The following is a 72,089-nucleotide window of genomic DNA, read 5'->3' on the forward strand; positions in this document are numbered from 1 at the left end:
AAATTTTGCTCTCATAAAGTTTGTGCCGTACAATGTCTGTTAAAAGTTAATTATACAGAATAATTAACCTGGTAATTGTGACTTTGCTTGTCCTTAGATGATTATACCAGACACTTAAAACCCTGTGGAGAAGTAACATTATACTGTAACAATTATCTGAAGTAATGTAAACATAAAATACACAAACTCAGTGATTCACCATGGACTCAGGCACAGCCAGCCAGCAAAGTAGTAAAAATTATTCATACAGTATTTTCATTATGCAGCATGAGAAGTGCAACTTTCTCAGAGGAGATCTAATGCTTTGATCTAAGCTTTATTTTGTTGAAAAACTTTGATCTAATCAAAAGGTGCATTTCTAGCATATTGACTGTGTTTTTATACAAAATAAGACAAATATTTACTGTGGCCTAGATTTAGAGTTGGGCGGTAGCCGTCAAAACCAGCGTTAGAGGCTCCTAACGCTGGTTTTTACCGCCCGCTGGTATTTGGAGTCAGTCAGGAAAGGGTCTAATGCTCACTTTGCAGCCGCAACTTTTCCATACTGCAGATCCCCCTACGCCATTTGCGTATCCTATCTTTTCAATGGGATCTTTCTAACGCCGGTATTTAGAGTCGTGGCTGAAGTGAGCGTTAGAAATCTAACGACAAAACTCCAGCCGCAGAAAAAAGTCAGTAGTTAAGAGCTTTCTGGGCTAACGCTGGTTTATAAAGCTCTTAACTACTGTGCTCTAAAGTACACTAACACCCATAAACTACCTATACACCCCTAAACCGAGGTCCCCCCACATCGCCGCCACTCTATTAAAATTTTTTAACCCCTAATCTGCCGCTCCGTACACCGCCGCCAGCTACGTTATCCCTATGTACCCCTAATCTGCTGCCCCTAACACCGCCGACCCCTATATTATATTTATTAACCCCTAATCTGCCGCCCCCAACGTCGCCTCCACCTACCTACAATTATTAACCCCTAATCTGCCGACCGGATCTCACCGCTACTCTAATAAATGTATTAACCCCTAAAGCTAAGTCTAACCCTAACCCTAACACCCCCCTAAGTTAAATATAATTTAAATCTAACGAAATAAATTAACTCTTATTAAATAACATTCCTATTTAAAGCTAAATACTTACCTGTAAAATAAACCCTAATATAGCTACAATATAAATTATAATTATATTGTAGCTATTTTAGGATAAATATTTATTTTACAGGCAACTTTGTAATTATATTAACCAGGTACAATAACTATTAAATAGTTAATAACTATTTAATAGTTACCTAGTTAAAATAATCACAAAATTACCTGTAAAATAAATCCTAACCTAAGTTACAATTAAACCTAACACTACACTATCAATAAATTAATTAAATACAATACCTACAATTATCTACAATTAAACCTAACACTACACTATCAATAAATTAATTAAATACAATACCTACAATTATCTACAATTAAACCTAACACTACACTATCAATAAATTAATTAAATACAATACCTACAAATAAATACAATTAAATAAACTAACTAAAGTACAAAAAAAAAAAAATATTTACAAACATTAGAAAAATATTACAACAATTTTAAACTAATTACACCTACTCTAAGCCCCCTAATAAAATAACAAAGCCCCCCAAAATAAAAAAATGCCCTACCCTATTCTAAATTAAAAAAGTTCAAAGCTCTTTTACCGTACCAGCCCTTAAAAGGGCCCTTTGCGGGGCATGCCCCAAAGAATTCAGCTCTTTTACCTGTAAAAAAAACACATACAATACCCCCCAACATTACAACCCACCACCCACATACCCCTAATCTAACCCAAACCCCCCTTAAATAAACCTAACACTAAGCCCCTGAAGATCTTCCTACCTTATCTTCACCTCGCCGGGTATCACACCGATCCGTCCTGGCTCCGATGTCTTGATCCAAGCCCAAGCGGGGGGCTGAAGATGTCCATGATCCGGCTGAAGTCTTCATCCAAGCGGGAGCTGAAGAGGTCCATGATCCGGCTGAAGTCTTCTATCAATGGCATCTTCAATCTTCTTTCTTCCGGATCCATGTTCATCCCGCCGACGCGGAACATCCATCTTCACCGACGACTTCCCGACGAATGACGGTTCCTTAAAGGGACGTCATCCAAGATGGCATCCCTCGAATTCCGATTGGCTGATAGGATTCTATCAGCCAATCGGAATTAAGGTAGAAAAATTCAATCAGAATCAAGTTCAATCCGATTGGATGATCCGATCAGCCAATCAGATTGAGCTTGCATTCTATTGGCTGTTCCGATCAGCCAATAGAATGCGAGCTCAATCTGATTGGCTGATCGGATCAGCCAATCGGATTGAACTTGACTCTGATTGGCTGATTCCATCAGCCAATCAGAATTTTCCTACCTTAATTCCGATTGGCTGATAGAATCCTATCAGCCAATCGGAATTCGAGGGACGCCATCTTGGATGACGTCCCTTAAAGGAACCGTCATTCGTCGGGAAGTCGTCGGTGAAGATCGATGGATCCGCGCTGGAGGTCTTGAAGATCAGCCGGTCGTCATCGGATTGAAGAACCCTAGAAGATGCGGCTTGGATGAAGATGTTTGCCGGTCCGGATGTCCTCTTCTGCCCGCTTGGATCAAGACTTCAGCCGGAGGATGGACGTCACTCTTCAGCCCCCGCTTGGGCTTCGATCAAGATTTCGGAGGCTTGGATCAAGACTTCGGTGGACGGATCGGTGAACCTGGCATGGTGAAGATAAGGTAGGAAGATCTTCAGGGGCTTAGTGTTAGGTTTATTTAAGGGGGGTTTGGGTTAGATTAGGGGTATGTGGGTGGTGGGTTGTAATGTTGGGGGGGGTATTGTATGTTTTTTTTTTACAGGCAAAAGAGCTGAATTATTTGGGGCATGCCCCGCAAATGGCCCTTTTCAGGGCTGGTAAGGTAAAAGAGCTTTGAACTTTTTTAATTTAGAATAGGGTAGGGCATTTTTTTATTTTGGGGGTCTTTGTTATTTTATTAGGGGGCTTAGAGTAGGTGTAATTAGTTTAAAATTGTTGTAATATTTTTCTAATGTTTGTAAATATTTTTTTATTTTTTGTAACTTAGTTCTTTTTTATTTTTTGTACTTTAGTTAGTTTATTTAATTGAAGTTATTTGTAGGTATTGTATTTAATTAATTTATTGATAGTGTAGTGTTAGTTTTAATTGTAACTTAGGTTAGGATTTATTTTACAGGTAATTTTGTAATTATTTTAACTAGGTAACTGTTAAATAGTTATTAACTATTTAATAGCTATTGTACCTGGTTAAAATAATTACAAAGTTGCCTGTAAAATAAATATTAATCCTAAAATAGCTACAATATAATTATAATTTATATTGTAGCTGTATTAGGGTTTATTTTATAGGTAAGTATTTAGCTTTAAATAGGAATAATTTATTTAATAAGAGTTAGTTTATTTTGTTAGATTTAAATTATATTTAACTTAGGGGGGTGTTAGGGTTAGACTTAGCTTTAGGGGTTAATACATTTATTATAGTAGCGGTGAGCTCCGGTCGGCAGATTAGGGGTCAATTATTGTAGGTAGCTGGCGGCAACGTTGTGGGGGGCAGATTAGGGGTTAATAAATATAATATAGGGATCGGCAGTGTTAGGGGCAGCAGATTAGGGGTACATAACTATAATGTATGTTGCGTCGGTGTACGGAGCGGCAGATTAGGGGTTAATAATAATATGCAGGTGTCAGCGATAGCGGGGGCGGCAGATTAGGGGTTAATAAGTTAAAGGTTAGGGGTGTTTAGACTCGGGGTTCATGTTAGGGTGTTAGGTGCAGACTTAGGAAGTGTTTCCCCATAGGAAACAATGTAGCTGCGTTAGGAGCTGAACGCTGCTTTTTTGCAGGTGTTAGGTTTTTTTCAGATCAAACAGCCCCATTGTTTCCTATGGGGGAATCGTGCACGAGCACGTTTTTGAAGCTGGCCGCGTCTGTAAGCATCGCTGGTATCGAGAGTTGCAGTGGCAGTAAATATGCTCTGCGCTCCCTTTTTGGAGCCTAACGCAGCCCTTCTGTGAACTCTAAATACCAGCGGTATTTAAAAGGTGCGGGAGAAAAAAAGCCAGCGTAGCTAACGCACCCCTTTGGCCGCAGAACTCTAAATCTAGCCGTGTGTGTTTTATATACAAAATAAGACCCAAATTTGCTTGGGAGGGGGAGTTTACAAAATATGACATATTAAATGGGTATTTTTATTCAAATATGACATTTACTGGTTGTTTTTATACAAAATATGATGCATGTTTACTGGTTGTTTTTATACAACATATGATGCATATTTACTGGGTGTTTTTTTATACAACATATGATGCATATTTACTGGGTGTTTTTATACAACATATGATGCATATTTACTGGGTGTTTTTATACAAATTATGACGCATATTTACTGGGTGTTTTTATACAACATATGACGCATATTTACTGGGTGTTTTATACAAATTATGACGCATATTTACTGGGTGTTAATACAAAACAAGACACATACAGCTTTTAACGCTGAAAGAAAATGGCAATTTCAGCGTAAAAGCAGTAACGCCACAATTGGGAGTCGTGTCGGTATAGCAATACCGCAAACATTTTAGCCTTTAACGCAACGTCAATCCTGCACTCAAAAAAATAAAATTTTTGCGTGGGATTTCCATAGTGCCGTTATTACAGGTTGTGCGGTGAGGCTAAGAAGCTTGCGTTACAGCCTATACCATCACGATCCATACCGCGATCTTAGAGCAGTAGTTATGGATTTTGTGTAACAAAAATGTTTCACAAAACTCATAACTAAAGTGTTACAAAGTACACTAACACCCATAAACTACCTATGAACCCCTAAACCGCCACCCTCCCGCATTGCAAAGACTATATGAAACTTATTAACCACTAATCTGAAGCCCACCCACATCGCGACTATTCAATAAAGTTATTACCTCCTAATCTGTCACCCACCCACATCGCCAACACTATTTAAATATATTAACCCCTATTCCCCCACCCGACACTATAATAAAGTTATTAACCCCTAAATCTCCAGCCTCCCACATCGCAAAACACTAAATTAAACTATTAACCCCTAAACCTAACACCCCCCTAACTTAGATAAGGGCTTTGGGCTTTGAAAAAGAGTTAAATGCCCTTTTAAGGGCTATGCAAAAGAGCTAATGGGTAGCTTAGGTTATTTTTAGAGAGAGGTTTTTTTTATTTTGGGGGGTTGGTTGAGTGGTGGGTTTTACTGTTGGGGGGACTTTGTATTTCTTTACAGGTGAAAGAGCTGATTTCGTTAGGGCCATGCCCTACAAAAGGCTCTTTTAAGGGCTATTGGTAGTTTATTGTAGGCTAGGGGGTGTTTTTATTTTGGGGGGCTTTTTTATTTTTATAGGGCTATTAGATTAGGTGTAATTGTTTTTATTTTTGATAATTTCGTTTATTATTTTTTGTAATCTTGGTGGTTTTTATTTTTTGTGATTTTAGTGTTAATTATTTTTGGTAAACTTAGATTGTTTACATTTTTTATAGGATTTGTTTTTTTTAGTTGTAAATTAGATTTTAATTTTATTTCGTAGTGTTAGGTTTTTTTAAATTTTTAAATCAGATTTTTTAATTGGTAGTATTTTTTATTTTATTAGATTAGTTATGTTAGGTTAATTTAAAGTATTTTTATTTCACAGGTAAGTTTTTATTTTTTTAAAAAGAGTTATATTTTAATTTAAAGTTGGGGGGTGTTAGGTTTAGGGGTTAATAGTTTAATTTAGTGTTTTGCAAAGGGGGGAGACGGTTTAGGGGTTAATAGGTTTATTTAGTGGCGGAGATGTGGGAGGCTGGAGGTTTAGGGGTTAATAACTTTATTATAGTGGCAGCAATGTCGGGGAGAGGCGGATTAGGGGTTAATAGCTTTTATTAGTGTCTGCAATGTCGGGGATGGCAGATTAGGGGTTAATAACTTTATTTAGGTGTTGCGATGTCAGGGGCGGCGGATTAGGGGTGTTTAGACTTGGGGTTTATGTTAGGATGTTAGGTTTAAACCTAACTTTTTTTCCCCATAGACATCAATGGGGTTGCATTACGGAAATTTTTAATTCTGCCCTTCAGTTGTTAGTTTTTTTCTAACACTCTCTCCCCATTGATGTCTATGGGAGAAAGCGTGCACAAGCACGTCAAAGCAGCCCTTGGATTTTGTGCGGTATGAAGCTTAACGCAACCATATCGCACGCATAAGGAGGCTTTTCAGAAACTCGTAATGGCAGTGATATGGAGGGTGAAATAACGCAACTTTTGTTGCGTTCGTTTCGCACCCTGTTTAGCGCAAAACTCGTAATCTAGGTGATATTTTCTTAGGTGGTTATACTAAATATGACACATTTTTAATGGGTATTTTTATTAAAAATATGAAATTTACTGGGTGTTTTTATACAAAATATGACATTTACTTTATGTTTTTGTAGAAAATATGACACATATTTACTGGGTGTTTCAATACAAAATAAAACAGATTTACAGGGTGTTTTAATACAAAATAAGAGACACATTTACTGGGTGTTTTTATATAAATTAAGACATCTTATTACAGTAGATAATGTTTCAAGAACTATAAAAGTACTTTACAGAATATATTTTTGAGAGTTTTATATATTTTTGTACGCAGTAAAATATGCATAGGCGTGTGCAAAGGGTGTGCCTGGGTGGGCACACCCTAATCACCCCCATGCACACAGGGCCGGAGGAGTGCGGTAGCATTCCAAAGGGCCAGTAGGGAGGTCAAAGATCTCCTTGCGGGACCTTGGATTTTGTTTTTCCAGGCTTTCCTGCAGGATGTTCCGAAGCGCAGCAGAAAATCTGTGAGGGAAGCAGGGTATATAACGTGATGTTAGATTCCACATCCTCGTTAAAGTGCACTGTACCATATGTCAGAATTAGCACTAAGGTTATAGTGGGGATGGGACTTGGGTGGGGGGGGGGGATAAGGACTGGAGTATGGACATGAAAGGGGGTGAGAGAAGAGACATGGAAGAAAAGAGAGAAAAGGGGCATGGGACAGGGGAGAGAGAAAGGGGATGGGCAAGGAAGGGGAGAGAGAGAATTGGCATGGAAGGAGGCAAAAAGAATGGACATGGAAAGAGAGAGAGAAGGAGTATGGGCATGGGAAGGGGGACTAAAAAGGTGTATGGGCATGGGAGGGGCAGAGGCAAGGGGTATGTGCATGGGAGGAGGTGAGTTTGTATATGTATATATTTGTTTATAATCAGTGTGCATGCATGTGAAAGTGTATATATGAGTGTGTATGTGTGTGTATTTGAATACATGTGTATATGCACGATGTGCACATGTGTGTGCACACTCACTGGGTGCACACCCTAATGCAGTATGCCGGCTATTCAAATATGACTCGCCTCACTTATAGGCACAACAAAGGTACAACACAGGTATCAAATGTTTTCCTTACTGTCTTTCCATGCTCCTTTACAGACCAGATTATCTGGCAAAAGGAGGACAACAAAATACCCAGTTTTGCAAAGATATTAATTTTTGCAGCATTTTTTTTTTTTTTTTACCTTGCGTTACCTTCAGGGCAACACACATGCATAGTTTTCCATTTTATTATTTTTCTTTGCTTTGCTAATGAAATATTGACAATGAGATGTCAGCCTCAAAGCAATATGCTGTCAGTTAAAATGTAAATATATCAGGGCTAGATCTGATGCCAGCTACAAACTTAGCAACTGATCTTAACAACAAAAATCTCCCCAGGCTTTAATGGGGACGGTTGGTGTAGTGATCAGTTCTAGCTTTACAAAGTAGCATGTGATCTAGGCCTCAGTGACTACATAGGCAACAGTCAGAAAACACTTGGATGGCGGCACAAGGGAGAAATGATGAATATGCATCAGGTTCCCCTATGATCACTGAGATATAATATTTTCTCTTACCCTTCCCCCTCCAATTTCTTTTATCCATTTACTTTTGTTTGCAATTTTATTCCATTCTTCCCCCCCTTTTTAGTTCCTTTTTTTCAACCACTGTTATTCCTTTTATACCTCTTTATCTCTTGTAATCATTTTATATTTCCATTTGCTCCCATTATCTATGCCTAAAAACAAGTGGTGTGCAAGAATGTAAAGGAGTGTAAATTTCATTAAAGCTGCTTTTTTGACATCCAATACAAGTAAAATGTTATCTATTTTTGTACCATTCATGAATTTCTTGAGCAGTGTATATTACAGTAATGTAGTTTACACTAGTGCTATTGATAGTGTAGTCACAAAACAAAAAAAGAACAAAAACATAAAAAAACATTACCTACATAACTGCTGGAATTCTTTATGACACAATTAAACCCTAAATCATAAGACACCTCACTGCAATAACCCCCCCCCCACCTGCCAGACTGCCCTACGGAGCCCCACCAGAGTCACTGTTAAAATTAATTTGTAAATTTGTAATACATTCTGAGCACAGTGTATTATATTGTTCCCACAATTTCACTATTTTGTGCACACAATGTAACTGCATCTTTCGGGCCAAATTTCCTGTGCACGCAACAACCATTAAGAAATGCGCACAAAATATTGGTTCCAAAGAAATAGTTAATTCATGCACACAATGTATATGTTTAAATATGTCTGCTGCTTCCGCTGCTTAAACTTACTATAACATATTCTAAATAATACATAGAATATATTTATATATTTTACAGTATGTTTAAAGGGTTAGGAAAGTCATAATTAAACTTACATGATTCACATAGAACTTGTAATTTTAAGTCACTTTTAAATTTACTTCTATTTTCAAATGTGCTTTGTTCTCTTTGTATCCCTTGTTGAAAAAGAACATGCACATATCCTACACTACTGGGAGCTAGCTCCTGATTGGTGCCTGCACACATTTGTCTCTTGCAATTGGCTAACTAGATGTTCAGCTAGATGCCAGTAGTGAAATGCTGTTCCTTCAGCAAAGGATAGCAAGAGAATTAAGCAAATGTGATAATAGAAGTAAATTGGAAAGCTGTTTAAAGTTGTATGTTCTATCCAAATTATGAAAGAAAATGTTGGGGTTTCCTGTCCCTTTAATATTTTTTTTCTTTTAATATTTTATTATTATTGTTATCGATTATTTGTAGAGCGCCAACAGATTCTGCAGCGCTATAAACAAATGCGGAGTACAACAAAACATTTATAGGGATCAAACGGGTAGAGGGCCCTGCTAAGAGTTGCACTGTTGTAGTCAGCTCTTAAGAAGGTTATCTACAAACAGCTGGACTTTTAGGCTTACATGCTAAGGGAGTTCAGGGGATAGGAATGGAGGAGAGGAACTGGTATAAAGAAAGGTTAGTGTAGGTTGTATGCATCCCCGAACAGTAGAGTCTTTAGGGAGCACTTAAAGCTTTCAAAACTAGGGGAGAGTCTTGTGGAGCAAGACAGAGAGTTCTACAAGATGGGAGCCAGTCTTGAGAAGTCCTGTAAACGGGAGTGTGATGAGGTAATAAGAGAGGAGGAGAGTAGGATGTCATGAGCAGAGCGAAGGGGATGGGAGGGAGAATATCTTGAGACAAGGTCTGAGATAGAGGGGGGAGCAGTGCAGTTGAGGGCTTTGTATGTCAGAGTGAGAATTTTCTGTTTAATCCTAGAGGCAAGAGGTAGCCAGTGAAGGGATTGGCAGAGAGGTGCAGCAGATGAAGAGCGACATGTAAGGAAGATGAGCCTGGCAGAGGCATTCATTATGGATTGTAAAGGAGCTAGGCGGCAGCTGGGGAGACCAGAGAGGACAGAGTTGCAGTAATTGAGGCGGGAAAGGATGAGAAAGTGGATTAAAATCTAGCTTTTTCTTGTGTAAGGAAATGTCTAATTTTAGAGATGTTTTTAAGGTGGAAGCGGCAGACTTTAACCAAGGACTGAATGTGAGGAGTGAAAGAAAGATCTGAGTCAAATGTGACCCCAAGACATTGGGCATGCGGGGTAGGGGTAATGCTGGAGTTCTCGACAGTTATAGAGAGATTGGGGGTGGAGATTTTGGAAGAAGTGGGAAAAATAAGGAGCTCAGTTTTGGAGAGACTTAGCTTGAGGTAGTGAGAGGACATCCAGGAAGAGATGTGAGAAAGACAGTTAGTGAAACGGTTTAGCAAGGAAGGAGATAGGTCTGGTGCAGAGTAGATTTGGGTGTCATCGGCATGCAAATTATATTGGAAGCCGTGGGACTTAATTAGGGAACCTAATGATGATGTGTAGATTGAGAAGAGAAGGGGACTGAGGACAGGGCCTTGAGGTACCCCGACAGAAAGTGGTGACTGGGCAGAGGAGGACCCAGAGAAGGCTACACTAAAGGTACGGTTTAACAGATAGGGAGAGAACCACAAGAGGGCTTTGTCACAAATAACAAAGGATTGGAGGGTTTGGAGAAAAAGAGGGTGGTCAACAGTATTAAAGGCTGTGAACAGATCAAGGAGGATAAGCAGAGAGAAGTGGCCTTTTGATTTTGCTGTAAGTAGGTTGTTGGTGACCTTAACGATTACTGTCTCTGTGGAGTGATGGGGATGAAATCCATATAGCAGTGGGTCAAGGAGGGAGTTTAATGTAAGGAAATAGGATAGGCATGCATATACTAGCTTTTTGAGAAGTTTTGAGGCAAGAGGAAGGAGGGAAATAGGACGTTAGTTGGTTTGGGAGGTTGGATCAAGGGAAGGTTTTTTGATGATAGGTGTGACCATTGCATGTTTCAGAGATGAGAGAAATATACCGGTGCTGAGGGAGAGGTTGAAAATGTGTGTTAGTATAGGGGTAATAGTAGAAGAGAGGGAGGGGAGTAGCTGTGAGAGGATAGGGTCAAGGAGACAAGTAGTGAGGTGAGAGCGCAGTATAAGTGCAGAAACATCTGATGGAGTCGATTTTGTTATTGAGGTGGCTTGAGCTGACAGAGAAGTTGTATTAGAAGGTGGGGGTGGGCGGAGAAGAAGGAGTGACCAGTGCATGTTTCAGAGATGAGGGAAATATACCGGTGCTGAGGGAGAGGTTGAAAATGTGTGTTAGTATAGGGGTAATGGTAGAAGAGAAGGAGGGAGTAACTGTGAGAGGATAGGGTCAAGGAGACAGGTAGCGAGGTGACAGTGCATTATAAGTGCAGAAACTTCTTCCTCACTCAGTAACAGGGGAGAAAGAGCTAAGTTTATGGCTTTGTGGGTTGTGGTTGATTGCGAGTGTTTGAGGGGGTGAGAGAATGGAAGTATGTTAAGAGCTGATTTAGTTTCTGATGGAGTCAATTTTGTTATTGAAGTGGCTGGCAAAGTCTTGAGTTGACAGAGAAGTTGTATTAGGAGGTGGGGGTGGGCGGAGAAGAGTATTGAAAGTGGAGCACAGACATTTTGGGTTTGACGAAAAAGTAGAGATAAGAGTAGAGAAGTAATGTTTCTTAAAAAGATTGAGGGCAGAATAGAAGGAGTTCAAGATGAATTTGTAATGAAGAAAATCAACTGAACTCCGAGATTTTCTCCAGTGCCTCTCAACAGTACGGGAACATCTGCGTAGGTACCGTGTCAGAGGAGTATGCCAGGGCTGAGGATGAGAGTGTGATTTCCGAGCTATAGTAAGAGGGGCCACATTGTCAAGGATGTATGTAAGGGTGGAATTATAGTGGCAGATAGATTGGTCAGGGCAGGAAAAGGAGGAGAAGGATGAGAGGAGGGGTTTGAGGGAATTAACAAACTGTTGCTGATCTAATGACATAATGCTTCTGTGAAGTTTAGAGTGAGGAGTAGAAGTAGGGAGAGTTGTAGGGAGGGATGATATGTTGCAAGTGAGGAGATGGTGGTCAGAAAGAGGAAAAGGGGATTTTGTGAAGTTTGAAATAGTGCATCGATAGCTAAAGATCAGGTCAAGGGAGTGACTGTCTTTGTGAGTGGAAGAATCAGTCCATTGTGACAAATCGAAGGAGGAAGTGAGTTGCAGAAGTTGTTTGCAGAGGAGGCAGTGGGATTGTCAAGAGGGATGTTGAAGTTGCCAAGAATGAGGGCAGGGGTGTCTGAGGAAAGGAAATAAGGTTACCAGGCAGCCAAGTGATCTAGAAATTGAGTTGAGGAGCCAGTGGATCGATATATGACTGCAAAACGTATAGAGAGCGGAGAGAATAAGTGAATCAAGTGGGTTTCGAATGAGGAAAATGTGAGAGAAGAGAAAGGTTGTATTTGTTAAAAGGTGCAATGAGAGGAAAGTAAATACCCCCATGTGACAGAGACCCCCATGTGACAGAGCAGCAGTGGATGCTGTGTCTAGGGGAGAGAACCAGGTGTCTGTTAGTGCCAGAAGGTTGAGGGAGCGAGAGATAAAGAGGTCATGTATAGAAGTGAGCTTGTTGCAAACAGAGCGAGAGTTCCAGAGTGCACAATTGAAAGGGGTAGTGGCTTTAGATGCAAGAGGAATGTGAGTAAAGTTGCCAGAGTTTTGTTTTCTGAGTCTATGGAAGGGTACACATGAATGTGCACTGCTAGGAAGTTGTTGGGGACCAGGATTAGGGGAGATGTCACTAGCAGTAAGTAAAAGCAAGAGGAGAGTGACATGAGTTGAGATATAGATTTGCAGTAATGAGACTGTTTTTGAGACGAGGTGCAGGGGGGAGAGAGAGTGTTTAGGAATAGGTAAAGTTCATGAGTACAATAATAAAGTGAGTTTAAGAGAGATGGGCTAATGAACAGTGCAGGTGGAGAGGGAGAAGAAGTAGTTGAAAATGTAGTTTGTTATAGAGACAAGAGGTAGCATATTATTATTATTAATATATTGAGCATTTTTACAAAAGTGGGGACATTATACAATCGTTTTTTCTTTGCATAAATGTTTTGTAGATGATCTATTTATATAGCCCATAACGTTTTTTTTTTTTTTTTTTTTAAATGTATAGTTTTGCTTATTTTTAAATAACAGACTCCTAACCAAGCCCAAAAGTTTTAGGAGAATACTGACAGATATCTACTCCAGCTTGCTCCTGTTTGTGTAAAAGGTCTTTTCATATGCAAAGGAAGGTGGGAGGGGGAGTTTCATCTGTGCATCTTATTATTTATAGTAGTGTCTATTACATGCAGTTATATGAATATTGGTGTATACTGTCCCTTTAAATATATAGGCAGGGAAGTCAGATGTGTCCACTAAATTACTTGATTGATAAATCAAAGACAAATTAAAGGCCAATTGGAAAGTTAGATTCTGGTCTGGTCAGGGTGAGATAAGATAAGTAAACAGACAGTAAAATTTGGAGGAGGTTGAAACTATGGCATACGACAGCTATATATTTAAGAATAATAGCAAGTATTGATAAGGATTGAACATCGCATGGCAATTAACAAAACATTAGAAGTAAGACATTGGATAACATTACAAACAAATGCAAGACTAAATTAAAGGGACACTCAAGTCAAAATTAAACTTTCATTATTCAGATAGAGCAGCAATTTTAAACATTTTTCCAAATTTACTTCCATTAACAAAATGTGCACAGTCTTTTTATAGTTACACTTTTTGAGTCACCAACTTCTACTGAGAATGTGCAAGAATTTACAGAATAAGCGTGTATGCATTTGTGATTGGCTGATGGCTGTCACATGGTACGTGTATGCACTTGTGATTAGCTGATGGCTGTCACATGGTATAGGGAGAGGGGAAATAGACATAACTTTTAAAATTGTCAGAAAAAAAATCTACTACTCATTTGAAGTTCAAATCAAGTGCTATTGCATTGTCTTGTTATCTTGTATTTGTTGATTATGCAAATCGACTGTGTTGACTGGTCCTTTAACAACCTAAAATCATTTGCTCAATATACATGTACACATACCAAAAGAGAGTTACAGGAGACGAAAAAACACCAGAGTGCAGTGAATAGTTTGCAGATTGACAGGGACTATATTCACATACCTTAAAGCAGAAGAGAGAGAATAGGTTTAGCTTGATGTAGTGTGCATTTCTTCAGCAGATGTCAATAGGCAGCATGTTGTCTTAATAAGCAGCACTGTGGTGAGTACTGAGTATAATTCATGTATAATTATTTTCTTAATGCCTCACTTATAAAATGCTCACTTCAAAAATATGAACATATGTTGTTGTAACAATGCACACTGCCCAGGCAATGCACAGGCAATGTTCCAATAACACGCATAAAGAATATTAAGTTTTCATTGCGCTAACCCGACCGCATTGAGATCTATATTGTAATACATAAAACACATATTTTACATTCCTATGTCCTACGCATGTAAAATAATGCCCTTTTTAATATTAAATGTAAATTTCTATATATATATGATACTGTTCATGTAAAATACATATTTATATACCTATATATCTATAGGAATAGATATGCAGGTATAGATATATACAGTATCTCACAAAAGTGAGTACACCCCTCACATTTCTGTAAATATTTTATTATATCTTTTCATGTAACAACACTGAAGAAATTACACTTTGCTACAATGTAAAGTAGTGAGTGTACAGCCTGTATAACAGTGTAAATTTGCTGTCCCCTCAAAATAACTCAACACACAGCCATTAATGTCTAAACCGTTGGCAACAAAATTGAGTACACCCCTAAGTGGAAATGTCCATATTGGGCACAAAGTGTCAATATTGTGTGTGGCCACCATTATTTTCCAGCATTGCCTTAACCCTCTTTGGCAAGGAGTTCACCAGAGCTTCACAGGTTTCCACTGGAGTCCTCTTCCACTCCTCCATGATGACATCACAAAGCTGGTCGATGTTAGAGACCTTGCACTCCTCCACCTTCCATTTGAGGATTCCCCACAGATGCTCAAGAGGGTTTAGGTCTGGAGACATGCTTGGCAAGTCCATCACCTTTACCCTCAGCTTCTTTAGCAAGCAGTGTTCATCTTGGAGGTGTGTTTGGGGTCGTTATCATGTTGGAATACTGCTCTGCGGCCCAGTCTCCAAAGGGAGGGGATCATGCTCTGCTTCAGTATGTCACAGTACATGTTCACATTCATGGTTCCCTCAATGAACTGTAGCTCCCCAGTTCCGACAGCACTCATGCAGACCCAGACCATGACTCTCCCACCACCATGCTTTACTGTAGGCAAGACACACTTGTCTTTGTACTCCTCACCTGGTTGCCGCCACACATGCTTGACACCATCTGAATTAAATAAGCTTATCTTGGTCTCATTGGACCACAGGACATGGTTCCAGTAATCCATGTCCTTAGTCTGCTTGTCTTCAGCAAACTGTTTGGGGGCTTTTTTGTGCATCCTCTTTAGAAGAGGCTTCCTTCTGGGATGACAGCCATGCAGACCAATTTGATGCAGTGTATGGTGTATGGTCTGAGCACTGACAGGATGACCCCCCACCCCTTCAAACTCTGCAGCAATGCTGGCAGCACTCATACGTCTATTTCCCAAAGACAACCACTGGATATGACGCTGAGCACGTGCACTCAACTTATTTGGTCGACCATGGCGAGGCCTGTTCTGAGTGGAACCTGTCCTGTGAAACCACTGTATGGTTTTGCCCACCGTGCTGCAGCTCAGTTTCAGGGTCTTGGCAATCTTCTTATAGCCTAGGTCATCTTTTTGTAGAGCAACAATTCTTTTTTTCAGATCCTCAGAGAGTTCTTTGCTATGAGGTGCCATGTTGAACTTCCAGTGACTAGTATGAGAGAGTGTGAGAGCGATAACACCAAATTTAACACACCTGCTCCCCATTCACACCTGAGACCTTGTAACACTAACGAGTCACTACACCGGGGAGGGAAAATGGCTAATTGGGCCCAATTGGGACATTTCCACTTAGGGGTGTACTCACGTTTGTTGCCAATGGTTTAGACATTAATGGCTTTGTGTTGAGTTATATTGAGGAAACAGCAAATTTACACTGTTATACAGGCTGTACACTCACTACTTTAAATTGTAGAAAAGTGTAATTTCTTAAGTGTTTTCACATGAAAAGATATAATAAAATATTTACAAAAATGTGAGGGGTGTATTCACTTTTGTGAGATACTGTATATATATATATATATATATATATATATATATATATATATATATATATATATATATATATACATATATATATATATATATATATATATATATATATTTCAGAATATAAACAACATTATCCGGTAAGTAAAGAACATTGGAATGTGAAATATGTAAAGTAAATATACAGTAAAACACATATAAACACAGATACATATGTACACATATATAGACAAATTTATACGTGCATTGGAGCCCTTTGCAGTCAAGTAACTGAAAACATAAAAAATAATATTTTTGCAATATTCATATTTAATAAAGGTTTTTAACTATGTAGGTACTGTAAATATTTCACATCCCAAAGTTCTTCACATAAGGGAATATGTTCTAAGTATTTATATATATATATATATATATATATATATATATATATGTGTGTGTGTGTTTATATCAGCTATAAGTAGAAATATGTATTTATGAATAAATAGAACATATTCTTCTATGTGAGAGTGTGAAATATTAATATTTTAATGTCGGGTTAGCGCACTTGAGAAAATGTGATTGGGTTTGCATGTGAGTAGGGTATTTGTTTTCTTCCACCTTTAACGCTCCATTGAAGTCTATTGGAGAATATGCTTTGTGCTATATCTGTCATGCACAAAGTCGAGCCCAGTTAGCGTGCAAGTGAGGATGATAACTAGTGCTCCACTCTTAATCTTGCCCTTGGCAAGCAACTCTCACATGACCAGTAGGCGGATAGGGTCATGTGACAGATAGGAGGGTATAGTCTTTTGCGCCAGATCTGTAAAGTATTACTGCATAGATTTCTCCTGGTAGCAGTAATGTAATTGATATGGCACAAGGCAGGGAAGTAGTGTAAAGCAAGCTGGCTTAGCATTCCTATCTTCTGCTCTGTACAGCTCAGAGTAGCCCAAGTCTACAGCCCAGCCCTGTGCCATATCAATCTTGTGACTACTTCCAGAAGAAATGTATGCAGTAAGCTAGTGTCATGCAAAATACACTCATGAGGAGTTGTTGATACCTGGATCAGCTACCCAGCAGAGGTGGTATTGTGGTCTCAGCATTGCCAGGTTTAAGCTGAACTGTTCCTTGTGTGGAATCTGTGTTTAAGGATTGCTGTGGTCTCAAGACCCCCCCTCCTACTCCAGGTGCATGGTATTTCCTGATAATGTGAGTTAAGGCGGGCTATGAATGGTTGAATGATCGTAAATTATCACAAGGGTGGTGTCCTTAACAAGACAAAGAAGAAACTTGGTTATAACTGAATGTTACATAGAAAGCAGGCAGAAGTTGCCTGGGACAAGAAGGAGTAATAACTGAAGCAGGTTTTCACACAGACCTACTGAAGGCTTGATGACAAGTATAGGTTTTGTGTTTTATTGTGTCCCAATTAATTTTAAAGAACTAAATCTTTGCACATATCTTGTTATTTTAATTGTTTTTGTAATTTGGCACTGTATTTCTTTGCGCTCTAATATCTGAATTCACACTCTGAAGAGACAAGTTTAAAGGCACGTTACCTAATTGTTAATTGTGTGAGTTATTGGGTTTCCAAGACACCTCTTATTCAAAATTCTCGGTGGTGGCAGCGATTAGTAACTGGGTTGGTGTAGGCCGGATTTGGGGGTTAATTTGGCATCCCTTTGGGTACTTTATAGAGTTAAAGGTTAAAGAACCAGTGGCTTAGTGCTAGTAACCCCTTCATGCCCACACCCTCCCCATAGTGACGGCTGGGTGGAAAGGCTTAATCGTCACAGCTAGTAATACTTTACAGATCTGGCGCAAAAGAATATACCCTCCTACCTGTCATGTGACCCTACCCGCCTACTGGTCACATGAAAGTTGCTGGTTAAGTAAGAAGAGGAAGCAGCGACATTTACATTGTGCACAGGGATTAATTATTTTGTGTGCACAATGTAACTGCATCTTTGGGGACAATATTTTTTGTACACGCAACAACCATTAAGGCATTGCCACAAAATAGTCAAATTACTATAGACTGGAAACTCTGTGACAGAGAACCTATAGGAGGCGCTTATTTAACAGGTGGTATGGATGGTCCTAATGTAAAAAACCCATAAAAAATTATAAAAGCAAAAGTAAAATACAGAATTAGTACATAAATTGTTAAAATCAAATATAAACTTAGTTAAAAGGATTGTGGTAATTGGTATCTACAATAAGATAAAACAAAATGTATATATATATGAATATACACACGTTGCACTGGATGGTATCCAGTATAAGCGGTGCAAATAAAGTCCCAAAAAATGTCCGTCTGGGAAAGGAGTGAGTGGAAAAGGCAGCTCTCGGTCTTCACTTCACAAGTGATGTAATTTTCTTAGATGGACAACTGTAAAAAACAGAAACAGAGGCGCCACATGTGTAGATCAATGGATACCCAAACACAAATCTGGACAAGATACAGGGTACTCACAAGCGTGAAGGAACTCTCTTGTGCCTATTAGAGACAGGCTGGTATTCTGAACAGCAAACCAGCTGGCTGTGTGAACGAATCCCCGTCGAGATGTCCGGGAGAAGTGGATATCCTGGAAGGCAGTCCTTGCCTAGATGGTTTCCTATAGGTTGGAACAAGGGAGAAAGGCTAAACAGCCTTTGGGTTACTTAGAAGAGAGATTGATACACACACCAGACTTCGTGAATCATAAAACTAGCATTTATTATACAGAATAAAATAGCCAGTAATGTAGCACATTACAGCTGTAATGTGCTACATTACTGGCTATTTTATTCTGTATAATAAATGCTAGTTTTATGATTCACAAAGTCTGGTGTGTGTATCAATCTCTCTTCTAAGTAACCCAAAGGCTGTTTAGCCTTTCTCCCTTGTTCCAACCTATAGGAAACCATCTAGGCAAGGACTGCCTTCCAGGATATCCACTTCTCCAGGACATCTTGACTGGGATTCGTTCACACAGCCAGCTGGTTTGCTGTTCAGAATACCAGCCTGTCTCTAATAGGCACAAGAGAGTGCCTTCACGCTTGTGAGTACCCTGTATCTTGTCCAGATTTGTGTTTGGGTAAAAATAGTCAAATTGTTGTAACAATATATTACACCCTTCTCACAATGTATAACATAGTGAGCACAATTTATTACATAGTGAGCACAATGTATTACATTGTGAGCACAGTTTATAACAGCATGGGAACATTTGATTATTTTTTTTTAACAGTGATACCATCGGGTCTTTGTACTCCCCACTGTAATGAACCCTCTAACCAGTACGATGACTACCAATATGAGCCCAATACCATCATGAACCCCATTGTAATTAGATCCATAACCATCATAATGCCCATAGCAATCAACTAACATACTTAACCCCCAATAAACCCCTCAACCACTAACAGACATATTACAATTAGCCCCTAAACCACCATAACAGTCATTCCCCTTGATACTCTACATGCCATCAGTCCCATTGCACTTAACTCTTTAACTGCCATAGCCCCTATAGTCACAAACCCCCTAACAACTAAGACCCCTACCTCTATACTAAGCCCTAAACCTCTAAGAAATGCAATTTTTTTTGTCCCTTCCCATTTATTATGCTGTGTATGATACTATATTGATGGGTTTCCCTATTCAGGGCCCTTCCAGTGGAAATTAAAAATATATATATATTTTTTTTCTTCAAACAGCTTTATTGAAGTGAAATAGATATACAGAGTCTTGCTGAAAGTATTCACATAATACTGCTTATCAAAATTATCAAACAGCAATACAGAAACAAGCACAAAAAAATGTTATACACTTCTAAATGTTCATATACCCGCTCGAATGACCCACGTCAAGAGCGAGAAATCAGGATATTTGTAATTTTCAGTAAATTTTATGAACTTTACAGATAATTGCAATACACTTTGATCCAGGAGTATTACCTAAGGAAGCCGGAGAAGGGGATATGGTAGTAACTAGGGGGGGAAAGAGAGTGAAAGATAGTGGGAAGGGGGAGGAAAGTTGATTCATGAGGGGGGAAGGGAGAGAAGAAAAACAAAAAACAAAAAAACAAAAACAAAACGGTGTTTAATCTAGATTGTGCCAAGCCAGATCGCTCTTATCATCTCATAAGTATCCAGTCTATGTGTCTTTAGATAATGATATCTCTCGAGGAGAAGGACATTTTCTACCTGGGATTGCCAATCCCCTATCGTAGGTGGGTCCTGTGTTTTCCATCTTTTAGGTATCAATTTTTTAGCGCTCGTGATTAGTATTAACAGTAGTGCTAGGTGCGCGTGACTCGGCATCTTTGTTAGTGTCAAGAATAGTAAGATTTCTGGTGAGTTAGGGATAGAAATATTTAATATCTCGTTGATTTTACCCAGTACCCCTGCCCAAAAAGACCTCAATGTGGGACAGTACCACCAGATGTGCAAAAGTGATCCTTGTTCCCCGCAACCCCTCCAGCACATGGGACTCAGTGCGGGAAATATCCTGTGCAGTCTAATGGGTGTCATGTACCATCTGCTGAGAAATTTTATATGTGTTTCCTGTATGTTTGAGGACACAGATGATCTCCCTGTGAGTCTAAAGGCTGTTGACCAGGCCTCAAAGTCTATCTCGGAGCCTAAGTCTGTCATCCAGCTATTTACGTAAGTTGGAAGTGTATTGGTCTCACGGATTAGTAATATTCTATATAGCAAGGAAATCAAATGTCTCAAAGCTCCCTCACTGACACAGAGCTTTTCGAAAGGGGTAAGCTCTCTTCCCAACTCCTGTTTATGTTTATGTCTAGATATGTAGTTTATTAGTTGATTATGATGTAACCATGAGTTGAATAGTAAGGGTTGTCGGTTTTTTAACTCGTTCTGTGAGATTATTTCGCCTTTATCAATTACTCCACACACTGAACCCACTGTCAAGTTATAAGGTACAACCTTTCGATAGCCTAATTGATGATACAGTAGTTCAGGATTTTCAAACACCGGTGTTAGAGGTGAGTGTCTAGAGGAAATATGTGTTGAAGTCGCTACAGTTGAATCCCAAATATTAAAAGTTTCCTCTAGTAGGTGATAGTTGTGTAAAGCCCTAGGACGGGACCTGGGAGGCAACCACGCTAGTGACCCTACGTTGTGCACCTTAAGAATCTGTCTATACAAGAGAATCCAGGCTTTGTGCTCATAATTTTGTGCCCATTCCACTATTCTTTGTAGCCCCACAGCCTGTCTGTATAGAGAGATATCCGGCAAACCCAGCCCCCCCCCCTCTCTCTTGGGAGGTGCATGGTCCGCCTTGACACCCTAGGTTTAGAGTTGGACCATATAAATTGGTCCAATATGGTCTGTAATTGAGCTATGTATCCTTTTGGAAGTGCGATAGGCAATGTCTGGAAGAGATACAGTATACGGGGCATAATATTAATCTTAATGACGCCTATTCTTCCTAGCCAGGAAATATACTCCTTCTTCCAGGAAGATAGGTCTGCTGCAATGTCGTTTTTGATAGGTAAATAGTTATATTTGTAAAGATCTGCGGGGTCAGATGTTAACTGAATACCGAGGTATTTAAGTGTATTTTTTGCTATAGTAAGGCCATAGTTTCTCTGTATGGTGTGTATAGTGACAGGGTCGGAATTAACTTCAGGATTTCGGATTTACTTAGATTAAGAAGAAAGTTCGAGGCTTCACCATAAGCTCTAATTTCTGACAATAATTCAGGGATCGAGTCTAGAGGGCTAGTGATCGTGCATAGGATATCGTCTGCGTATAACGCTTGTTTGTACTCCGTGCCATCTACTTCGATTCCTGATACCTTGTTGTTTGATCTTATCTTTTGTGCTAGAACCTCGATTGATAGAGCGAATAATAATGGGAACAGGGGACAACCTTGCCTAGTTCCGTTACTTATATCTAGTGGTTTCGATAGAGTTCCATTAATTCTGATTTTGGCGTTGGGGTGTGAATATAATGCGAAGACAGTGTCTATGAAGGCCCTACCGAAGGACATTTTCTCTAGTACACAGCGCAGAAAAGGCCAGCCCACCCTATCGAAGGCCTTCTCCACGTCGGTAGCAAAGAGCACTAATGGAGTGTGAGAAGCCCGGGCATGTGAAATCAGTTGTGTAACTTTGACGGTATTGTCCCTAGCCTCACGGCCCGGAACAAAACCCACCTGGTCTTTATGAATCAGGTTCGGTAAGAATTTGTTAAGACGAGTAGCGAGGATTTTTGCTAAAATCTTCATATCTGAGTTAATTATGGAGATGGGTCTATAGTGCCCTGGGGAGTCTCCCGTCTTCCCTGGTTTGGGGAGAACCTTAATATGAGCCTCTAGTAGAACTCGAGACAAATTAGGGTTATTTCTAATCTCATTGAACAGGGCTAAGATCGGGCCAGCCAAAATATCCCTGCATTTTTTATAATATGTGGATGAAAACCCATCGGGTCCTGGGCTTTTACCTTTTGGGCTGTCCTTTATTGCCGTGTATAGTTCCTCTGTTGTGATTGGTGCATCTAACTGCTCTGCTTCCTCCCTTGTTAATGAAGGAAGGGTTACATCCCTCAAATAAGAGTCTACAGCTAATTCTTGTTGACTTTTAATGGCCTCCTGAGGGGAGTTCGGTGTATGTACCTGAATATTATACAGGGAATGGTAAAATTTGTGGAATTCCGCAGCTATTTGAGTGCTACTATGCACTGAACGACCATCTGTGGTTTTAATAGAGTGAATATAAGACCGGATCTGTCTTTTTTTAAGGGATCTGGCTAAGATTTTGCCCGGCTTGTTTCCACCCTCATAGTAGTGTTGTCTTAATAACAGGGCCTTCTTTTGGTGTATTTCCGTTAGATGTTTATGAAATTCAGACCTCGCGTCTCTTAGTTGAGTCTTAATGTCATTATTGGAAGGGTCCTTCTTATGTGTAATTTCCAGTTCACTAATTTTAGATTGTAGATCCAGATATTTAGCTCTGTACTGTTTATTAAGTATTGCTTTATGTTTAATCAGAGCCCCTCTTAACACACTTTTGTGGTCCTCCCAGATTATTGCCCTTGACGAAGAGGGAAATGTATTATTTTGAAAATATTCCGTCAATGTTTTTTGCACATCGCTAAGGATAACTGGATTGTCTAATAAAGTCTCGTCCAGTCTCCATATATGCTGAACAACTGGAACGTCCGGCCATAATACCGAACAAGAGACTGGGGCATGGTCGGACCATGTTATGTGACCTATACTGCTCTGATGTGTGATTGAAAGGCCGCATGAGTCAGTGTAAATATAGTCGATCAGTGAGTAACTATTGTGAGGTATGGAATAAAACGAGTAATCTCTTGATGCAGGATGGAGTGTGCACCATACGTCGTGCAAGGCAGTGTTTTGGAGTGTGGCTTTAACCTGATTGATTGTGGTCGCTGGTGTGCAAGTCACTCCCTTTGAGGTATCCATGACTGGGTCTGAAACAAGGTTAAAGTCCCCAGCTAGGAATGTGATCCCTCTGGAATGTTCCAGAAGTAGATTGGATATCCTTTTCATGACGGTCTCCTGTCCCACACTAGGGGAATATATTGAGGCTAGTGTAATATTGTTACCAAAAAGAGTCCCTACCAGTATCAAGTAGCGACCGTCCGGGTCCCTCTCTATGTGAGTCGGAGTAAAGGGGATTGTACGATGAAATATAATACCCACCCCCCCCTTTTTTGCCCTGACCAGAAGCGAAGTACGCTGCGGGGAACAAAGGATTATGCCATCTGGGTTCCCTACCTTTTTTAAAGTGAGTTTCCTGAACTAAAATCACATGGCTGTTTAATTTGTTAAGTTCCTTAAAGGCTATTGAGCGTTTTCCTGGATCATTCAATCCCTTTGCGTTTATGGTAGTGAAATTAATTGAATGATCTTTGAATCTGCTAGGCCTGCATTGACCAGCCATTGCAATAAGCAAAAAAAAAAAAAAAAAAAAGGAGGGGGGGGGAGGGTTAAGGTAACTAGTGGGTTTAGTTAAAGTTAGATAGCAGAGAAAGTGTCAGGGGACGAAGTATGAAATGAAATGGAAAATAAGGAAAGTAGTTCCAAAGGTAGAATCTGTTTAAGGATCTGATAAGTATTAGTATTGCAGAACCAATATCAATAAAATGTAAGTAGTTTCAAAAAATAAAAAATACCTTTTGATTACTGCTTTTCACTATTATGTAAACAAACACAAACAATTGAGGAAAGTCTCCTCTACTGACATGGATTATAAAAACAATTATATTCTAATAGCAAGATTCAAACATTAAACATGAAAACATGGCAAGGCGACTGGGGCACACCCTATTCAGTGAAACCTAATGGACTAATGCTAGGGCAGATTAGTTATAATTTTCGTAGCATGTAAATCCTTAACAAATAAAACTCAAGCCTTGTAATTTCCTGCAATTGAATTTGGGAAGACCGTAAGATTAAAACCCATTGGTTGTTGCAGTATTTTATTGACCAAAGAGGGCTGTCCCCTCTTCTCACTGCCATCCGAAGGGGTGAGCGTTTGGGACCTAATGGCTGCAATCATGGAGTTCTTCAACCTGCAATCTTTAGTACCCCCGAGCATCTCTCATGGGCCGGCTTTAGAAGATGTTAGCAAAAGTCATTACAGTTACATTAGTATGTGCCCTGCTGTCCTATACTACTATTCATCTGAATCACAGACTCTAGTCCGTACTTTTTGTTACATCGTGGTACAAGTGTTTCATGACAGACCATTTTACTCAAAAGTGCTAGACCCCTATTATTTACGTCTAGATTACGGAAACTAGTGCGCTATCTTTTTTTTTTTTTTTTTATAATTTTTTTATTGAGGTTTGAAATAAAGGTATACAAGGAATATGTAATAAATAACACAGCGTAAGACATAGAATTGTAAATTAATGATATACATTCCAGAAAATAACAAAAACAAGAAGATTGTATACCAAATATGTTATATACCTCCATAATAGTATATGAGGCCACTTTTGGACCTCCAATCTATGAGAATATGTTATTGGAGGTAAGTACCAACTAAGGAGACCACTTTTGGATCTCACCTGAATAACCTCATTTTCTATCTATAATATGAACATAAAACATATAACTGTAGGAGCATATATACATTGTTGAGGGGAGCCATCTATTTAACTTTAAAGAGCAGCCTAGTCATATCAGGTGCTGTATAATGGGAAGGCGGCTCTAAAAGAAGAAGTAATTAGTAATATATCCCACGTGGAATGTAAAAATATCTACCGAACATTCCAACATTTAAATATACATAGTAGGACACCTCTTTGGGGGCTGACTATATTCTCTGCTAACATGGCTTAGAATTAAAATAAAGAGAGGTGAACAGCATATTTATTTTGTGCCTACTCATTAGTCTGGGATCTTATATGTATCAGCATTATGATATTCTTGAGACCTATAATTTCTAGAGACCTAAATAATACATTATCCACATGTAGTATCAGCACAGCTACCCATTTAGATCTGGTGGACATAAAAAAGACAATACAAATAGACCAGCCACATTATACCTCTATAGCATATTGTGATAGCAGTGCATGTTTGTGATAAATAAAGCTTAGGATCAGCACCAGAGCATGCGTTTACATATCCATGGGCTGTGATACTTAGAAAAGGAAATGCCGTCATTAGGGTAAAAAACAGACTTTGAAGTGTAGATAAGAAGAGTAGTAATGTGGTCATATTGGCAGTACAATGCAGATTACTTATCGCTATAACAAGGTGCAATTTATTTCTAAACAGCTAATACAGTTGGTATCCGTGCACCCCTAAAGTCTCAATCTACACAAGTCTTCTGATACATCAAACATATGTGTGAACCTAACTAAGGATAGAGCAGACAATGTTTTTATAATCAGCAACCTTCAGCATGATGTAAAAAGTCCCGCTCCACGAACCAATTGGGCACACTATAGGTGAAATAATATATATTTAGAGGGAGATATTGCTCCATTAATCCTTTCAGACGATTGTCTTATCTAGGAGGGTAAGAAAGAATTAGGAGCACCCTGGAGGAAGCAGTATAATCATCCCACACCAGTTTTTGTCCAAGAGCATACATTTCTAACAATGTCCGCTCCCTGGAGTCGGGAGGAGATGTTTGCGATATGTCTCCTTGGTGGATGTTTCTGAAAATCTTGTGCAAATGTGGCGGCAGGTGTATTCCTATCAATGTCGCTTACCTCAGTCCCCAACATGTCGGCAAGGTGGACACCGTCCTTCCCACCATGTTGCGTTATGGCCTCCATGTGCCTAGCAGAAGGTTGCGTAGCAAGATATTCCAGCTTTGCACTTACTCTGACCAGATTAGCTGGAAAATGCTTTGGTTCTAATAAGTCATCCCTCCCGGCTTCTGCCATTAGTAGCTCAGAATGTGTAGCTTGCTGAGGGACATAGAGGACCTGATCTGTGATCTGAGCTTGATCGTATGACGAGGGCTCCTCTGGTGCTGCAGAGCAAACCTGAGTGTCATCTCCTCCATTTTCTCTTTCAGATTTTCCACCGGCTCCAAATCTCCGACTACCATGCTGAATAACAAGTGCACGCAGACTGTGCCATTCAGCGGATAACACATGCAGTAGCTTTGCGTGATGTTCCTCGAGCAGGCGGGTCACGGCCCCCAGGATCACTTTGGCGCTAGAGTCCATCTGTTCTAGTCGGTTGCAGTTATAGTATAAGATGGATGAGGCCCCTCACGTACTTTTCTTGTGAGCAGCTCTCCTTCTTGTAGATTTGAAGCAGCGTTAAGTGGCTGCCTTGTAGCCCAGTTTCCCGGGGGGGGGGGGTATACTGCGGCAGCCCTGATCACGCAGATGATCGGCCCTGAAAAAATGGCAATCACTTTGTGGCTCAGCTAAAGAGCATAGGCGGTCAGCAATTCCGATGTAGTTCTGAGCCTCACGTCTCCTCAGATTGTTATAAGCATAAATATACTTTATATTTGAGGGATATCTGAAAATAATATCTATAAAAGATAATTAAAGCCAGGAGCTCCACACAGATGCGTCTTGCCGCTTTAGCTATAGGCTCCGCCCCCAACTAGTGCGCTATCTCTAGGGAGGGGAATCACTATTGTGTACTCAGTGCCTCGAACTTTTTAAACAAAGATTCAAGACAGAATTGCAGTAAATTCAATAACATTCAAAAAAACCATTGTCTATCAGGACTTAGTGAGCAATTAAACAAGATGTTTCAAGCATCCTAGGGTCATTCCTTTAGAGGAGCATATAGACAGTATTGTACTTTACCCCTTATCTTTTATCTAATACATTAAGCCTGTACCCCCTAGATAAAAATATAACTGACACATATCAATCAAAACTCAACAGTCTATTGTCCATGAAAAGTCTATGAGCTGTTAGCCTCTTCTTCAGAAGTATCATAGGAGCATTACTCTTGATAACCAATAAATTCAATACTATACTTTACCCAGTGTCCTTTTCAGATTGATGAGCGCTCAAGGGTTGCTGGGAAAAGGATCTGTCCTCCCTTGAGGTGCTGCTAGATGGGGGAAGCCGGAGTGATAGATTCTCGAAGAAAATGTTCTCGTCCATGCCTGGCCTGTAGATGGCAGTTTTATTGTTGTTTGAGGCGATGATCGACACCGGAAATCCCCATTTGTATTGGATCTTGCAGTTCCGCAGTACTGATGTGATGTGTCTTAGCTCTCTTCTTTTTTGGAGGGTTATTGGTGACAAGTCTGTATAAATTTGAATCTCTTCACCCACGTGTGTAATTGGATGTTTTTTCCTAGCACATTGTAAGATTTCTTCTTTGGGGTAAAAAACAAGTGAGGGGAGCTGTGTGTATTTCAATACATAAATAATATGTGTTACCGTGACCTTTAAATGAGCTTCTCGTATTGGTTTCAAAATTCAATCATAATATATATTGCGCTGTGATAAGGTAAACAAATAGGTGAAAATTGGGTGAAAAATAGTGAAAATATGACTACAAGAGGTTAAAAAACAAAATATTTAATTGTTGCCATACAAAACAATATTGGACTAGATAATATATTCTGATAGGATAATAAGTGGTAAAGAGCTCTATTATCTTGCGTATATTATATATTAAAATTCCTTAATCACAAGTTAAAATTGACAATAAATTCACAATAAATTCATGCTATAGTGTTCAAAGCATATGATAAAAAAAGATTAAGTTAAAATAATTAACGTAGGGGGTGGAATTAAATGTTCATCTGATGAATTGCAAGTATCTTTTGATGTGACTTTTAATGTGTCTTTTAGTTGGAAATGAAATTACTCACAGTTTGCTTGAAATAATTTTTCCAGGTGTCTGATTGGTTGAAACAGACAAGCCTTTATGTGAATAAAATAATTTTTCGCTGTAGTTAAAACTTGTAGATCGAAATTGTAGATGAAGATAACAACTACTGGATGGTAAAGATGCTGAAACTGTTTACCTAAACTGGGTTTGCAGGAGTTTCAGTTGTTGATAAAACTTGGTTCTGTATATTTAAACTGTTATCTAAGACTTGGTTTGCAGGAGTTTCAGTTGTTGGTATGACTTAATTAAGGAACTGTTTACCTTGTATTTATTTGCTGGAGTTTCTATTTTTCTGGTTGCGTGAGGTGTTTGAACGCTTCTCTTTGTAGGTGTCTGTTTGTAGCTGAAACTATATTCTCTCCCAGGGTTTGCTGGAGTTTCAGTGATTGATGGTTGATCTGTATACCTTTTTCAGCCTTTATCACCGAGCACCACAAGACTTAAAGTGGACACTCACCAGACCTGAAGCTCCAGCAAACCTTGAAAAAGGTATACAGCTCCAGCAACTCTTAAGAAAAGATTTTTATAACCAACAGGTGGTTTGAAACTCCTGCAAACCTTTCCTAGGTAAACAGTTTCACTACAGATCAACCATCAATCACTGAAACTCCAGCAAACCCTGGGAGAGAATATAGTTTCAGCTACAAACAGACACCTACAAAGAGAAGCATTCAAACACCTCACGCAACCAGAAAAATAGAAACTCCAGCAAATAAATACAAGGTAAACAGTTTCTATAATTAAGTCATACCAACAACTGAAACTCCTGCAAACCAAGTCTTAGATAACAGTTTAAATATACAGAACCAAGTTTTATCAACAACTGAAACTCCTGCAAACCCAGTTTAGGTAAACAGTTTCAGCATCTTTACCATCCATTAGTTGTTATCTTCATCTACAATTTCTATCTACAAGTTTCAACTACAGCGGAAAAATTATTTTATTCACATAAAGGCTTGTCTGTTTCAACCAATCAGACACCTGGAAAAATTAATTCATGCAAACTGTGAGTAATTTCATTTCCAACTAAAAGTCACATCTAAAGTCACATCAAAAAATACTTGCAATTCATTAGATGAACATTTATTTCCACCTCCTACGTTGCATATAGAACCAAGTTTTATCAACAACTGAAACTCCTGCAAACCCAGTTTAGGTAAACAGTTTCAGCATCTTTACCATCCAGTAGTTGTTATCTTCATCTACAATTTCGATCTACAAGTTTTAACTACAGCGAAAAATTATTTTATTCACACAAAGGCTTGTCTGTTTCAACCAATCAGACACCTGGAAAAATTATTTCAAGCAAACTGTGAGTAATTTCATTTCCAACTAAAAGTCACATTTAAAGTCACATCAAAAGATACTTGCAATTCATCAGATGAACATTTATTTCCACCTCCTACGTTAATTATTTTAACTTAATCTGTTTTTATCATATGCTTTGAACACTATAGCATGAATTTATTATGAATTTATTGTCAATTTTAACTTGTGATTAAGGAATTTTAATATATAATATACGCAAGATAATAGAACTCTTTACCACTTATTATCCTATCAGAATATATTATCTAGTCCAATATTGTTTTGTATGGAAACAATTAAATATTTTGTTTTTTAACCTCTTGTAGTCATATTTTCACTATTTTTCACCCAATTTTCACCTATTTGTTTACCTTATCACAGCGCAATATATATTATGATTGAATTTTGAAACCAATACGAGAAGCTCATTTAAAGGTCACGGTAACACATATTATTTATGTATTGAAATACACACAGCTCCCCTCACTTGTTTTTTACCCCATCGATCCCTCACAGATGTTTGAAGGAACAGCTGTTTATCAGGGTTGAGCTGTCTCAATCCAATAGGTGCACTCACTCTTAACTGTTTTTCACTATTAAGATTTCTTCTTTGTCCTTGAAACTAAGAAATCGCACAATAATGTCTCTTGGGGGGGCTTTGTTTGGTGGCTTGGGCCTTAGAGCCCTGTGTGCCCTCTCTATTAATATGTCTAGGGAAGAGGGGGAGTCTTTTATAATTCTGAATAAGGCCTGAAGGTATCCTTCTATATTCTGGGGGGCCACTGGTTGAAAAACACTGCTCTAGACTAAAGTGGCAAGTATGTAGTGTGACCTCCCCTTACACTTGTGCAATAGCAGGAACATGGCTCTCATAAACCTAAATGTAATGGAACCCTAATTAATGTCATTGCTAACACCTGTATTTGTTCTATTTCATGTCAAATGACTGCTATGAAAAAGGTATTTTACACCAGGTTTGTGCAAGACATGCTTGAGCATTACATACACATGTGGTCTGAGTTTAATTCATTGGAAGCTTGCTAATAAGACCAACTTTCAATCACATCATTCCATTCAAAACGCCAAAGATCACAAAATTTGACAGACATAAAATCATACTTTTGCGTCAGCAAGGCCTCTCTCAAAGGGAAATCAGCAAACAAACTGGATACTCAAGATGTGTTATTCAAGCTGTTATAATGAAATTTGTGGAATCAGCAGAGGTCAAGGACAAAAAGCACTGGAAGGCCAAGAAAACTTTCAAAATCTGATGATACTTTTCTTAGAGTTTCTTCTTTGAGAGACCAGAAGAAGTCCAGCAAGGACTTGGCTTAGCATCTGGAAACTTCATCGGGATGCCAAGTTGACCCTTCTACAGTTCAAATAAGCTTGATCAGGAATGGTCTTTGTGAAAGGGTAGCAGCCAAGAAACCACTTTTTCCAAAGGGAAACAGGGTGTAAAGGCTAACATATGCTAAAACTTACAAAGATTGGAATGAAGATCAGTGAAAAAGAGTATTAGGGATTGACAAATCCAGGTTTAAAATTTTTGGGTCCAATCGTCGCCAATATGTGAGAAGAAAAATTGGAGAGAGATGGAAGAATGAGTGCTTGCAACTTTAGTGAAGCATGGTAGAGGGTCTGTCCTAGTTTGGGGCTGCATTTCTGCCAGTGGTGTTGGCGATATTGTCTGAATTGATGAGATCACCACTGCTGAAAAGTACAGACAGGTTTTAATTTATCATGCCATTCCTTCTGGAAAGCTCCTGGTTTTATTTTTCAGCATGATCCCAAGCACACTGCTAATGCAGTGAAATCATTTTTGGGGAGAAAAACAGCTGATAAAACACTGACACAGAGTCCAGACCTTAATGGGTTAGTCTACACCAGAATTGTTATTGTTTAAAAAGATAGATAATCCCTTTATTACCCATTCCCTAGTTTTGCATAACCAACACAGTTATATAAATATATTTACCTATTTGATTATCTTGTATCTAAGCCTCTGCAAACTGCCCCCTTATTTCAGTTCTTTTGACAGACATGCATTTTAGCCAATCAGTGCTGGCTCATAGGAACTTCTTGTGCATGAGCACAGTGTTATCTATATGACACACATGAACTAACACCCTCTAGTGGTGAAAAACTGTCAAAATGCCCCGAGAGAGGAGGCGGCCTTCAAGGGTTTAGAAATTAGCATATTAACTGCCTAGGTTTAGCTTTCAACTAAGAATACCAAGAGAACAAAGCAAAATTGGTGATACAAGTAAATTAGAAAATTGTTTAAAATTACATGCCCTATCTGAATCATAAAAGTTTATTTTGGACTAGACTGTCCCTTTTATAGAGGAGTATGGGATTATCTGGACAAAAAAACAAATAAAAGACAACCTAAATCTAAAGAAGAAATTTGGGAAGCGCTAAAAGAAGCCTGGCATAATATATCAGAAGATTACTTCAGAAAACTTCAGGACAGTCTCCTCAAAAGAGTTCAAGATGTGCTTAGTGCCAAGGGAGGTCACACTAAATACTGACTTTTGCCTGAAGAAGACATTTTGTTCTGATTTTTTTTTATATATTCTGTGTACATATTTCCTGTATTTTCTGTTTGTACCTTAAAAAATATATGCATTTCGTGATTGGCTAATGGTTGTCACATGATGCAGGGGGAGGAAAATTTAACTAACTTTGAAATTTGTCAGACAAAAATCTACTTTTCGTATTAAATTAAGACTAACTGCTATTGCATTGCCTTTTTATTATGAATTTGTTGATTATGCATTTTTACTGTATTTTATGTTCCTTTAAAAATGACCACTCCCCAGCCATAAACCACTCAGCACAGCAAAAAAACACCATGCAAACCTCCACTGTAAGCGACACATACAATAAAATTAGCAAACTTACCCATGACCTCTTCCTCCCAAACGCCCCTTAATTACAATCCAATCCCATATGGAAAACCCTCCTAAAATCTTAGGCCCCATAAGTTTGTTAAAATTAAAAAAAAAAGTTTATTTAATAAAAACCCTTCTTAAAGTCTTGAGGCTTTTCCACTTCTGGCAACGTGTCCTTCTTCTTAATGTCCTACACCACATTCTGAATATCTTCTTGGTTCCTCCTCTATAAGGTTTTCTTAACAGTAATGATTTGTTAATTGTGAATGGGTTGGTTAAGTTGAGACCGCTAACTCTTATGTTTAGTTATTTGGACTAAGGCATAGAAACACTGCAATATACTGTATTAAAGAGACATTCCGGTTAAAATTTAAATGCACATAGATGAATTAAATACTTGAATTGAAACATATTTGCAGTTTACATGTACTGGCAAAAATGTTTCTTGTAAAAGTTATCACTTTTTTAGTGTTAATATCTAGCTATGCTTCAAACGCACGTGCAGAGAAAAATGTTATTTTGTAAATAGTGCAACTGCTTGGAGCACAAGTTGGGCTTGTTGATGTCACCAATTAACAAACTGAATCATTACTAGAGATGTGAAGCCAAGAAATTTTTGTTTTGGACCTAATTTTTGTTCTGAATATTCAGGGAGATTTGTTTCCCCGAATATTCTGTGGCAACACTATTTGGTATTTGTTTTGTTGAAAACGAAACGAATACTGAATCTTAATTAAACATTTAGATTCATTTTAGTTAAAATGAATGTAAATGTTTCAAAGCTACAGGAGAAAAGTGCACCTGTAGCTACAATAGTAACAATACTTACATTAACACGCACTCCTCTACAATGCCCCTTAACGCCAACAGCCAGCCCCTCGAGACACAGCTTGTTCTATCCGGTGAGACTACTTACCATAAAAAAACAGATTTTGAAATATTTTACATTTGCATAACTTTTTTCCAAGCTTGATCCCCAAGTGTTGCGTTTGTAATTATTGTTTTGCCATGAAGCTAGCGGTTCATGTTTAATGTGCGAGATATCATGTTGGGCACCTCACACAACTGTAGATGTTAATGAAGGAAACAACCGTGGTAAATATAGGTGAATCAATGCTCAGTGAATTTGGAACATGATCTCTTCTTTACAACGAGGTCCCTCAGCAACCTAACAAGGATCTAAAATAGACTAAAAAAAAAAAAAAGAAGTAAATTAACTTTGATTAGCACTGAAGTCAGTTAGTTTAAAGGTATACTAAACACATTTCATGCACCTCCCTCTAATCATGGGCGCCGTTATTATGGAACCTAAGTTACACAGGAGGCATCTGAAGGAGAGTTGCTGCACATATGGAATGAAGTGAAAGATAGATGTCAACATGGAGGCAAGCATGACTAGAGGGAGGCGGGAATAACCTCAGTACTAGGCTTTTAAAAAATACTTAGAGTTTAATGTCCCTTTAAAGGGACACTCAAATCAAAATAAACTGTTTTGACTTAGTTAGAGCAGCAGTTTTAAAATACTTTCCAATTTACTTCCATTATCAAATTTTGTATAGTCTTTTTATATTCACACTTTTTGTGAAACAAGATCTTACTGAGCATGTGCGCAAGCTCACAGGGTATACGTATACTAGTCTGTGATTGGCTTATGCCTGTCACATGATACAGGGGGCCGGAAAATGGGAAAAAAAATGTTCTCAGAAAAAAATCTACTGCTTTCTTGAAATTCAGAGTAGGTGTTATTGCATTGTCTTTTTATTATGTACTTGTTAATTTATTTTGTTCTACTGCATTGAGTGGTCCTTAAACTGTATAATGTTATGGGAAACTTGGCCAATAAATAAGGGACAGTCAACACCAGAATTGTTGTTGTTTTAAAAGAAAGATAATCCCTTTATTACCCATTTCCCAGTTTTGCATAACCAACACTGTTCTATTAATACACTTTTTACCTCTGTGACTAACTTGTATATAAGCATCTTCTGACAGCCCTCCGATCACATGACATTTTATTTATTATCTATAGACTTTCATTTTAGCCAATTAGTGCAGTGTCTGCCACAATCCACGGGCGTGATCACAATGTTATCTATATGGTTTACATGAATTAGCTCTCCCCTGTTGTGAAAAGCAAATTAAAGAAACTGTGATAAGAGGCGGCCTTCAAGGGCTTAGAAATTATCATATGAGCCTTTCTAGGTTTAGCTTTCAACTAAGAATGCTAAGAGAACAAAGCAAAATTGGTGATAAAAGTAAATTGGAAAGTTGTTTAAAATTGCATGCCCTATTTGAAACACGAAAGTTTTTTTTGGACTTGACTGTCCCTTTAAGGACTAATAAAGAGTCCAGGAAAACTTATTCTTCAAGGACATATCTAATCTGACTGGATTCAAATAACAGCTGGAAATCTCAGATCTCCTAGTAATCCAGTTTTGGCTGCAGCCCATTCTACAATCTCTCAGTAAATAGCTAGTGGCTCTCTAAGCTTTCAGCTGCTGCAGCGACGGACTGGCTACGTTCCAACTTTCTGTGTGCTCACCATTCAGTAATGTTTGTCTTTACTCAGTGCTTACCAAGACACCCCTTTCAATTAATACATTTGTGTCAACACCCTATACATAAAGCTGATTATCATGACTCAGGCTTCAAGAAAAATACATTCTGGCAGAAGGGCAGACCTGTTCATTTATGTAACTGATTTTCTGGTTTAGATTGCTTACAATAATTTGCTGCAAATACATTAATGGGACTTTATGCTATACAATTTGGAACTATAAGTGTGTGATACAGAGTATGGTTCAATCACAAAATATTAAATCATTTCTATTAAATCTATGTTTTAGAGTGCATCTGTTATTTCCTGCCAAACGTGTAACATACAATAGTATTTATTGCAATGTTGTTTTGTATTGAATCAAGACGATTAATCAAAATGATAGAATGCAGCAATTAAATTAATTTCAAGCACATTATACATTTTGAAATTAGACTATTTTCAAATTGTATTAATGTATTTGATTGTTTATTTATTTGGAAAGTGTATTTTACTTTATTCCTAATTAATTATAAATTCATAGTATATATGATCATACCCATTTCATCCAAAAACAGCACAAAACAATAAATATGTGAATGTATGAAAATGTTTTCATTTATTTTAACAGTGGATTTTTTTCAACTTGATTTTCACATTACTGTTTTGGTTTAAACAATTGTGCTTGCTGAAAAAAGAGTTCTGACATTTCAGTTCGTCAAAATTTACTTAAAGGGACATGAAACCCCAAAAATTCTTCCATAATTCAGATAGAACATTCCATTTTAAACAACTTACCCAATTATTTCTATTATCTAATTTGCTTCATTCTCTTTGTATCCTTTGTTGAAAAGTATACCTATCCTTTGTTGAAGGAGCAGCAATACACTACCGGGTGCTAGCTGCTGATTGGTGGCTGCACACATATGTCTCTTGTGATTGGTTTATCAGATGTGCTCAGCTGGCTCCCAGACTCCCAGTAGTCCAACAAAAAGACCCAGTAGTGTATTGCTGCACCTTCAAAAAAGGATACCAAGGTAATAAAGCAAATTTTATAATAAAAGTAATTTGGAAAGTTGCTTCATATGATGTGCTCTATCTAGCTGGTTTTTCAACCTGTCCTCAGGCCTCTCTAACAGGCCATATTTGCAGGATTACCTTGGGTGAGAGCAGGTAGTGCACAGGTGAAATAATCAGATTAGTAAACATGGTTATTTTACCTGCTCTCACTCAGGGTAATCCTGAAAATCTGACCTGTGAGAATAGGTTTGAAAATCAGTGGTTTATCTGAATCAGGAAATAATTTTTTTGGGGTTTCCTGTCTCTTTAAGCCAAATGAAATCAAAACATTAATGCATTATTAGAAGTCTTGTTCAGTCTAAAGTAAAGAACACTGTGGCTCTATAGTTAAACAGTACAGCTTAAAGCAAGTGCCTTGTATAGATTCAGCAGTCAGTGGCTATGTATGGTCTGTGATTGGCACAGGGTTGTGTAAAAGATGCGGATGCATGAATTAGAAAAGTTGGGCACTTTTTTTTCCAATATGTCTATTGCAATCTATTAGAGTTTTTGATAAGAAAACTTTGTATTTAATTGAGGAGGTTTTTTTTTGGCTTCCTTTTCCTATCCATTAGAAGTGCCAACATTTAAACAGGTTAAAATGTCCACATTATGATACAAGACACGAACAGAACAGGACAAGCTGTTTTTCTTACATGACAAATGTTTGCTGAACATTATTTAGTATTCTTTTTTCATTAAAGCGACAGTCAAGTAAAAAAAAAAAAAACCTTTCATGATTTAAATAGGGCATGCCATTTTAAACAACTTTCCAATTTACTTTTATCACCAATTTTGCTTTGTTCTCCTGGTATTCTTAGTTGAAAGCTGTTTCTTAGACCTTGAAGGCTGTCTCTAATCTGAAAGCATTTTGACAGGTTTTCACCACTAGAGGGCATTAATTCATGTGTTTCATATAGATAACATTGTGCTCATGCACGTGAAGCTCCTAGGAGTGAGCACTGATTGGCTAAAATGGAAGTCTGTAAAAAAAACTGAAATAAGGGGGCAGTTTGCAGAGGCTTTGATACAAGGTAATCACAGAGATAAAAAGTATATTATTATAACTGTGTTGGTTATGCAAAACTGGGGAATGGGTAATAAAGGGATTATCTATCTTTTAAACAACAAAAATATTGGTGTTCACTGTTCCTTTAAGGGACACTCAAGTCAAAATAAACTTTTTATGATTCAGATAGAGCAGCAGTTTTAAGACACTTTCCAATTTACTTCCATTATCAGATTTTGCTTGTTATATACACACTTTCTGTGGAACAAGATCCTACTGAGCATGTGCACAAGCTCACAGGGTATACGTATACGAGTCTGTGATTGGCTGAAGTCTGTCACATGATACAATCTACTGCTTTTTTTAAATTCAGAGTAGGGGCTCCATTACATATGCAGCGTCGCCCGCAAAATCCTCCACCGCCGGATATTTCACCCTTCGGCCATATTTTTTATCCCCATAGACTAACATAGAACAGCCGCGAAATTTGGTATCCAATATACAGCGTATGGACTTACGCGTGCAGAATTCAGAAAATCTACTCCATTCTCATCTCGCCACATATTGCAGGCGCAGCAACCCTTGCACTGACTAAAAAAGCAACGTAACTCCCTGGAAGCCTTAACAAACACATACATTTAAGCAGCATCTCAAGGTTAAAGGGACAGTATACTATTATATTGTTTTTTAAGGTTTATTTGTGTATTTGAAATAGCTGATTTTGTTGTTTGAAGCCACAACCTAATCAAATGGATTGAGCTTGTATGTATAATCAGATCTCGTCACTTTATCACATTGTGGACATATACTTGCTTATTTACTTTATATTTGTTCTTAAAACAATCAACAATACTTGGAGGAAAGAACAATGGGAAATCATAATTGTATTACCTTCATCTCTTTAGAACCCACTGGAGTGTAATTTATTCTAATATTAACACTGCTTGGCATTGATGCCAAAATACATAAAGGGACAGTCAAGTCCAAAGAAAACCTTCTTGTTTCAAATAGGGCATGTTATTTCAAACAACTTTCAAATTTAATTATAACACCTGCTTTGTTCTCTTGCTATTCTTATTTGAAAGCAAAACCTAGGATGGCTCATATGATAATTTCTAAGACCTTCTTGAAGGCCGCCTCTTTGCAATTGTGTCAAACCAATCACAGACAACACAACCTCTCATCTGCAGCCTTAAAACACCTGATAATGCACACACTATCAGTAACATCACTATTATATATACCCATGTGTCAATTTATATTGGATGTGAGATACATTGATTTACATCTTAGAAGTGAATATTACTATATGTACCCTTCAGAAACAACTATTGTGGATGTGAGTTATAGTACAAGAATATGTCATAAACATTATAATATTACCTGTTTTTATTGCTATTTCCACGCAGGTCATATTATATCTTTTAAAAATATTAGTGTAATAAAACACACCTCACATGGATGTGGATGACAATTATATGGTAAATAACAGAGGATAAGATTTATGGTGAACTATAAAAATATTTATTTCTTTTTTGGCTTCTTGGATGAGGGGTATTTCCTTGCTCTCTTGGTTTGAGAAGATTCTGGTGTTTCTGCTGGTGTGCTGGCCACAGATGATAGGCTGGAGGCAGTGTCCAGCCGGTGTGTAAAGTGCTCAACCAACACACCCGAGAGTTGATTTTGTTCTCTCCATCTATTGTCCATTTGCATCTGCATATCAGACAGAATTCGCATCATCTGTTAATTGGTTCTGAACACTTGCACTTAACGATGCTGCCATGTCCCTCTGTCACTCTATGCTATGTTGTTGTATCCTCTCTTGGCTCCTGATGAACCTTTCATGGTTCCTGAAGAACCTCTCTTGGCCTCTTTGTATGCTCTCGGTGCTTGTTATGAGCCGCCTCTGGAGTGCATTGTATTCTTCACCCAGGTGAGAATACAATGCATCCACAGGCTCTTGAGCAGCAGGGCTTCTAGGTGCTTGTGGGACAGGGTCACTTACATCTGCTGGTGCTTGAGGTGCAGAGTCAGCTACATCTGATGGTTCATGTGGGGCAGGGGCAGCTACAACTGCTGGTTCATTTGGGGCAGGGTCAGCTACAACTGCTGGTTCATGTGGGGCAGGGTCAGCTACATCTGATGGTGCTTGAGGTGCAGCTGTAGATTCTGCTATATTTTCATCTGCAGATGGTGGAGCTCGTCCAATTGATGAGGATGGTGGAGCTCTTCCAATTGATTAGGATGGTGGAGCTCATCCAATTGATGAGGATGGTGGAGCTCGTCCAATTGATGTGGAAGGTGTAGCTCTCATGGTTGGTTGATAGTCCCACTGATGACCAGTGTGTGGCTAATCAGCCTGTCCAATTGGCACTTCCTGTGACATTGTCTGTGGGTAAAATCCCTGACTGCCATGAGATTGTGTTGTGGGGGGTAAATACATGGACCCTTTGTGGCTGTCTTGGCTCCCCCTCAAAGCCAAAGGGAGGATATTCCTCTGGTCAGGAATCTTGCCAGGGGTCATATGGCAATGGTGTTGGCATCATTTCTGGGTCCTCATCTGAAGCCATCCAACCATGCTCATGCCTGGGAGCATATTGTTCTTGCGGTTGCCTGAAGACTGGTGGTGGTAGTGGCATGGATGTTTGTATCCTCATGACAGTAGGTTCTGTGAAGGAGTCAAAGGATGAGAGGGATTAGTACAGTCAGATATATGTCCACGTGGTCATACAATATACATTGATACATGCTAGGGCCTATACTGATTCTCAAGTCAAACTCTATAACATGTGTCCTGTGTTATTCTGAGACATGTTAGTATTGCACTATTCCACTTCATATCATGAATTGCATTGTGTTAAGTAGCAGTAAGGTAAAATATAATTGTAGATGTTTTTGTTAGTAGGCCAAATACCATGCTCCTCATTGTGTACATGAATGTGTGATATTAAAGGATGTTATATCTTAAATACATATAATACTGGTGTGTGGGATGTTACTCACCAGCATGATGTGCTGTGGTTACAGCCCCTGAGTCACGAGCCCCTGGAAGTCCACGGACTGCTGTGATACTCAGGGACCTGCGTATCATCTCCTGCCAGGTTTTATACTCAATATCCAGGGATGGACCACAGCCTGTTCCCTTCTGGTGCATAGCTTCCTGCCCCATCTTTTCTTTGACCCACCTCTTGCAGTCATTCCACCGCTTTTTCAAGCCCTCAACAGTCCTCCTCTGCGGGGCCACACTGTTGACGGCATTCTCTACTGCCAACCATGCCGTTTTTCTCCTTTTGGCAATGCCTTTGCCCTTCTCCTGTCCGAAGAGGTCACTGTAATTGTCCATGATGGCCGGGACAAGGGCAACATTTTCATCAAATGAGAAGTTGGGACATCTCAGCCTCTCATCCTCCATGGACACTTGGCTTCCTCCCTGTGATGTCCCTGGTGTGGGTTCCTCCCTATCCTCTCCCTCCTCCCCCCTTCTGTCCCCATGTGCACCCTCTGTCCCTCTCCTAGATGTGCCTGCTCTCTGGGGCTCTCAGGCATCTCCCCTCCCATCATCCCTTCTAGCTCTCCCCACTCCACTTACTCCCTGACGGGGGGCCCACTGCACCTTCTGTCCTCTCCTAAACTCCTCTCCCTGCCACTCCTCTCCTCTCCTCCCCTCCTCCCTACCTCTCCCTGCCATCCTCACACTAAATCACACTACACACACTCCCACTCACTCCCAGTTTAATCACACACAATCACAACCAAACACTCAGCCTATCACACTGTAAAAATCAAATAAAATTTGTGAGGTGTTAGAAAAAAAAAGTGTGGTGTATTTGTATATGTATGTATAATATGTGTGCAATATGTAAAAATATGTGTAAGTGTATAAGCTTAATCAAACAACAATGCGACCTAACTAACTCCTCTGTTTGCGCCTCTCTCTCTACTCTGACTAATCCTCCACTTCAGTGTAGTGTGTTGTAGCTCAACGAACAATCCAAACACACTGAAGAAAATGGCGGCTGCGCATGGGTTTATATATGAATTTTGAATAGCGTAATTACGTGTCGCATATTTATTTGAAATCTTAATTTTTACAAATGCTAGCCTAATTTGCATAAAACTACTCTTTATTGACACTCTCCGTGGACAAAATACTGGCGTAAGTTACTTGCGACGACTAAAATGTGTATTTGCGCACATTTCAGAAGATCGCCAGTTTGTCCTACTTACGCCAGTTTAGCATCTAACGGCGCAGTATATGTAATACCCAGATGTGCGAGGTGAAATTACGGGTGGCGCAAGTTTCCACGCTTGCGCCAAAACCTGAGCTGTATATGTAATTGCGCCCTAGGTGTTAAACCATTGTCTTTTTATTATGCACTTGTTAATTATGCAATTCTACTGCATTGAGTGTTTCTTTAGATGGTGAGAGTCCATAAGCCATCACACATGGGAATACTTCCCTCCTAGAAGGAGGCAAAAGACACCCCAACACTAGAGCTTTAAATCCTTCCCACGATTCTCATTGGTGAAAGTCCATGAGCCATCACACGTGGGAATACTCCTCCTGACCACTAGAAGGAGGCAAAAGGCACCCCAACACTAGAGCTTTAAATCCTTCCCATGATTTTCATTCATTTTCTTTTGCCTCCTTGATGAGGAGTGAGGTAAAAGTAAAGTGCAAGATCTACTCATTGTTTGAAAGGGGATTCTCTAAATGATCTGAGGCCCAAATCCCCCTCGTAGTAACCTGTAATTTAGAGGGGCAGACAAGGAGTCATCATCCAGGCAGTAAAAAGGTATCTTCTCAGTGAACCTCCCAGGTGAAATGTGTCCACCAATCCCCTAGTCTACAGTCTACTTCTGTTATAAAATCTGCTCTAGGTATCTGTTGTTGAAAAGCATACCTAGGTAGGCTCAGGAGTAGCAATGCATTGGCTGCTGATTGGTGGCTGCACATTTATGCCTCTTGCCATTGGTTTACCTGAAGTGTTCAGCTAGCTCCCAGTAGTGCATGCCTGTTTCAGTAAGCACTGTATTTATTCCTCTGTGCTCTAAGTACCCAGGGCATTCATCTTCACAATACACATTAGCATGGAGAAGTTAGACCTCTCTGTGCTTTTATAACATAACAAGTACAAGTCATCTATAGGTGAACATTACTTATTTCGGCAAAAGGGAGGTTTTAGCAGAAATAATGAACCTACTGCTCCCCACTTGCTGTACCACAGTGATTATCTGAAACTGCACAAAGTCAATATTCTATCTCTTAATACAGCATTAGCTGGCAAGTGCACAAACATATCGCACACACAAATATGCACACACTCACGGAAAACTGAAAGAATATATATTTAGATAGACCAGGGATGAGCCTATGGTTACTGTTGCCTGAGTTCATATTTTTTTATTTTTACTTCCTCATCCAAAATAATAATATATATCAATAGCTTTAGTACTCACACACATATCAACAGTCACGTAGATGCAACCATTCAGTAACACACACAGTCAAGCACACCATTCTATACACTGTCACATGTATATATCATTGACAAATACAGACACATTGCCTTACATACGCTGACACACTCTTCAGCATCACTAGCATCTCTGTCATCAGGATCATTTTATCATATACCTATCCAGACTAACCGGTCTCACCAGATAATGCTTCATCAGCTCCCATGTAATTCTATGCAGCTGGTTCAAGACAGGATGGAGACAAAAGGTAGCTTTAGTGGACTGTTGAAGACGGACAGTCTGTTGAGGCTTGTGAAGATGGCTTGTGAAGATGGAGAGGCTACAACTTCTTAGTGAATATTTAGGCCAACTATGCCTGTGCCTATGGCAGCAGGATTTTTAAGAGCGCTGCACATTTTGACTAGCAGCTTGGTTTCATGCTGCCTTGCAACTCGTTCTCTCTAAAGTGATTGAATTAATTTATAACTGGTCTACAGGTGTCTCACAGAAGGTGAAACTCACTGTTGCATGCTTGTTCTGTGTGCCTAGCAGGAATGAGTAAATAATTAACTGCTCAATATGTTTATGACAAACATATATGAGGCACATATATGCCTAAATGGGCGGAGGTGTGGAGTTTGTGGCAGACGATTTTTCTCTGTGCCTAGGGCAGTACAAAACATAAATAAATCTTTTCTCCTGGCATTTTCCAGACTTGGGAGATCATTAGATGTTCTGTGGGCTGTGTGTGTGGTTGGGCACTCATTGGAAACTAGGACATATTTAGGCAAGGAATAGCTGCATGATGAACAGCAGGGCAGAGATAATCCTACAATGAGTGGGGCAGTTGGGAGCATAGACTGACACATGCACACAAAAGGTTATCACACATACACACACACACATATACATATATATGTATATATGGTATATATACATACACACATATACACATCCATACACACTGCGGACATCAATCCGCCCAATCTCATACGATCGGGTTTATTGACACCCCCTACTAGCCGCAAATCTGTAGGGGGCGGCATTGCACAAGCAGTTCTCCAGAACTGCTTGTGCAATGATAAATGCCGACAGCGTATGCTGTCGGCATTTATCGATGTCTGGCGGACATGATCACTACGGCGTATACACTTGATAAATAGCCCCAGAGAGTATTGTCTCTACAGTGACAACACTGACATTTGTGGTATTAGGTAATACTGATTTATCATATGTCTATCCGACATGATCCGCTCAGTGGATCATATCCGACAAACATCGCTGAATGCCGACAGCATACACTGTTGGCATTTAACATTGCACAAGCAGTTATGGTGAACTGCTTGTGCAATGCTGCCCACTGCAGATTCACTGCTAATCGGCCGCTAGCAGGGGGTATCAATCAACCCTATCGTATCTGAGGCGGCGGACCAGTTAAGGAGCAGCAGTCTTTAGACCACTACTTCCTAACTGCTGTTTCCGGCGAGCCTGAAGGCTCATGCGGAAACAGATGTATTAGGCACCATACGGTGCTTAATAATTCGGCCCCATATTCTTTACTTTTCATACAAGCAAATATTCCCATCTGAAAAAAAATGATTATTTTCTTTCAAATGAAACTTTTCTTACAATATCTGGAGTAGGGAGGTGAGTGTGTGGTATTGGGCTTGTGACTCAAAATCAACAAACACTTTGTTTAATTTGTGTTTTGTTTGACTTATAAAAAGACTCATAGATCCTGATTTAATTAAACAGTCGTACTAGGTATCCAAGTAACAAGGAACAAAGGATTAATCTAAATATGGGTGATATTTAATAACAGACCAAAAGAGAATACTTTTGTTACAGTTTAAAATGTATAATGAACAAAAATTCCACAGAATAATCATATTACCGATGTGTGTATGTTTCTACATGAGAGTAACACAAATGCCAGGGTTGTACATGATGTTTTCTGGGACTCTACATAATGGCCACTGTTGATGACAAATACGGACCTGGCTGAGAAGCAAGCTGTCAGCTGACTCATATAGTTGCAATATAATTGTCTTGAAAGAAGGGAGCCTATGAGTATACTATGATGGTTTTAACTGATGATGTAATTAGCACAGGTGAAATAATTATGTGTGAGTTACAGAATATGTAAATAATAATAATAATATTAAACAACAAACCATTATTAGTATGTAATCAAACTTTTTGAGCAATAGGTGGGAGACAGCACTCACAGGTGGATAAGCACAGAACCCACAAATTGCCAGTTTCAAAACAAATAAAATGAAAAATGATTCCAGCCTGTTATAAATTTAAAATGGACCTTTATTTCACATATACATCTGGGTGAAAGGTAAAAAAAGACCCCAATGTGAAATAAAGATCTATTTTAAATATATGACAGGCTGGAAATGGAATCCTGAATAGGTTTTACAGATATAGTGATTTTTTTAAAATTATTCACTGTAAATATTTTATCATTATTGCCAGGGGCTTTGTACCTCATAACACTATTTTATCATCCATTTCTAACCTAAGACCAAGTGTTAACAAAGTGTTGTTGTTAGAATACTAAACCATCATGGCTCCTCTGGAATTTCATGCCTGATTAATATGCTATAGTGTTACTTGGGAAAAATGTCCATTTTAACAACATTTGTTACATGGTTTTAAAATTGCTTAAAGGGACAGTAGAGTCAAGATTAAACTTTCATGATTCAGAAAGAACATGCAATAGAGTTAACCTAGAGATAACCTAGGTAGACCCAAACTCACAAACAGTTTGAGAAGGCAGTGAAACAAGTTCTTTGATGAAGCGCATGTGCGAAACATGCGAAACGCGTCAGAACTTGTCTCACTGCCTTCCCAAAGTGTGTGTGAGTTTACCCATGAAGTTTATATATAAAATAAACCTGCTACTTTAGCAATTGGTACATTGGTTCCTACTTTTTTTTTGCTTTTTTTCTGCATTATACTGACAGGACGAGCCGCTACAAGGCCCGAGAAGCTTGCATTTCAATTTACTTGTCCTATCTCCTGCCGCACCTTAGCAATTTACTATTGAACTGTCTCAATTCATTACCTCCTTACAAGCAGATGTGAGAGGGTCCCCTATGCCCATTCATACTCACTTTAGTAAGGAGTCATGGCCTTCCAGAATGGAGTGATCAACAAGACACAGTGAAATATCGGAGCACCACCTGACCCCTGACACTTAGCGACAACTGACCGGCAGAGGTATTGCGCAGATGAGGAGGCTTTATACCCATTCGCTACAGGAATATGATGAGCCGGTTCACATATGGAGTTTTGTTACACCTGATCCACTGTTGCCATATTCATATGCTTATCACTGGGGGGTAGTAGACTTTGCTTATACTTATCAACAGCATCAGGGACTCTCTTGTTGACGCACACAGAGACACTCGTTGAAGCACAGAGGCGCTGCTATGTATATATTTATATATATATATATCTTTGTGGACTGATGGATTCTAAGGAGAGGGGTCACACAGTTCTGCTTTATCTGTGATTGTGTTAAGAGTGAACTTTACCCAAAGACTTGTAGAGTGCCATCATTTACTGTACAAAGAACTTTGAAGTACAGCAATTTACACGTTAAAAAGGACTTTCTGAGATTGGACTATTGTTTATATTTACAGTATTATATACATATATACAGTATATTCTATTTTCTTGTGAACTTTAGGCAAATAATAAAACACTGGAATCCTCAGGTAGTCAATCATTAGATAGTTGAATTATTTTTCATGAATAATATCCTTTTCTTTTGCTTTATTTAAATAAGTCTTTAGCAATATTGAACTTCAATATCTTGTATGTATCTTGTTCACTCAACAGTCTTTTGAATCTATTACATAGTCCGTTTTGTCTAAAATAACCATCCCTTATCTGCTGGTTTTATGATAATATCATGTGCTTTTTGGGATTTTTAATGGCTTAATTTTCTTTCCTATTCAAATTCAATTTTATATTATGGTTGATTTTTTTTCTTTTCTTTCTGAATGAGTTCTTCAGAAAGTTCTAAGTGGGATCCCTTTTTATGAATAGGGTAGAACTTAGATTTCTTTTCTAAATCTGTATGTTTAAACCCATGAGTATCTAACATCTTAGTTCTCTGTTCATAAGTGTTCGTAATAGGTTTTTCTCCCTTTTGTTTTAAAAAGTATCTTTTCAGGGTTAATTTAGGAATATATTGTTTTACATGTATAAAAGTGTTAATTTTGCTCCATCACAGAAAAAAAATAATTAAGTCCTAAATTTAGGATTTTTTCTTTATTTTTATTTAGGGTTTCTGTACTTTAATTAAATATATTGTTTGGTTTCTGCCTTATTTCTGTCTCTTTAGATTTCTTAACTTTTCTTCCTCCTCTCCTTCCTCTAATCCTCTTTTTCTTAAGGACACTAGAGGAGCATGCCTTATTAATTCCAGAATTTGGTTCTGTATCGTCCCTCTCTATGTTACCATGCCTATCTCTAAAAAATAATCTCCTGATTCATTTAAAGTTGTATTTTGATCTCTTTAGGATACATTTAAGTTTCTATTGTCTCTAGCTAGACCCTCGATAATAATAATTTATAAATTCAAAGGTTTAATCCCTATTGACTGAATGCAGAAATTGAAGTGAATGCCTTCATGTAATAAAACAAATCTTCTCCACATCTGATAGACTTTTAGTCTGTAAAAGAGATTTCCATCTTAAAGCACATACATAATATATGCATTGATATTAGGGAGAAGACTGGTTCTCTATGGAGAAGTCGAGTCAAGCATTTTGTATTATTATTTTTCTTTTATATAGCAATGGGTGAAGGAAAATATATATTTTTTGTTTTTAATTCTTTTTATGGAGAGAGAAAAGATGTACAGTCATGCAATAATACAGGTCAGAAATGACAAACATAATCGTGCATGTGCTACAATACATAACATAACACTCAATACATTTGACACTTTGTACACAAATATGTGGTAAGGGTGCGAATCCTATACCAAATCAGGCTGTTATCTTCTAATTCTCTCTTGTTTTCCATGTTTTTAAAAATATTTTGTTAATAACCATCTAAACACATTAAACTACCCCCCCTAAACAAACGAACCCACTACCCAAATCCGCACCCTAGATAAACTTGTGGGGTCATTACAGTAGATATCTAACGTATATTCAGCTTTTGTTTTCTGACCTCTATTCTTCTTTTCAATGGGGCCCAGGGAGAAAACAAAACAAACAACAAAAAAACAACCCCCCCAAAAAAACAAAAACAAGGGGGTGGAAAGATGTAATAGAAGAAGAGAGGAGGGGGGGCATAGCAACACTCACTGCTACACAGACATACATTCAGCCATTACATTGACACTCCCCAACGGGTTCAACCAGGTGGGTCTTGATAAGAGAATACATGTGACCGTTCTCCTCTTAGGGAGTATTCCAGATATATAGACGTGTCTCTAAAGGTCCTTAAAATTTGTCTCTGAATCTCCAATCGAAACGTTAATATAAGTCTATGCCATTTCTTTAGAAAAAGGCTCAATCTAGCTTGCACATTCATTGTAACATCCAGCTGTTCAGTAAACATTTGTAACTTTAACATATTTGTAAAGCATGCAACAGAAGGGGAAGAGTTATTGGTCCAAAATTTCAATATACATTTTCTAGCTAAAATTACCACAAGGCTTAGCACTGAATCGTATTGTCTATATTGTGTGTTCCATTTCAGAAACAGAACTGCGTCGGGTGCAAGTTAATAGAAAAGTTTTATTTTCTCTGAATCCAGTATTGGATCTTGTCCCAGAATTGTTGAACCTTGGGGCATAGCCATAGGTAATGCAAAAGATTTGGTGATTCCAGAGAGCATTTAACGCACCTATTTGGGCAGTTAGGGTCCCATTTAGCCAGGGTCTTAGGTGTCAAGTATGCTCTATGTGTAATCCGAGTCTTTGATTCTCTGAGTATCGCTGATAAGGTAGCTTTTCTATTTTTTTCCAAGCTATCCCTCAAATCCCCCCAAGAGATTGCCCCCAGTCCCTCTCTCTCCCATCCCAATAGTAAATTAGGTTGTAAGAGCTGCAAACGTTTCTGTATCAGAACCTGGTAAATCTCTGATAAAGAAAAAACTACTCATTTTGAATAAAGACTGTGATAGCTGGAAGGGTGAACCCTCCCAGAAGTTGTCATTGCCTCTGACCACTGCCCCAATATAGTGTCGTGCTTGTAAATAAGGGTAGAAGTGCTGATTTGGTAAGTTAAATTCCCTTTGCAAGGAGGCAAAGGTTTTGACTGAGCGAGTAACTGGTTCTAGTAGTGCTTTAATAGAGGTCAGTCCCTGCTGCTTCCAGAGATCAAAAGGTTGCATATCTAGCCCTGCTGGAAAATCTGGGTTGTTGCTTAAAGGCAAATATATAGAGGAGTGACAGGACTTCAAGAATTTGTGCTCCAGCTGCAATGCTTTTAGAGGGTATTTATATAGAGTATCAAGACCTAGGTTTGTAATGCTCCTAAGATCCTTCAGGTGCAGTAGATATGCTAGGGAGAGTTGACCTAACACCGCCTGCTCTAGTTTTGGCTGACAAAAATTATGTGTGCCAACCTGTCAGTCAATCACCAGGCATATCAAGGCCACCCAATTGTAAAATTTGAAATCTGGCAAGGCCAGGCCCCCGTTCAGATATGTCATACTAAGTTTATCTGTGGCTATGTGTGCCTTGCCTCCCTTCCACAGGAAATAACGTGCTGCTTAGTTTAGCTGTTTGATATCCTTCTTCGTTAATAGAAGAGGAAACATAAGGAGGGGGTATAGTAATCATGGCAAGACCACCATTTTAAGCAAGCTGATCCTACCCAAAAGTGAAAGCGGTAAGAGCCTCCAACTCCTCACCTGACCCTGGAGCTTGGAACACACTGTTGTAATGTTGTTCGTATATAATTTGTTCGTATTGGCTGAGATTTGGATGCCAAGATAAGTGATAGAGTGTTTTGCAACTGCAAATGGGTATTTGTGTTGTGAATTGTCTCCTTTCGTTAACCAAAGAATTTCAGATTTTTGCATGTTGACTTTGTAGACCAAGAAGGAGCCAAAGTCTTGGAGCACTTGCACAATAGGGGCTATGTGTATATGTGGGTCCTGTACAAATAAAAGCATGTCATCCGCATACAGTGCTAAGTGTTGTGGGTCCCCTGCAATGTCAATATCAGGGAATACCTGTTTGAGTTTAATTGCCAGATTGAAGAGAAGGGGTGATAGAGGGCATCCTTGTCTGGTTCCCCTCCCTAGTTGTATCTCGGGCGAAAACATATTGTTAATACAGATATTGGCTATAGGAGTTTTATATAGTTTCTCAATAAGGGAAAGGAAAGATCCAGAGAAATCCACTCTACACGGTCAAAGGCCTTCTCTGTATCCAAGGACAGCAGGAAGGCCTCCAACATCCCATCTCTCTCCCTATCCCGTTTCTTGTTCCAGAAGTATTGTACTATTTGGAGAACTCTTCAGACATTCACCGCTGATGACCTGGCATACATGAACCCTGTCTGGTCTTCCTGGATTAAGTGCGGTAGAATGTATTTCAGCCGTTCTGCCATGAGTTTAGTTAGGATTTTGTAATCCAAGTTCAGCAGCGAAATCGGCCTGTATGATTCGGGAAGAAGAGTATCTTTGCCTGCCTTGGGGATTAAGGTGATGTACGCTGCTGAAAAGGAAGAGGCCGGTGTCTTCTCACCCTGGAAATAGCGTTGACACAGATCTGTGAGAATGGGTGTTACCTGACGTTGAAGCAACCTGTAGAACTCAATGGGTAATCCATCAGGTCCTGCTGCCTTTCTCAGAGAGATGGACATAATTATTTTGCCAACTTCCTCCCTGCAGATGGGTTCATTTAGTTTTTCCATCTGCTGAGTTGAATGGAGTCCCAAAAATGTTGTTGCACAAGTGCCGAGGAGGGGGGTTCACTAGAGTAAAGTTTTGTATAGTAAGCCGTGAATGCCTCTGCAATGAGTTTCACCTCTCTAACTATCCTACCCTCATGTTTTAGCACTGCTATATGTTTAGTAGACGTTCTCATATTAACTAAGGATGCCAGTAGCTTGCCCGACTTATCGCCAAATCAATAATATTTACCTCTAGTGTGCATCAGAGTCTGTGCTGTGGAGTAAGCGAGCATAGTGTCAAATTGCTTCTTAACCGAGACATCATTTTGATGCAGAAGCCGAGATGGTGTCGCCTGGTACTCGCGATAAGCCTGTGTCAAATTATTCCTAATCTGTCGCAATCTTTCAGTGATCTGCTTTTTCCTACGGGCCAGGAAGGCAATGATATTGCCAGTCAGTACTACCTTAGCTGTATTCCAGAATAGTTCAGGGTTCTCTAAGTGTTGGGCATTGTTAGTCCGGAAATCATTCCAACATTCCACTAGATGACTCTTAAACTCCTGTGATGTCACTAGGTACCGTGGGAATTGGAAGGTTCTCCTATTACTAATTTGGATGCCTGTGTCTATAAATAGTGCTACAGGGGCATGGTCAGAGACAACTACAACGTGAGACGCAGGTGAAATCTTTACCGTCTGGGTTCAACTGGCGCCAAATATCTACTACCTCCAATGATGAGGCCAGCCTTTGAAACGTTTCCAGCTCAAACTTGTAATGAGATTTAGAAGCTAGATTTTGGGATTTGTCCTGCAACTTTCTAAGTCTGTCGCAGTATGGGTTAGGGGCTAAATTAAAATCCAATGATTAGATAGGTATTCAGAAATAGGTTCAGCACAGTGATCAGGGAATCCCAGAATTCTTTGTCTTTTTGATTGGGGGCACAAATATTACAGAAGGTGTATACTTTATCCACTATTTGCGATTGAACTATGATGTATCTGCCTTCCTTATCCTTTATCACCTTTTTGGTTTCTGTCTCTAGTTTTTTTCCGAACAGTATGGCGACACCTCTACTAGCTTTTGTGTATGAGGCGTATTCAATGTTCCCCACTCAGTCCCTTCTTAGTTTGTCGTGCTCCAAGTCAGACAGATGCGTCTCCTGGAGAAACGCAATGTCAGCTCCCCTTTTCCGTAATTGTGTGAGAATTTTTTTCCTTTCAATAGGGGAATGAATTCCCCCTACATTCCAGGTGTAGAGGTTAAAAGCGGGAGGCTAGCATGAACCACAGTGTGTGTTTGTGCGTAGGTAAGAGGGAGACAGTGGGGGAGAATTCTGATATTCGTACAGAAGCATGACACGCCACAGGAGGGAGAGAAAGAGACAGCCACCACACAATGACACAACAACAGACAAAAAAAATGGGGGGAGGCATGCAAGAGGGGTTCTGCTTACATCAATTCGTCTCCCCAGCAATCCCAATGCCATCCTAAGAAAAATTGTCAAAAATATTCCTGGGCCCCGTCGTTCTACCTAAAGGTTGTAAACATACTGTAGATGCAAGTGTTAACAATCAAGAGATCTACTTTTATACTGCACTCATTGTTCAACAAACCGAGTAAGCACAACAAGTATTTAACTGAATCATAGGAAATTTGTATACAAAATGTATAATTATAAGGTGCGCCTGAGATGTGTCAAAGAAGATAATGTGAGAGGACAAATTGAATTTTTTTTATGTTTTTTTTAGGAAAAAATACGTTAGGAATCGGTTGGAAGGAAGATGTATCTAAATAGACATAGAAAAAAAGTATGTGTCTGATAATACTAAATAGGGTATATACCCCAAAAAAACAGTGTATCTGATGTGAATATGAAATATTACTGTGTTATATAGGTAAAATGTGGCTGGTGATAAACGATGTAAAAAATGAATGTCAAATTGAAATAAAATTCACAGAAGTAATATTAATACAAACAATATTGTTGGCGTTTAAACGATTGATTGTGCTGGGGATAAAACAAACAGTTTGTGATAGTTCAAGGTGCAAAGTTCTTGATCAGAATAGATAAAGTTATGAGGCTGCTTCTCTCGAGGCTGACGGTGAATCAGTGAGTCTAAAAAACAAAAGCAAAAAGAGAGCGCCTCATGGTGTGAATAACTCTAAACAAAGTATAATGCAGTGTGGTGGTGTCCGGTGAAAAGGTACTCACAAAGAAGGTGGCACTTTTAGTCAAAAAAGTGCAAACAGGCAGGCTGACATTTAAACAGCAGTCAGTATGCTGACAATTAATGCGGTAAGGTGTGTGATGAATCTGACTGTCAGGAACCTACAGGGGAAATCCCAGTTGTAGTAGAGCCGTGCTCCACAGAAGTCAGGTCCTCACAGCAGGGCTCCGATTTTTTCTCTCCAAACCTGGCAGATGTATTATCGGCAAGAAAGCCGAGAGCAGAGATCCTGTGATAGGATACCAAACTGAACAAAGTCTCTCCGTAATGTTCCAATAGCCGTATTTAAGTTAGAACAACTCAAGGCTTTAAAGTTTTGTATAAACAGGGAGAGGGTAGTTTGAGCAGAATTTAAAAAAAATAAAACAATCCAATTACGATATAAAAGTGGTTTATTTGAGCTAATAACGCATTTCTCGGCCGCTTGCTCCTGGCCGTTTCATCAAATTGGTGTAGAGGTTAAAAGCGGGAGGCTATCATGAACCACAGTGTGTGTTTGTGCGTAGGTAAGAGGGAGACAGTGGGGGGAGAATTCTGATATTCGTACAGAAGCATGACACGCCACAGGAGAGAGAGAGAAAGAGACAGCCACCACACAATGACACAACAACAGACAAAAAAAATGGGGGAGGCATGCAAGAGGGGTTCTGCTTACATCAATTCGTCTCCCCAGCAATCCCAATGCCATCATAGAGAAATTTTCGAAAATATTCCTGGACCCCGTCGTTCCACCTAAGGGTTGTAAACATACTGTAGATGCAAGTGTTAACAATCTCTTGATTTAACTGTATTTAACTGAATCAACACATTTTAGAGCATATGAGTCTTGGGATGAGTAAGCTACCGTACAGTAGTCTATGGTAAACCTTTTTATACAATAGTGTATCATGTGGCTTCTACCTAAATAACTTAAATAACTTTAAATAACCATAATCACCTATACAGGTGCCAACAAACCAGAGATGTGCTTGTATACTGCAAACATTGTTCAACAGGCTGAGTAGGCACAACAGATATTTCATAGTTTTAACATGTTTTAGAGCATGTGAGTCTCGGGATATCCCTGAGCAAGCCACTGTACAGAAGCTTGTAGTAAACCTTTTCGTAGAACAGTATAGCACGTGATTCCATCTGGATAACTGAAATCACCAAGATAACTTAGACCAAGTTTACATTTGCACCAATGCCAGGGCTGCCCCACATAAACATCATGGGACCAGTCTGTATCTGCTATACAGTGATAATTGGATCCAACCCCAGCACCGCAGCAAAGAAAAACCAGCAATTTCCATATCTACATCCCTACCAGAATTTGGATAGTAAATGTATTAAACTCATTAAACACAACAAACTCCAACCAGACAAGAGTATTCCCCGGTTATGTAAGTTTACACAACCCAATATAGCAAGTTTAGTAGCCATTAAGGCATCCAACCTATCTTATATGTTAGAACATTGCCAAAAAGGAAAGTACGTCTCAAACTGTCAACCCTCATCCCCTCTTGGTTGTTCATGTGCAGGACTGCGGGGGGTGCCCCTATTCTCTAAGTAATCCTGGGCTGAATTAGGAGAGTCAAAAAATTTAGGGCCCCTGGATTTCATAATTTTGAGCCTAGCTGGATACAGCAGAAAGGCTTGCCTACCCTCCCTGTGGAGTTTAGAACATATTGGGAAAAAATCTCTGTGTCATTTCATGAGATCCACAGAAAAATCCTGAAAATAGGAGCAATCGTGCATTTTCAAAAGTCAGATTCTCTAGTTTTCTATAAGCTCTCAGAACAGCAGTTTTGGTTTGGAAATGCAAAAATGTAATCATTATAGGCCGGGGTTGGGACATATCTGAACCAGGTCTCTCCGGACCTACTCTAAGTGCTCGTTCAACACCACCAATAAAATCCTGAGTAGAAATCTTTAACAGAGAAGATAAGAGTGTTTTACACAAAATGTAAAATATCTGATTGTTTTATTGTTTCAGGGAGGCCAAGTAGGCGCACATTGTTGCGCCTCGATCTGTTTTCCAGATCATCTATTTTTAGTTGTAGGGCCATGGCTTGTCTTTCTAAATTCTCTATTTTGCTGGTATTTGATACATTAGAGTCCTCTAAATCTGATATTCTGTTTTCTGCCTCTGCTACTCAGGTAGAGAACTGTTTAACATCATCAGTAATTGTGTCTACCCCTTTTTGCAAGTTGTCTATTTTAGGCATGAATAACATAGATATTTGCTTTACAATGGGGTGTGTGTCAACCAAATTACCATCTGGAAAAGCCTCAATGCTAGGGCCCTGGCTGACCTGCTCATTTCCAGACTTGTTTCTGAGCTCATTTGCTTTACTTCGACTCGCCATTGGGTTATTAGTCAGATATTTCTCCATATACCCATAAAGTGAGGGAGATCAAATCTTTACAGCAAAAGCACATATGTTAAAAACAAACAAATATAAAATATGCCTGGACAGTACAAGTATACCCAGTCAAGTCACGCTAATTTAAATCTTATAGCCAAGCTCAGCATGAACCTGCAAAATAAACAAGTTACCAGGGCAGTCAGGTATAAATAGGGTTAAGTACATACACACAAAACAGTAAATTTGACACTTTAAATCCCCTCATATGATCCAACAGGGAACCTAAAACACAAAGTCCTCCATTGGCTCCTTCTCCAGAGATATAAGGTTCACTGTCTCTTAAATATTAGTCATGACTATGGGTCTTGTAATGTTCAGTATCCCTGTTTTGGTCAACTCCTCTTGTAAAGGGCAGTGAGGGCAGTCAAGACTCATTAAGTCCCCAAAGGTAGTGTTAAGGCACCCCGTAACCTCCGGTTCGCTAGCAAGCTGTGTGGCGGGGCTTAAGCCAATGGGAGCAAGCGACAGACCTGCCGCAGATGTAGGGCTGCTGTATTGTGTATTCTGTGATGCGTCACTGATGTATGGTGCATAAGGATGCTGGATCAAACAATGTTCGTCACTGTGCTACCTGAGGGCCCAGTCCACCATTCCAGAAAAAGAAGGTCTGCAAAAAGACCAAAGTTCCAGGCTCTTCAAGCTCCTGGGGGTGTCAGTAATATACCCCACTATAGCCCATCAATAAAATGGATAGATGTCCCTTGGGGAGTGTGTGCAGTTTATACTTTACCACTTCAGATACAAGTATGTGGCGAAATAACCCCCATGTGTTGTTGCACACCAGGCCTCCACCCAGAGGCTGATTCACCAAGATGGCGCTGCTGATTTTCGCGCCAAATGTCCTCCGCTGCGTAGTTTGCACTCTGATGTCTGCGGCATGGGGAGGCTGGCCTGCGATGATACCGGTTCCCCCCTGAGTAAAAAAGCCAGCGATCTCTGTGGCTTGGATGTTGTGGTCAGCTTAGCTGTGATCTAAGTGTGGTCAGCCTGGCACCGCTCGGATGTCAGCTGCTCCCTGCCTGCCACGTTCCCACTGTGGTCTTTACTGTGCAGATGAAGTTACTCACGCAACTCCACCACAGTGGTAGCCAGCTCAGCCTAGTATCACGCCACTTCTGCGCTTCGTTAGGTAATGTACTTCGGTGCCGGAGCGATGTACGGCTCCCTCGAAAAATATAGAGGAGGTTTTTTACAAGGTTTCCCCACTCCGGGCAGCAGATTCTGCCAAGGAATTTAGTCGGGCACAGGGTAGCCAGGGACCGAAAGGAGAATCCCTAAATAATATAGATTTTGCATCCACTTTGGACGGAGCTCGTCTCTCCCTAAATGGAAATAAAGTTAACATTTGTTCTTTATAATGGAAACCAAGATACCCCTCTTTCAGAATGAATGTAAAGTTAATACTACCTTAAAGGGACAGTCTAACATTTCTATTGTTTAAAAATATGCATAATCCATTTATTATCCATTCCCCAGTTTTGCATAAAGAACACGGTTATATTAATATACTTTTTACCTCTGTGATTACCTTGAATCTAAGCCTCTGCTGACTGCCTCCTTATTTTAGTTCTTTTGACAAACATGCATTTTAGCCAATCAGTGCTGACTTCTAGGTAACTCCTTGGGAGTGAGCACAATGTTATCTATATAGTACATATGAACTAGTGCTCTCTAGCTGTAAAAAAAACTGTCAAAATGCACTGAGATAAGAGGTGGCCTTTAAGGGTTTAGAAATTAGCATATGAGCCTACCTAGGTTTAGCTTTTAACAAAGAATACCAAAAGAACAAACCAAATGTGATGATAAAAGTAAATTGGAAATCTGCTTAAAATTGCATGCCCTATCTGAATCATGAAAGTGTAATTTTGACTAGACTGTCACTTTAAAAAAGCCTGAATCCAAGAAAGAAAATAAAAAATTCAATGTATAAAGATACCACTTTAAATTGGAAAACTATTGGCCTATAGGAATATAGCCCTGGTTATATATACTGGAAATTGGAAGTATGTGACACAGCCTTGATAAAGCCTAGGAGTGAAACGCGTTGGCATTTGATTCACATAACCAATACTACTCTAAACAATATTGTAACTTGGCCGAATTTTGCTTTATTGTGTAAAGAAAAAAGCTCTGTATTAGCTGCATCCTGAACTCCAAAAAATGCTCCAAGAATAGCGGCAAAGAAATGGTACGGGAAGGAGAAAGTCTAAAAGTTAACAAGTGGGGAGATCTAATGAAATCCTGGATATACATACTGGGAATTTGAGGTGAGCACGGAGACACAAACGTGGTCCTAGTTGACTTATAGGACTATAGGACAGGACTAAACCATTGTTTTTAAAAAAAGCATATATCAGAGGAGAGGTGCAGTATGTATTTATACTGACTTGAAGTGGAATGGATTTGTACATACACATACCATTTCTGCTTTAAGACTGTAGACTATACATTTATCTTTGGATTGAGAACATGTTTTTTATATATTTTACACGGATTTGCGCAAATCATCTTTTATATTATTTTTTAGGTACCACATTGTTTTATTTTATTTTTCCAACACTGCATTCTTTCTTGTTCTTTTTACGATTGTAATCCCCACTTTTTTTAAGTATACACAACTTTTTTTAGTATACAGTTTTTGAAGACTGGTCTTCTCCAAATTTAATATTTGAAAAAATGTGTAATGAGTAGGTAACACTCTTAAATAAGTAATTTATTTTTGTATGTATGTAGAATCACTAAAAATAAAGACCTTTTCTTATTTAATGTTATTGCCCTCCTTGTGTGTTATAATTGCTAGATACACTGCTATCTCCTAATTGTCTTAAATGTTTTCCCAAATATTATCAAGTTAATTATAAGAATCAGAGCAGATTCTAGATATAGTTTTCAGGAAATAGAAAGTACTTTTCCAGCACACGTATGCTTACTTGCCTGTTACCTGTACACAAATTTAAAGTCACCTATTTGGAAAATTCCACATGTATTGCATTGTCAGACTGAGAAAAAAAAACCCAATGCAAATACTAACACTTGCAAATTGTGAGTTGAGCTGGAAAATGGAAAATTATATGTTTTCTGAATGATGAACTATGCTATTTTAATTTTATGAGGTGCCTAGCAGAATTAAAAACATTTTAGAATAAACTAATTATGTATCACATTTTAGTAGATATTAAACATATGTTTGTAAAAAAATAGCATGGGTTTTATCCAAAGCATTAAACAAGTCTATATATATATATATATATATATATATATATATATATATATATATATATATATATATATATATAGTCACTGCAATTTTAAAGGGCTATTAAACTGTGCTTCTTTAGTAAAACAAATATGTTAAATCAAAGTAAACATAAAAAGAAACAGATGGTGTAAAAAACACCAAAAACTTACTTGTTTTTTTGCTAAATTCTCAGTGTAGCAACCTCATACAGCTAAAAGGTGCAGACATGTTGGCAATTTAGGTTGCCTTCTGCCTGTCCTGAGCATGGGCAAATTTGACTCCCTGTTTAGCTAGTATTCACTTAATACTAAACCATCTCATGTTTTTATCCTAGTAATAGAGTGGGTCTCACCATCAGTAGAAAGAAACGCTATTACTGCTTGCTTCACTCCAGGAGCCTTTCCTGCTATACAAGGTACATCAGCTGTCATTAAGTTAAAGTTCACATATTATAACTATTTTCCAAATCATTAGTCACACGTCATGATTCCCTGTTATTGGCTAAAGTCAAAATAAACTTTCATGACTCAATTAGAGAAACAACTTTGCAGAAAAATATATATTGTTATGCGCATGTGTTTTAAAGATGATTTAATCTTTGTCGTCCATGATCCTTTTGATTTTGATGTTTTTTGACCTACTTGAATGACAATACTCTCAATCTTAGGTTCATGCGCTCTATAAATAACAATGCTTTTAAATTTTTGGATTTGATCAGATCAATTCCTCATAGCCAATATTTACATATTAGAAGGAATAATAATTTCAATGAATTGTGTGAGTCTCAGGTTATGGAGTGGATGGGCAGACTTGTAGAAACGGGAGCATGTGGCTTTCTAAAAAAGGTACTTACAAATGTGGTAGTGAAAACTGCAATACGTGTGACATGATATGGATGGGATATGGGTATAAATTACATCTAGTGGTGTAGGCTATGATTCCAGATTCTATGCCAATTGGCAGCAATCTTGTTGTGTATTTATTGGAATGCCAACTGTGCCACATAAAGTATGTAGGACAAACCTCACGAGTCCTTCATAAAAGAGTCGGAGAACATTGTAGAGATATTAAAGATTATAATAATAGTTCGGCAGTAGCCTGTCATTTTAATCATACACATTTCACTAATGTTCCAAAATAACATGTCAGTGATTGACAAAGCAATAGCTCCACATTGAGGTGGGAATCTATCTAAAATACTTATGAAAGATGAACTTGGATTTACAAACTAAAGACCGGAGTACCCGTGGGAATGAATAAAGAATGGAACATAAGTTATTTTGTTTGATTTATCCCACGCAGGTTGCTGAGGTTTTTCCTAGATGAGGTATTATTATTCTTGTTGCTGAGTACAGTATTGATATTATTTTCTTTTTCTTTCTCTTTTATTTATTTAAATGAGTATATTGTATGCTGTGCCGTTTCAAAGATATACTTAGTGTCACTTACCCAAACCCTAATTTTCTTTTCCCCATTTTTTTAATGTTTTGTACATTGTTTTTAATATATTTAAGAATCTGTGATTGATTAGATGTGGTTATAATGGGAAACATAACATGATCATGTCATCTATGACATCATCATGTTACACAAGGGCATGACACGCGTAAGATGTAATGTTGGAGGATGTCTCCTGGTGTAAAAAACTTTTTTCATGATTCTTAAATAAAGGACTTTTGTTTTTACACGGATTGTGTGTGGCAGTACTTGTGTGCGGCAGTACTTTCTATACCTAGGAAGGAGCAGCAGTGCAGTCCTGGGAGCTAACTGTTGATTGGTGGCTGCACATATATGCCTCTTGTTGTTCGCTCACCCAATGAGGAGGAAGAGTAATTTTTAGGGGCAAGCATTTAGTAGACCGAGGTGAGCTTTACAGCTGTGGCTTGTAAGAAGTGTGCACTAGGTATCTTCCTAGCTTCTCCGTCACTTAGATAGGCCAAAGAGACCGACTACCAGTTACACTTTTGAGAACATTGCCACTTCAATCTAGTTTGCCTCACCGCTGCCGGTCTCCATGCTCAGATGTAATACCGCATGCTCTCATAGATTACACATGACCTGACTTTCACAAAACTAATATTAGCTGGGGATCTATTATGGGTTTTTAGATATCTAGAAGGTGGTATTTTAATAATGCTTATGTAACAGTTGACCTTAATGGGACAGTCTACTTGAAAATGTTTATTGTTTAAACAGATAGATAATCCCTTTATTGTCCATTCCCCAGTTTTGCATAACCAACACTGTTATATTAAAGGGACAGTCTACAATAGCATTTTTATTGTTTTAAAAGATAGATAATCCCTTTATTACCCATGCCCCAGTTTTGCATAACCAACACAATTATATTAATATACTTTTTACCTCTGTGATTACCTTGTATCTAAGCATCTTCTGACAGCCCCCCCTGATCACATGACTTTTTATTTATTATCTATTGACTTGCATTTAGTACTGTGCTAACTCTTAAATAATTCCTCGGACGTGAACACAATGTTATCTATATGTCCACATGAACTAGTAGTCTCCTGTTGTGAAAAACAAATAAAAAATCATGTGATAAGAGACTGTCTGTAGTGGCTTAGAAACATGCAGCAATTTAGAGGTTTAAATGTTATAAAGTATAATAATTTATCAATGTTGGTTGTGCAAAGCTGGGGAATGGGCAGTAAAGGCGTTATCTATCTTTTTAAACAATAACAATTAGTTTAGTTAATATACTTTTTACCTCTGTGATTACATTGTATCTAAAAATCTGCAAACTGCCTCCTTATCTCAGAGCTTTTTGCAAACTTGCATTTCAACTAATTAGTCCTGATTCATGTATAACACCACGGGAGTGAGCACAATGTTATCTATATGGCACACATGAACTAGCACTGTCTAGCTGTAAAAAGCTAATCATATGCACTGAGATAAGAGGTGGCCTTCAAGGGCTTAGAAATGAGCATTTGAGCCTACCTAGGTTTAGCCTTTGACACAAAATACAAAGAGAACAAAGCAAATTTGATGATAAAAGTAAATTGGAAAGTTATTTAAAATCGCATGCCATTGGGCTGATTTATCAATGCCTGGCAGACATGATACGCTGTAGCGTATTGTAGCGTATCATGTCTGCCAGACATCGATGAATGCCAACAGCATACGCTGTCGGCATTTAACATTGCACAAGCAGTTCTGGTGAACTGCTTGTACAATGCCACCCCCTTCAGATTCGTGGACAATAGGCCACTAGCAGGGGTGTCAATCAACTCAATCGTATAGGATCGGACGGATTGATGTCCGCAGCCTCAGAGGCGGCAGACGAGTTAAGCAGCAGCGGTCTTAAGACCGCTGCTTCTTAACTCCTGTTTCCGGCGAGCCTAAAGGCTCACACGGAAACAGGGATATTTGGCCCCATTCGGGCCATGATAATTCGGTCCCCATATCTGAATCATGAAAGTTTAATTTTGACTAGACTGTCCCTTTAAAGGGAACTGTATGTACTACAATTCTTTCTTAGCATAACTTCTTACTAGCACAGAGCAGAGACTGCCTGCTTATATTTATTTTGCTTTTAAGCCCGCTTCCCCTACCATTACCAACTTAAAATTAAAATATATACCTTGATACTTTTGCACATACTTTATAAACCTGGAGTAGCATTTTTATTATCTATATATTTTGCAATTTAAATTGTGTACACTGGATCAACAGTGAATTTTCTTTAAATAAAATGTATAATATGTCTGTATATGTTTAATATATGGTTGTTTTTTCACCAATCGTGGTAGGCAAGTGTGCTTTTTGGGGTCTTCTGTTTTCTTTTTTGAGTTTATTATTATTTCTTTATTATGGAACATCTAGTTTTAAAAACACAAAACAATGCAAAGTTCTGTAACACATTTTGAAACCTCAGAGGGATCAGTAACATAAGTTATTTACATTAAAGCATAACGTTAAGAAACAGACCAATGTCCAAAAATGGTTGAAAGGGCAATAATAAAGGAATTATATGCATAACCATAATTTCCCTATATTTCACACAGCTAGGTGCACACTCAAATACGAATAATATATATTTATCAAGGCTTGCCAAAAACTGCTAAATATCATTATCCTGCTTCATAACAGCTGAGCACATAAGTGAAAAAGGAAAATAAAAACCTGTCACTAATCCCCTCCTGTATTAAAAATGATTAACCCCTTAGTGACTAGACAGTTTTTCAATTTTCTTATCGTTAAGGACCAAGGCTATTTTTCATTTCTGTGGTGTTTGTGTTTAGCTGTAATTTTCCTCTTACTCATTTACTGTACCCACACATATTAGATACCATTTTTCTCACCATTAAATTGACTTTTTAAAGTTTCCATTATTTTCATTATATCTTATAATTTACTATAAAAAAATTATAAAATATGATGAAATAATGAAAAACACACACTGTTTCTAACTTTGACCCCCAAAATCTATTACACATCTAAAACCACTAAAAAAACACCCATGAAATAGTTTCTAAATTTTGTCCTGAGTTTAGAAATACCCAATGTTTACACGTTCTTTGCTTTTTTTTGCAAGTTATAGCTCAATAAGTACAAGTAGCACCTTGCTATTTCCAAACCATTTTTTTTTTCAAAATTAGCAATAGTTACATTGTAACACTGATATCTGTTAGGAATCCCTGAAAAACCCTTCAAATGTATATATTTTGTTTTAGTAAACAACCCAAAGTATTGATCTAGGCCCATTTTGGTATATTTCATGCCACCATGTCACTGCAAATGCAATCAAATAACAAAAAATGTTAACATTTTCACTAACTTTAGGTTTCTTACTGAAAATATTTACAAACAACTTTTGCAATTATGGCACAAATGGTTGTAAATGCTTCTCTGGGATCCTCTTTGGTCACAAATAGTAGATATTTATGGGTTTGGCATTACTTTTTGGTAATTAGAAGGCCGCTAAATGCCGCTGTGCACCACACTTGTATTATGCCCAGCAGTGAAGGTGTATTATGACTAGCAGTGAAGGAGTTAATTAGGTAGCTTGTAGGGTTAATATTAGCTTTAGTTCAGTGTAGTAGACAACCCAAAGTATTGATCTAGGCCCATTTTGGTATATTTCATGCCACCATTTGACCGCAAAATGCAATCAAATAAAAAAAAAAATGTTAACTTTTTAACTAACTTTTTCACAAACTTTAGGTTTCTCACTGACATTATTTACAAATAGCTTCTTCATTTATGGCACAAATGGTTGTAAATGCTTCTCTGTGATCCCCTTTGTTCAGAAATAGCAGACATTTATGGCTTTGGCATTACTTTTTGGTAATTAGAAGACTGCTAAATGTCGCTGTGCACCACACTTGTATTATGCCCAGCAGTGAAGGGGTTAATTAGGTAGCTTGTAGGGTTAATTTTAGCTTTAGGGTAGAGATCAGCCTCCCACCTGACACATCCCACCCCCTGATCCCTCCCTGACCCCTCTCAAACAGCTCTCTTCCCTCCCCACCTCACAATTGTCACCGCCATCTTAAGTACTGGAAGACAGTCTGCCAGTGTAAAAATAAAGTTTTTTTTTTGTTTTTTTTAATATATATAGATGTAGGATCCCCCATTACCCCCCAACCTCCCTGATACCCCCAAACAGCACTCTAAGCCTCCCCCCTCGACCTATTGGCCGCCATCTTAGGTACTAGCACCTGTCTGCCAGTACCTAGTTTACAAAAAATGTACCCCTTTTTTATGAAAAATAATAATAAAAACCCAATTTTCTGAAGTGTAGCTGCCCCCCTCAATACCCTCCCCCTCCCAGATGCCTTTCCCAATACTTAAAAATCCCTCTACCGCCTTCCCTTTCACTATAGATGTCCCATAGTGTAGCGGTCCCTCCCGCCCCCCCCCATGCACGCTCCCGCCCCTATGCACGTGAAAGCTGCCGGACGCACTGACAGGAAATCGTCTACCAGCGATAGGCCGCCCACCCACCTCCCTGCAAGCCCTCCCATGCCACCAACGATCGGCACCATCGCTGGCCCTTTCTGCATCGGTGTGCTTAAAAAGTGTATTGCATGATGCCTCAATATTGAGGCATCTCTGCAATACCCTGGCACGTCCTTGGTCGTTAAGAGGTTAATTATATAGGCAGCCAAAATGTAAAATGTAATGTAAACCCCAGACTGCAAACTAAGGAAGTGATTTTACAACAGTATACAGTATATAACCAAAGTGCCTCATTGTAAAACATGTTAACATAGTTAACCACAGACAAGCCTGTGTGCAAAGCCCATATTGAAAATTACAGAACAACATTTTTAACACAACACATAGAAAGTCCTGCACTCTCTTGCAAGCACACAGATTAAAAGCAAAATGGAAGAGTTAGTTACAGAGTTTGGGCAAATAGTGATAGACCCAGAACCACCTCAAGGTCTCCTCCTCCCTGGGGCCCTAACCTACAGTCACAAAAAGCAAGCCATCAACCAGACACACTGAGAATATATTCATTGTGACTTTTAATGCACACCCCTATAGAAATGTAATATGTGAGGGATTTAGCGCACCTGAACTATCCGACCTGCAGATGTTAGTGAGCACTAGATTAAAAACTTTGGACTTATGATGGTAATATGAGAGTAGAAACAGAAGCACTATTAGTTGCACTTGAGTTATGTGAACCCACAATGGTGCTAATATTTTTGTGCTCCGCTTGTAATCTAGGCTAGAATGTTCACATTAACAACTTCAAAATGTACATAGTGAGACTGGGGAATAAAACAAGAGGAAAAGAGGATGAGAATATATAATTTCAATCAGTTGTCATAATTTGGGCTTGATTTATCAAGCCCTCTGCCTTGCTATGACTGCAAGTTCTCACAAGAGAACCTGCAGTCAGTATTTATCAAGCAGCGGTCATCAGAACGCTGCTTCCCTAAATCTTCTCCACCTCTTAGGTCGAGAATTTCAATCTCCCCAGTCTCGTTCAACCAGGAACATTGACAGTTCTGGCCCGTGTGTGATTGGCTGTGCATGGGCAGGGGGCTGCATTGCACAAGAGCGCAAAATAGTGCTCTTGTGCAATGCTGAATTCTGTCAACGTAATTCTGCCCACCAGAGGTGAGCTGCGGCAGACAGGTGTGCAGGTGTAGATATGTATGCCCCTGTCCATCGATGCTTGATAAATCGAGCCCTTTGGGGTATTTCCAGTTGAAATGATCCGTAGTCCATCAGTTTGTGTTCAGTTTAATTTATTAATCATTACTTCTAGCTATACAGCACTAGCCTAGTTTACCTGTAGAAACCAATGAAGCTACTGGACTCTAAAGCTCCCTCTAAAGAATGCTTGTATATTATTGGTACACACTGCTGCTACATAGTTCTGCAGACACACACCCTGAAGCCTACCACAGTATACCCTCATAGAAAGGGGCCACGTTTCAAACAAGGAGATCAAGAGACAAAGATACATTTTATAATAGTAAATTGCAAAGATTTTTTTTAACTTGTACATTTTTTAAATTCTTTATTTTTCAAAGCTCAGGCAGAGAAACAAAATAAATAAAAAAGAAACATTATCAACAATGCACCTGGAATATGCTTCAGTAACATGTAGACATACTTAGATATAACAAGTTGGAAAGGCAGGTACAAAGGCAATTTGCATAGCTCTCTCCCTTGAGCAATTTTAAACATTTTATATTAAACTGAAAAAAGGGCAGGGTAGGGGAAGGGGGGAGAAGGGGAGGGGGAAGAGGGAAGGGGGAAGAGGGAGAGTTAGGAGAGGAGGAAGGGGAGAGTTTGATTGGAAAAGAGAAGGGAAGGGTGGGAAAGGCGTGGATAGGGTGGTGAAGGTTTGTCCCTGAGGGGTGTTTATCTTTTCCTAACTAAAGTGTCAGATACTCATACTTTCCGTGAGTAATTATTAATAGTCTGATGGTGGTCAGGTTAGATTATAATGCTTGACAAGTCCATTCTGAGCCTGAGATGCTTGTAATCATGGCAGTTTAAGGTACCTAACAATGATACCTAACAAGAGAACTTAAAAATATGTGTAATACAAACGATATATAACATAGTTAAGTTAGATAACAACAATAAACTGGTTTTAATCTATCTATGATTTGACCTTCTGCGTGGGAAGGTGTTAAACTTACCCTCCAGGGTTATGTCGGAGGGTCTAATGTCTGGGGAGAGCCTCCAGGGCCAGCCAGTTGTTCTGATTTCTGTGCTATGGCAACGGTTATGTTATAGGGGGTGAGAGGGAATGTATGGAGTGTTGGGGATATCAAGGGTTGTTTCTGTTATCTTTCCTGTCTATGTGCCATCTGACTTATAATTGTTCTTTCATTAGAAAATTGCTGTTAAAAAAGGGGATTAAGATCTGTTTTTGGTGGTGGGGGGGGGGGAATGTAGCAGGTATGGTTCCCATTTGGTCATAAAAAATGTAATTATTTTTTCCATTTCTCCTTTAACATCCACTTGCTCTATAAGGAGTTGAGTATGAACTAGTTGTGTGAGTTGGGTCAGGTGTGGAAGTTTATGGGAGATCCAGTTTTTGAGGATTAATATCCTAGCTAGGAGTATAATCGAGTTTAGTAAGCTGTCCTGTGGGGAAGACTGAGTGTCGCCTCTTAGAAAGAAGACTTCACGCTTTGTTAAGGTAATGTGACTCCCACATATTTTTGATATCCAGAATTGTATTTTAGACCAGTATTGGAATATCCTGGGACAATCCCAGAATAGGTGTGGTATGTCCGGGGCGGGTAAGGAACATTTAAAGGGACACTGAACCAAAAAAAATTATTTAGTGATTCACATAGAGCATGCAATTTTAAGCACCTTTCTAATTTACTCCTATTATCAAATGTTCTTCCTTCTCTTGGAATCTTTATTTGAAAAGCAAGAATGTAAGTTTAGATGCCGGCCCATTTTTTGTGAACAACCTGGGTTGTTCTTGCTAATTGGTGGATAAATTCACCCACCAATAAACAAGTACTGTCCAGAATTATGAACCAAAAAAAGCTCAGATGCCTTCTTTTTCAAATAAAGGTAGCAAGAGAATGAAGAAAAATTGATAATAGGAGTAAATTATAAAGTTGCTTAAAATTGCATGCTTTATCTGAATCACGAAAGAAAAAATTTGAGTTCAGTGTCCCTTTAAGGCAACTATTGCTTGCATTGGGGACCCATTTAGCACGCAGTTCGGGCGCGATGTAGCTACGATGCAAGAGTTTGAGATGGGATTCTCTTTGACCTGACGCTAATGTGGCAAGTCTCACCAATCCAAAGCTGGTGGTCAAGACCTCATTGTCTATATCTATATTCGGGAATGCATTGCAACTGTCACTTATCTGTTGTGTGAATTTGTCAGCTTTGTTTTGCATGATTAGTCCATAAATGCGTGAGATTGAGTGTACTCCTTGTTTGGTTAGTGAGCATAAGCTGTCAATATGGCTACGAATCGTGCAGTCGAGTCCGTCAGTTATTAGTTTGCGTACATAGTGGGCGCATTGTAGATGTGCAAAGGTACTGTGTCTAGGGAGGTTGTATTTGTCCTGAAGCACTATTAGTGGATGTATTTTGTTAGAGAGTGGTTCTATAAATTGTGCTACTGAGTCTAGACCCTTTCTTCCCACACTCTAAACATATGGGTGGTCATACCTGGTATGAAGGTAGGATTCTGGGATTGGGAGGTATTTGGTAATTGTGTGAGGTAGTCCCCACCACCTGGTTTTGCCCATGCCCTTAGGGGGTCCCTGTATATGATGTTGTCTTTGATTTGGGTGGGGAGAGAGTGTAACGGAGCATGCGGTAGGAAGGCTTGGTGGAATTGGTGTATGATGTGTTTTTCCAATTGTTTATCACTAAAAACAGATGTGCCCACCAGCCACTCGAGGACTAATTTAGCTAGTGTGGACCAGTTGTACCATTCCACTATTGAAAATGTAAGGCCCCCTCTATCTGCTGGCATAACCAATTTGAATTGGCTAATTGGTTGTTTTTTGTCATTCCATGCAAATTTAGAAAAGGCTCTGTTTACTGTTTGTAAATCCTTTTGTGTGAGTAAGAAGGGTAATAGTTGTAGAGGATATAGCAGCTTTGGCATCGTTATCATTTTGATTAAACTGGTTCTACCTGATAGTGACAGCTTTGACTATCCTGTTAGTAGGGCTTGTATTTGTGTGAGGACTGGGGGGATATTCCGTTTATAAATTAATTTGGGGTTCGTGTGGAGCTGGATGCCTAGGTATTTGAAAGAACCCACTGTATTTTTAAGTATCGTTTGGAATGGGGCAATATTTGAGGGTTTTTTAAGATATATCAGTTCCGACTTACTTTGTAACCAGATATTTCAGTTTTTTCAGTGTTCGGATTTTGTAGGTATAGGAGTAAGTCGTAGGCATATAGTGATAAATGTAGGGAGTGTGGGCCTATCTCCACTCCCTCCAAGGTGTTTCTAATATGTATGACTAGCGGTTCTATGGCCATGTTTAAAAGGAGGGGTGAGAGTGGGCAGCCTTGACAGGTTCCTCTCCCTAGTAGGAAGGGTTGAGAAATTTCACCAGTAACTATGACCGCGGTGTGTGGAGTTTGATATAATGTCTGAATGAGTTTATGGAAGTCCCCAGTGATATCGAATTTGTCTAGAGAAGTCAGCAGGTGGTCCCATTTCACTCTGTTGAAAGCTTTCTCCGCGTTAATGGCCAGAAAGCATGCGTCCGGCATTGAGTCGATGCGTCCCTCACTTTTAGCCTGCCAGTATTGAGAAATTACTGCTAAAGATGTACGGATGTTTGTGACCGACGAGCAGTGTTTCATAAAATCAGTTTGGTCTTTGTGGATGATACTTCCCACTACTCCAGCCAGTCTCTCAGCTAGGATTGCTGTAAAAAGCTTGTAATCATTGTTCAACAATGATATGGGTCTATATGGTGGCAAAGTTGGGGTCTCTGTCAGGCATAGGGATCAAGCACATATGCGCATCTGCGAAGTCTGTTGCCGGTTGGGCTGTTTTTTAAGTAAGCTGTGTAAGATTGGGCTAAGGGTGGACTAAGTTCTTTTTGAAGTATTTTGTAATATTCTATTGGGATTTTGTCCGGCCCTGGGGTCTTGCCTGGTTTGGCATTGCTTATAGCCTTTTGTACTTCCAAAGCTGTTATGGGTGCGTTTAGGAGACTTAGCTGCTCAGAGGTAATGATGGGTGTTTGTATTTGGGACCAGAAGTTCTCTTTGTCCCTGGAAGTCGTGGTGAGACTGGAGTAAAGGTCTGTATAAAAGCAAACAAATTCCTCTATGATTGCCTTGTTGTCAATTTGAGGAACCCCTTAACTTTTTATCTGTATCATGAAAGTTTAATTTAGACTTTCATGTTCCTTTACAATCTATGCAGATGGTAAAAAAAAGAAACAAATCAGAACTTTTTGGTAATATTGTGTTTAAAGGCATAAACAAAGTTTTGTCATAAAAGCCCACAAAATATATTTATGGCCCAAACAATGAAATCCCTATATATATGGGGAAATATAAAATTCTTGAAGTAAAAATTGATTTTAAACAATCCTTAAGATCTAGATAATGGTATTGAACACACAGCTTTTCAAATGCAACTTGAAAGGACAAAAAAACAACAACATTTTCTTTCATGGTTCAGAATTATTTTTATTTTTTAATGTACACTCAGAATCAAAACAAAATTAGTTTTGTGTCATTTAAAGAGCTCCAATTGTTTTAATATAAAGTTACATTGGGTAAAATATTATTGCAGATGAGATGTATATAACAAATTATATTTCTAAGATATTTCTCAATATGTACCTACCTCCCAAATATTATGTTTGATAAAAATGACTAGTAGGTAGTGAGGCAAAAACAGGGTGGAAAACTAAAAGACTGTATAAGAGAAAATCTCCTACAGATAAAATGTAAAAAGGATGATGTTCCTATATATAAACATTTTAAAGAGAAACATAATGGGAACAGCTCAGATCTCAAATATATGGGCCTGTGTAAAGTATCAAAAGACTGGAGAGGTGGGAATTTTGAAAAACGATTATTTTCAACAGAGTGTAAAAGGATATTCAATCTTGACTGTATCTATCCCAAAGGCCTAAAGGCTGACTTTGAGGTGGTACACCTTTTGTGAATATGAGTCCATACTGATATCTATTTATAAACCCCACTCCGAATCTCTCTACAATATGACCACGTGTATACATATTCCTATAATATTCTCAGTACTTGACCTTCTATGCACCTATAAATCTCCATTTTTTATTATTTTTTTATTCAACTACATGTATCTATCCACATTTACCTGTGTATTTTGTACATATATTACAGTTATGAAAACACCATGAGGTAGATTTATCATAGTGCGAGCGTACATGATACGATGTAGGGTATCAAATCCGCTGCACATCGATAAATGCAGACAGCATATGCTGTCAGCATTTATCATTGCACCAGCAGTTCTTGCACCCAGGTGGTAAATCGCCTTAGAACAGGCTAACAATGGTATTGAGCTGGTTGTTTGTTCCTGTGAGTGCACTTCTCTCTGTATGTATTTAGTCTCCCTATGGAAAAAAGAGGCAAACAGATGTGGACTCCTTGCTCAGTGTGCTTAGAGGAATATGGCTACACCTCACTGACGAGACCCAATGAAGGCCAAAACGATCGTCTGGGGTTGCTGTGTTCCTTGTTCAGAGAGGAGTTGTCTGGTATTTCGGCGCTGGATTGACCATAATTGGTGGGATCAGACTGATGTACTACAGGAAAGTTCTACTATGTGAAAAGCATTACTGGGCTAAAAGAAGTTGCACCCAGGTGGTAAATCGCCATAGAACAGACTAACAATGGTATTGAGCTGGTTGTTCGTTCCTGTAAGTGCACTTCTCTCTGTATGTATGTATGTATATATATATATATATATACAAATTTTTGGGGAGTAGGATAATATAATTTTTAGAAAATACACATGGGTGCAGACCCTGATGCACATATAAATTCACTATTTCAATAGAGAGAAACACGAAGAGGACACAGTAGTGTCCTCTCCAAAGAAAGACAGGGATTTCAGCACTCCAAAATTTTTTACTCTTTAATAAGAGGTATGAAGTATTCAATTTATATATGTTAAATGTAAAAAATGGTGCTCCCCACCCCAGCGCAACCTGATCAGCGGCCGGGCCCCCTAAATCAAACCACACATAGATAGTTAATAAATGGATTTTATTACAAGTGCGAATAAAAATCAAGTGTTTCAAAGTGTAAAAAACACATAGAAAAAGCTGGCCAGCTCACATTGGTTGCTAATAATGCAAAGATAATAACCTTGAATATAGTTAAGTTATTTGGCAACACCCCAAGCCAGTGGGTAGCCCTGTGAATTCACAGGAATCTGCTACCATGGATATAGGAGGGGATCCATGCAAAATAACTAAGAAAACAGCAACAAGTATTGGCAACACCTCTCTCAGAGGATAACCCAAACTGATTGGAAATATGTTATCATGAGGAAAATACCTGAGGATCTATGCCTAATACTTCTAAATACAAGCAAAAAGTTACATGCAAGTTGTTAATAATTATAACATGTAAAGCTTATTTTTACAATTTCGTACTAATGGACAACACCCTTACCAGAGGATAGCACCAATATGATAAAAGGTTATGGCTATCATAGTACACCATACACGGGATCTATGTCCATAGAATACTACTAGCGTAATCACAGCAAATATGAACCATTAGCATAAAATGT

The sequence above is a fragment of the Bombina bombina genome, chromosome 5 (assembly GCF_027579735.1).
Source record: "Bombina bombina isolate aBomBom1 chromosome 5, aBomBom1.pri, whole genome shotgun sequence".
Taxonomy (NCBI): domain Eukaryota; kingdom Metazoa; phylum Chordata; class Amphibia; order Anura; family Bombinatoridae; genus Bombina; species Bombina bombina.